Source organism: Rhinolophus sinicus, linkage group LG02 (genome assembly GCF_036562045.2).
Source record: "Rhinolophus sinicus isolate RSC01 linkage group LG02, ASM3656204v1, whole genome shotgun sequence".
In the NCBI taxonomy this organism is placed as follows: Eukaryota; Metazoa; Chordata; class Mammalia; order Chiroptera; family Rhinolophidae; genus Rhinolophus; species Rhinolophus sinicus.
The window spans coordinates 70,763,270-70,835,358 of NC_133752.1; the positions used below are offsets into that span (position 1 = coordinate 70,763,270).

At 35.3% G+C, this 72,089-nt stretch overlaps 1 protein-coding gene across 1 annotated transcript; it reads left to right on the forward strand.

The window, feature by feature from the left end:
• The first annotated feature begins 8,186 nt into the window (after positions 1–8,186).
• On the forward strand, positions 8,187–54,398 carry CHIC2 (cysteine rich hydrophobic domain 2). Its single transcript, XM_019740190.2, has 6 exons — positions 8,187–8,648; positions 29,832–29,886; positions 30,027–30,182; positions 49,340–49,396; positions 49,563–49,622; positions 53,021–54,398. The coding sequence occupies exons 1-6, from the start codon at positions 8,530–8,532 to the stop codon at positions 53,069–53,071; spliced, it is 498 nt and encodes a 165-aa protein (XP_019595749.1). The 5' UTR covers positions 8,187–8,529; the 3' UTR covers positions 53,072–54,398.
• Positions 54,399–72,089: the final 17,691 nt, after the last annotated feature.

Below are 72,089 nucleotides of genomic sequence, written 5' to 3' on the forward strand. Positions count from 1 at the left end.
AAATTCACCTAGAACTGTTTTGTTCCTCCAGGCCTAAGTTATTCTCAGGGTAAGCAAGGTGCATTTAATTTTCTGACCTCCAGAGTACCTCACAGTGCATTACATTTTCAAAGGACACCTTGGTATCTTTAAATATATCAAGTACAGAGTTTCTAGATGATCTTCAAAGCCCATAATTTTTCATGCATCTCCTGAAGTGCTTAATGTCACCAGGAGCAACATAATGCCTTAGCTATTAAAGTTAACTACTTGAGAGAATTTGTTCTTTAAAAGTTTAGTTCTTTATAAAAGTAACTCAGGCTTTAAGAAGAGGTTAAAGCATACCAGACAATGAAACTAGAAAAGAAAGGAATTTCAAAAGTGTGACTATAAAGAGCAGACATTCAGACAGAAAATATTATTTAAAAAAATTGGAGATGAGTAAAAACACACCATAGCAAGGGTATGTATCTGTGTGGGGTGTAGGGGTGAGCAGCAAGAGAGAAAGCAGTGGGCAAGTTCTCTTCTAAGTTCCCGGAGAAGGTGGGTACTGCCTAAGCTAAGTCACATGAGAAGTCCAACAGTGAGGAAAACGCAGTCTAACTTCAGTGTCATATTTACAGCGTTGGTTTAAATCAGGTGGGCTGCCATAACTATTATTCTAGGGTAAGCTAAAAGAATCAACATGGATTTTATAAATTTATTATGAAAATATTTGGAGACAGATACTGAACTAAATATGTATATGTGGTGTGAAATGATTAAGGAAAAAATGAAAACAGGATGATTTCATACGTGTAGCCATCTATTTAATATTTATAAAGCACAAATTATAAGTCAGGGACTGTTGTGTATTGGGAAGATAGAGGAAGTAATCTGAATATTTCTCTGCTGGAGTTCAAGACTGTAGAGCATAGTAGTAAGACGATGGGTGAAGAAATATACTGTTTAGGCTCAAATCCTGGTTCTACCCCTTCCTAGTTGTATGGCTTTGGGCCAAGTTACCTAATTTCCTTTTGCCTCAGTTCATATATGTGTAAAATAGAAATGAAAATGGTACCTACATTATAGGGATGTTTGTGAAGCTAAATGGGTTGATATGTGCAAAGTGCTTAGAACAGTGCCTGAAATACTATAAATGTTACATTAGTTTTCCCAAACTAAGTAGATTCTGCCCTCAGGAAGTTCCCAGTCTAGTTTGGATCACCTTCTTTCCTGCTCCCTCAGTTACCAGAGTTGTTGAGATGACTATGGAAGCAGAACAGGATCTCTGTTGCTCCTCAAAGGCCTTTTCCTTAATTCTAGGGCACTGGAGCAGTAGTGCTGGTTTCCATTACTTATATGCTGGGCACCACAAACCAAGGTTGGGACACATCGTGTAAATTTTAGGTTAAAAAAGATTTTAAAAATGATCAATGTGGGTTGAGAGGATTCATTTCTTTTTTGGAATTATACTTAGGAGTAAAGACCAAGTAAGACATTTTTTTGTTTTCCCAGAGGACTAAGAAGTTTGACTTCCTCAAGACAATTTAAAATGCTCCGGATGCAGTTTAAAATTCTTCCTCACACCAAGGAAGATAGTAGTCATGGCTGGAAGATGGTTCTCTTGGCTGGCACTGAATATTTCTGCTCCAGAGGCCATGTTTCCTAAAACCACATCTACCCTACACAAATACATTAGGTTCAAGAACATAAAAATATCATACATTACTAGCAGTATTGTCACTATCACTCTTATTAAATATTAACAGAACAGTACAATGTGAAGAAAAATAATGTATTCTGTGTGATTACCAGGTTCCAGGCACGTATACTAGATCCCATCCCATTTGCCTTTTTCAGAAATCATAAATGCTAGATATGATCCCTTTCTCAATTAATTTCTTTTTTTTTTTCATTAAAATGTATTGGGATGACAATGGTCAACAAAACTACATAGGTTTCAAGTGTAGAATTCTGTAATACATCATGTATATATTGCATTATGTGTTTACCACCCAGAGTCAGTTCTTCTTCCATCACCATCTATTTGATCAATTAATTTCTTAGGATGGCCATTCCTGTATCATAAGTTTGGTGTAAATTTAGACATGGCAATCCAGCAGGTGCAGGCCTGGGGCTTTGATTTTTTTCACCAGACGCCTTCATTTCCCCAACCCAGAATTCCAAGAGAAAATATTTCCATACTGCTTCCTTGGGCCCATGGAAGCGTTTTTCTGGTTTCTTTCTTGCAGCTCTTCCTGTTTGGATGCTGTGGTCCTGCCTTAAACCTACTCATGGCCAAGTTTCCTATCACAGCGTGAGTGTTAAAACTCCTGCCTTTAGCTGCTGGGACCTACTTCTGGTGTAGTAATCCTCCCACCCCCAACCCCAAGGTGTAATCTATGACTATTACTCAAGCTTTAAGCTTTATCTTTGCTACTGGCACTAAAAAGTTTCTTCTCTCTTTTGAGTTCAGTACTTATATTAATATTTTTAAAATAGATTTTATATTTTAGAGCAGTTTTAGACTTTAATAAAAATTGAGATCGTGCAGCGTTCCCTATACTCTTGCACACAGTTTTCTATATTAACATCTTACAGTATGTTTGCTAAAATTAATGAACCAATGTTGATACATTATTATTAACTAAAGTCAATAGTTTACTAAGATTTCCTTAGTTTTTTACCTAATTTCCTTTTTCTGTTCCAGAATCCCATCCAAGATACAGCATTACATGTCTCCTTAGGGTCTCTTGGCTGTGACAGTTTCTCAGACTTTCCTTGTTTTTGATTACTTTGACAGTCTTCAGAAGTCTAGTCAGATAGTTTGAAGAGTGTCTCACTATTGGACTTTGTCTAATATTTTTCTCATGATTAGAGTTGGGTTATGAGTTTTTGGGAGGAAGTTCAGAAAGGTTGAGTGCTGTTTTCATCATATCATAGCAAAGGTATACACTATTAACATGATTTATAGCTGTTGATGTTGACCTTGATTACCTGGCTGCAGCAGTGTCTGTCAGGTGTTACCACAGTAGTTACTCTTCCCCTCTTTTCCATGTTGTACTCTGTGGAAGGAGGTCTATATGTATAGTTCACACTTAAAGAATGGGGAGTTATGCTCCCTTTTGTTTCTGTATTTTTAAATGCTTATATTCGATCTAGGGTTTTTATGAGTTTCTAGAGTCAAGGGGTTCTGTGTTGGCTCTGTCTGCCAAATTGCTGGTTGTACAAATTGAGTCCTTCTCCAGGACCTGCTATTCTTCTAAATAGAGTGGACACTGGACATTGCTTGATTCCTATATTACATAATCTCTGTAGCATCTCACAAGGATGATTACTGTCTTCTTATTGTACTTATAACTCCACACTCTCCGTTTGCCGCTCATCACTTTGGCTTCTCCCTCTCAGTCTCCTTTGTCATTCCTCCTCTCCTCACCTCTAATCACTGAAATTCCTTCATCCTAGATCCTTTTATCTTCTCACTCTTGGCTTTTGAGCCATCTTAGTCACTTCTATGGCTACATTTATCATCTATGAGCTGATGGAACCCAAATGTATTTATTTCCTGCCAAGACCTCTCTTTTGAATCCTCCCCCTTCCTCCTTTCTCCCTCTCTGTCTTATCTATCGATCCATTCATCCACCCACACATCTATCCATCTATCTGATATCTCTGTTATCTATTTTCTACTCCATTGGGTGTTTCACATTCCATGAACTGAATTCGCTATCCTCTCCTACAAACTTGGGAGATCTTTAGATGTGGCAAAACTCAGGGGACTCAAACATGATCATCAGGATAAAGTCATGTTTGCTTTATCCCTTCCTCAGTGTTGGTTGGCATCATTCTCAGGCAGTTTCTAACATTACAAGAGCAACATGGCTTTTTTTCCCAAATAGTTCTGTTAAAAGTCCTGGTATTTAATCTCATTGACTCTGTCTGAATCATGTATCTGTTCAAACCAATCACTGTGCCCCAGGGTATCATATGCTCTCTGATTTTCAGCCCTTGGTTATATGCCCACTTTTGGAATTGGAGGTGTGCTCAGCTTAACCTAATCACATGTACTGAGAGTGGGGGAAATATGATTTACCACAAATCATCTGGGGGCGGGGGATTGTGCTGCTTTCAGAAGAAATGGGGGATGCATGCTGGGCAGGTTGGACTATTGGCCTCCCATTTGGGGGTTTTAAAATGTACATCTGACGTTATTACCTGGCTTCAGTGTATCTCCTTTACTTTTATCCCCTTACCAAGGCGTTCAAGTTTCTATCAACCTCTTCAACCCTGTCTCAATTTGGCTCTGCCTTCCTTACTATGGTCCAACCACACTGGCTTTGGCTTGTACCTAATTTAGCCCATGTTCTTTTCTCCCTCAATGTCTTTAAACATTGCTATAGATTGAATATTTGTTCTCCAGATTCATATGTTGAAATCTTAACCTCTAATGTGATGGTATTAGGAGGTGGGGCTTTGGTAAATGATTACATCATGAGGGTGGAGAAACACATTTCTGTTGTTTATAAGCTTGCCAGTCTGTGGTATCCTGTTATAGCAGCCCAAACAGACTAAGATAACCATGCTGTTCCCAGTGTCTGAAAGTTTCTCATCTCTGCTAGTTCCCTAACCTCATACTTTTGCTTAGCTCATTAACTTAAATGCTATTTCTCCAGAAAAGAATTCTTCATTTCTCAGAGTGAATTGGATCCATTAACTGCTCTCATGGTCCCCTGTTCTTCTTCTCCACAGGAGTGATCACAATTCTAAAAATTCATTATGTTTATAATCATCTGTTAGCCCTCCCTAATAAACTGTATGATTCATGAAGGCAAGGACTGTGTTTTATTTACTGCCTTATTGCTAAAGCCTAGTTCCTGACACAGAATATGGCACATGCAAATCATTCAATGCATATTGTTTATTGAATGAATGAGTGGAAAAATTAGAGTTTACACGCTGTCTTAGTTCAGGCTGCCATAACAAAATACCATAGGCTGGGTGGCTTAAACAACAGAAATGTATTTCTCACAATTCTGGAGATTGGAAGTCCAAGGTCAAAGTGCTGTCTGATTTGGTTCCTGGTGAGAGCCAGCTTCCTAGCTTGCAGGGTGGCAGTCTTCTTTCTGTGTCATCACATCAAAGGGAAGGTGGTGGGGAAAGCAAACTCTCTGGTCTCTTCTTATAAAGACACTAACCCCATCCTGAGGATCTCATCCTTATGATCTCATCTGAACCTAATTACTTCCCCAAAGCCCTATATCTAAATACTATCACACTGGGGCGTAGGGCTTCCATATGTGAATTTGGGTGTGGGGACATGATTCAGTCTATAGCACATGCATTACCTCATTTGACCCTTAATAACCCCATGACACAGGGTTCAATTCAGGATGAAGAAAAGGAAGCTTAGAAAACTGAATCTGCCGAAGGCCACTCAGCTAGGTAGTGACAGAACTTGGACGTTTTCAACCTAGGAATGTGAGCCTTAAAAACAACTGAGGATTTGTTGCGTCATGAGGCCCCTGAGGCATTATCCTGTTTGGTTTGGAGCTATTTGATCTGAAGGTAAATGTGAAAGTGTGTGAAGCAGGAATGTAAGTAAAGGAGAACTCACTTGGAGAAGAGTCCATCCAGTAGAGAACAGGAAAGCACCTGAACACCGAGGGAAAAGATACTGAGAAGGGGTTTCATCCCCAGGAAGAGACTGGGGGAAGGAGTTTGACAGGAAATTGGAGACTGGAGGGTTGGAGGTGGAGTTTGGAATTCTGATGTCAACATTTTCCCTCACCCTCTGGGCCTTGTCCAGGTCCCACACCCTTATGCTGGCTCTGACAGGTTTTTTAGAGCAAGAAAAAGAGCTAAATAGAAGAACGAAAATAAGGCAGCCCCTACTTATACTGAGGCGATGGGAGTTACAAAGATCTCTCTGTTGAATAGATCTTAGAACAGAACATTTCTCCCATAGAGAACTAGTGTTAAGATAAGGGGAAGGTTCTCACAGTCCTCAGAAACCTAATTAACTCATAATGTTCTGGAAACATCATTAGTAACAATATATCTCAATACAGTTAACATTTATTGAGCCCCTTCTCTGGAGCTGTAACTGTGGAAAGTGTTGGAAGTTTCAGGAGCTGTGAATGACTTCCTCTGACTTTGGAAAATTTGTGATGAGTCGGCTACTTTGGGGCACTAGCCCCTCATCTTGGCCACAGAAAGGTGTGTGTCAGTGCCTGGGACAGACTGACCTTCCTTCTTCTTGTTCCCTTTTCTCACCCTCCTATTTGCAGCTGCTCCTTCAACTGAGTGTAACCACTAGCCTTTAGGTTCCTGCCAAGAAGAAAGTTCGGGAGTTTGGCTTACCCAGTACACTGGAGTTGAAGCCTTGAGTTTGACTATTAAATAGCCATGTGCCCATGATAAAGTCACATAGCATCTCTGAAACGAAGGAATAAATCACAGCCCCCTTGGTTACTTCACAAGGTTCTTGGGGAATATTAAATTACACGTACGTGGTTTTGCATTACATGATGCAAAAAACTGTGCTGATCCTCATAGAGTTGATTAGCTGGAGAGGCCTTAGAAGATCCCCTATTACTCCCTCTATGTCATGCCCTCTTTTAAGCATTTCACATGTATTAAATCATTTAATCTGAAGAGTAGCCCAATGGGGCAGGTACTATTATATCCTCATTTCACACATGAGGAACAGAGAAGTTAAGTGACTTGTCCAGGGTCACACAGCAAGTGGCAGAGCTGAGAATAAAGGCAGCAGTCAGGCTCCAGAGCCTTGTTAATCACCAAACCAAACTGCCTTCTGTGTGCTTCATTAGAACCATCTGTATACTCTTCTGGGGGCACCGAACAGAATTACAATTGCTTGCCTTTGTGATAAATAAGCTACTGGAAGGCAGGGACTGTATCTCATTCACACACACACACACACACACACACACACAATTTGCACAGTGCCTGCCATGTGGTTGGAGCTCAGTAAACATTTTTTGAATGAATAAATGAATACATGTCCTCTAGGGAGATATACAGGAAGTCTGATACTTGTACATCCACTGTGTTCTTCCTTCATCTTTTCTTGGCTAACTATGCTCATTTCCTTCAACCATTTCCAATAGGAGATACTCTGGCATTTCTCACTGTCCTTATTGCCCTCCTTTGTACTTTCTCAACTTCAACAATGACCCATCTAAAATAAATGGCTAGGGTGTGAACATTGTACTTGGAGAAGAGTCTGACCAGTGCTGGGTCCAATATTACTCTCCCTTGCTGTCCCCACAGTATATGCTCCATATCCATAATTCAGGAGCCCACTCCTGCCCATGAACCATTTGTATGCCAGGAACTATTTGTAGGGCAGGTTCTTGACAATGAAACCAAGTATCCAAGGTGACCCTTAGGCCTTTAATAGTGGTCTAGGCAGGTTAGAGGAATCCATTAAACTCTTCCTCTACTTCCCCTTCCTTCCCTTCTCTTCCCCTCCTGCCCTGCCCCACCCATTTCCTTCCCTTCTTTTGTTGGAGTAAAGAGATTCCCTAAGGTCTTAAATGGAAGAAAACAGGTTATGATTGATGAGGGCTTTGGTGCAGGAAACTACATCTTCCAATCTGGAATCCAGAGAATTTGTCAGTTTTGTTTTATGTAACTACAGTTAGTTTTCTTGTAAGGAAAAAAAGTATCAGCATCGCTGGCCTCACATGTTAGACTACTTAAGGCGATGGTGGGACAAGATGCTTGCATTTGGACAAGTTTTGAAAAATTCTGTATTAAAATGGACAAAAACGTTTGCAGAGTGTCTGTGGGGCTCCTGAAATTGGGGACATGCAGACCCTGGTTCTTATCGGATTAAAAAACTGACGAAAAGCGAGATTATTAGATAAACTGGCAATCAAACGCACAATAAATTCTCTATTTCAGCCAGGGTTTTCATATTTAGTTCTTTTGGTTAGAGATTCCTTTGGTGAACCACGTGCCCCACTGGACACTCAGAGAGAGCTCTGTTCGCTGAGTCGAGGTTGGCGCATCTGGCCCGCAGAGTTATTCCCCTGCGGGTCCGCGATCCGTTTGCTGGAGGGCGGAGCCACGCCGTGGGAGCGCGCGCCCGAGGCGCCGTCGGCGGGTGGAAGCGGAGGAAGGAAGGCAGCCAGGGAGCGCGCGAGGCCTCACGTACGCGCGCTCACACGCCTGCCCTCGCTCCCGGGAAGTCTCGCGATACCTTAGCCTGCTGCTCCCGCTGCGGGTGGCTCTGGCTGTTGCTGTGGTTGCCGGAGTTGCTGCTGCTGCGGCGGTGGCGGCGGCGGCGGTGGTGCTGGTGGTATCGGCCCTTGGGCGGATGTTGACATTGTGTTGTTGTTATTGCTGACGGTAATGGCGGCGACGGCGACGGCCGGGACCCCATCTCCTGTGTAGTCGGAGCGGAGACAGCCAAGAGCCAACTCCGCGGCCTCTGAGCCCGCGGCAGCGACTCCCCTCAGCCTCCGCCGCCTCGCCAGCCCATACCCCAACCCCAGCCCCTGGAGTCAGGTCCCTTTGGGCACGGGGCCTCGGAGGCTCAGGATGGCGGATTTCGACGAGATCTATGAGGAGGAGGAGGACGAGGAGCGGGCCCTGGAGGAGCAGCTGCTCAAGTACTCTCCGGACCCGGTGGTGGTCCGCGGCTCTGGTCACGTCACCGTGTAAGGCCCGGCGGAGGGCGAGGGAGAGGACGGGAGGTTCGGGGCTGGGCCGGGCCCCCCCTTACTCCTCGGGAGCCCTCTTTCCCCGCAGTCCGTCTTGTGTCGGGGGCCTTCGGGAAAGTAGGCGACCAGGAAGTGAGAACTTGCTTTATTTTCATTTGTTTCGGTCTCGGAAGGGGATAGACCCTGCGCTTCCTCCCCACACACCTTTTAGCAGGCCCTACAGGCCTGGAGCGATGTGACGGATCCCAGAAGCAAAGGGTTTTCTTTAGGGTCTGCCCTTCCGGACACCCCTGCAGCTTCGGGATGGAAATACACGTATTCGTGAGGTCCCTCCCCCTTGTTTTTTCATCTAGTTAACCTGTAGTTCTCTCTCCTTGTCTGGGCCTTTGACTCTAGTGACATATGGCTCCGAGGACAGATCTGGGCCGTGTGAGACCCCAGTGACAATCGGTAATGACTTTCGGTTCACTGTCATTGTGTCTGTATTTCACGCATACTCGCAGGTCTTCCCAGTTTCTTGCAGAGTCAATTTCTGCGGAACTAATGCAAGTTCCTGTAATTGTATAGAATAAAAATGTATAGATCAACATATATTTTAAGGCATACAGAACGATATATGTCTACAACTGATTTTTTTTTTTTTTTTTTAAATCTACGTGGTGGACACACTGCTCAGGTTACTGAGGGTTCTCTGTAATCTAAGTCCCTCCTTGGCGTATGAACTCTGGGGCGACTTCTTCGTTTGATAAGGGTTCCTGTAAGTCTGATTAACATAACTTAAAAGTCCGATATCTAAACAATAAAGGAATGAGAGCCTGCTGAAAGGTCATGACTAATAAAGGAATGTGAAGATTTCAACCAAATAATGAGCTGTCCGGAAGCAGGAAGTTTTGTAATGTTTCTCCAAAAGTCCAGAGTTTTGTTCAACTTGGACTGTTTATACTCTTCTTCATTTCTTGTTTGAATCATAGATCAGACTTCCATTCTTATGAGATATCTCCACAGTTCACGTTTTTACTAAAATAAAAGGACCAGCAAATGGAGACTGTTAACAGTTTTCATTATATTTTGGTTTAGGGTGAGTGGGATGTGCATTGAATAGCTTTTAGTGAAACAGGAAGACTTCTCATATGCGATTGTCATCAAAATCCTTGCATTTTTCAATCCATGGTATGACCAGCCATATTGTTGTTTGGGTATGCTTATATAATGTTTTGATTTCTTTAGCACCTGTTAGTTTATATTCAGGTGACTTAGGGTAAAAACACTGCATAATCGCTGTCACAGGGCCATGAAAAGACAATGGAATTTATCACCACAATAACAGTTATTCAGTGTTTTAACTGTCATCACCAGCAGAATTAAGAATTATAACCAAATATCATGGATATTAAATCTTTAACATATTTCATAGACTTTTTTAGTCTCATGGCCTGCCATTTGATTTTTAATTTGACTCTTAGGACAGTTTTACATTATTTTAAACCTAAGGAGTATATGGGTACTTAAAGGGATTTTCAAACTTTTTCATGCTATCTGCCCACCCTTCCCCCTACATTCCTCATGTCAAAGCCAACCTGGCAAGATTTTATTTAAAAAGGTGTAGCTATAGGTGTAATGTTTCCTCCGTTTAAGGAAGAGGAAAGCTAAGCACTTTGTTAGGTAAATGGAAAATATAATAGGCAAAGGGTTCAGAACCAAATCGATGATCAGTAAATATGATTGTAGTTGACTACTTGGAGAGGTTAACAGGTTGGGAGAGAATTATTAGTGGTTCTCTATCTTAGCTACCTAGTAGAATTACCTGGGGAGCTTTAAAAAATACCCTGCCTTTGCCCCAGACCAAGCCAATTGAATGCCAAGTATCTGAGTGAGAGTCCCAGGCATGGATAGTTTTTTTTCCCTTTTCTTTATTAAAGTTTATTGGGGTGACAATGTTGTAAAGTTATATAGGTTTCAAGTGTACAATTCTGTAATATGTATAGTTTTTTAAAAAAGTCCCTCTAGTGATTCTTTTGTGTAACCAGGATTGCAAACCACTATTCCAGAGTAGTATGAGGAGGAACTATATGCCACCAGTTAATAGTATTCCTTTCTATATTGAGAGTTAATATTTCTGTGATTTCACTCAACCGGTTACCTCTCTTCCTGTACCTTGGTTCTAGGCTCTGGGCTGAAATCTAGTCTGCCACTTCTTGGGTAAATTACTTATGTCTCTTCAGTTAAGATAGGGATAGTTATAGTCCCTAACTTTTTTTTTTTTTAAAAGATTTTTTTTATTGGGGAAGGGGAACAGGACTTTTAGGGGAGCAGGACTTTATTGGGGGACAGTGTGTACTTCCAGGACTTTTTTCCAAGTCAAGTTGTTGTCCTTTCAGTTTTAGTTGTGGAGGGCACAGCTCAGCTCCAGGTCCAGTTGCCAGTTGCTAGTTGCAGGGGGCACAGCCCATCATCCCTTGCGGGAGTCGAACTGGCAACCTTGTGGTTGAGAGCCTGTGCTCCAGCCAACTGAGCCATCCGGGAGCTCAGCGGCAGCTCAGCTCAAGGTGCCTGTTCAATTTTAGTTGCAGGGAGCGGAGCCCACCATCCCTTGCAGGACTCGAGGAATTGAACTGGCAACCTTGTGGTTGAGAGCCCACTGGCCCATGTGGGAATTGAACCGGCAGCCTTCGGATTTAGGAGCATGGAGTTCTAACCGCCTGAGCCACCGGGCTGGCCCCCAGTCCCTAACTTTTAAGATTATTAAATGAGACGGTATATGCAAAGAATTCATCACATTGTGTGGTACTATGCTGAATAAATACTAGGTTTTATTCATTATCCTCCACACATACAGTGTTCGACTTTGAGAAACGCAGGTGTAAAGCATAGTACTAAGAAATCAGACCTGCCATTTTCAAACCTAACAGTGATTCACTTTAGTCTTATTTTTCCATTTCTAAACAATTTGTCTGATGTTAAATTACTGTGTGAAGTATTTCAATGAGAATTAATGATCTTTCTGCATTGAAAACCTAAGCCTGTTTTGTGGTGACATAGTATAGTAATAGTATTACAAAACTTTCTTTGCATGACTGTCATGCATGCTTCACAGGCATGCTATACCAATGGGTAGCCCAGTTAGCACCTATAAAGGTTTTTGAAATTAGTGCTTACACTTTTCTTGTCTTTAAATATAAATGGGAAGAGTTGTTAAAACAGTTACAGTAAGACTGATCAAGCTTATCACTGCTTCTGGGTCTCCCCTCCTTTTTCTTTTTCTTTTCTTTTTTTACTAAGGAGATGTTCAGGGCAGTCTTCCCCTACCAGTTTGAAAGTAAATGATAGTGTAAACTGAATCATCTGTAATCCAGATCAGTCTGAAAAGATATAGATCCATCCATATGTGTTTTTCGTAGATTTCCCTTTTGAGTAGACCTTTCTACTCTCCCCTACTACTGTAATATGTCATATTACAGCATTATTTTTATTTTAGAAACCATTCTCATATGACATGATTTGGCATGTCACTATAGTGATGTGAAAAAGTAAGTTACTTTCCATTTTCTACTATACAGGCAGGTCTTGGTTAGTTTGGGGGCATAATCAGACTTTTGGGACATAAATATGTAAAAGGTATAATTTGTCTAAACAAAGTCTCATGTAGTTTTTAATACAAATATTTTCATATTGACCCTAAATCAGACTTATACTTCCATCATGATCACTATTCTTTATTCACATGTTCCTGGATGAGTATAATAATTTTCTTCATTGTTAGCTTTGCATGTAGCAATATGGAACAAGATGGCAACTGTAACGGAGAAATCTTGTGCAGAAGCATATTTTGAGAAAAAATGGTATTTGAAGGAAGAGAGGGAAGTAATAAGTTCCTTTTATTGCATAATATTTATGTACATGTAATTTAAAAGACTTGCGCTCACGCTTCAATTATAAGTAGATTTCCTGTTTATGTGTGTGTGGCAGGAGAGGGTTCTCATTTTATTATGTAATGAAGATGAGGAATAAAGTGATGAACTTATTAGGTAGTATTGGCCAGATTGGTGGCTTAAAATTATGGAGTTCTTTACCCCTCTAAATTTGTACAACATGTAATGGTCATTTGTTGAAGACTTTTTTGATTTTTCACAATGATGATAGTGCTAAAGGATGTGAATTGAAAAATTAGAATTTGAAACTAGTTTTAGGCCAGTATTCCCTAGCTAATTGATCATTATAACTGACTCCATTTGCTCCTGTCTTACTTCATTCCCTTCTATCTCAGAATCAAATTTGGAGCTTTCCTAAATCATGCATTATCTTTGACTTCTAACTTAAGCCCTGTCATAGAGCTAAGTTATTTTACTGGTGTTTATTTCTAATTTTCTTTTCTAATTTCATTAAATTATCATGTCTATGCCTTCACTTTCTTCTGAGGCATAGCCTTCCAAATAGTGCTACAAATAATTCCTTATCCTTCAGCATCAGTTTTCATCAGTGGCTGTGGGGACATCACTTTGTCTTCATCTTAGGTATGCTGTAGAAAATTGAAAAGTTTAGAAATGTGACTTGAAATGAGAAGAATTTGGAAACTGCTTTGGGGTACAATAGGATTTTGACAAAGGAGACATCACAAGAGCACCTTAGTATTTATTGAGCTTTCTAATGGTAGAGTCAATAAATAATTGTCTGTCTTGAAGCGTATCAGTATTTCAAGACCGCTACTAGATGTTGTGGTTAGCAGCAAGAGAACTAAGCATGATTTGCTCAAATAACAGAATCACTTCAATTAAACAATTTTTAACTTTATAACTCCCACCTTCTCCCCGCTATGCCGCATAATATATGACATGTTCCGTTTTTAAAGATTAACCTTTTTGTTTTGAGATTTTTTGAGACCTTATTGATATCTTTCTTTAATTTACTTTTAAATTTTGCTAAATTTATTGGGGTGACATTGGTTAGTAAAATTATATAGGTTTTAAGTGTACATTTCTATATTACATCATCTGTATATTGCATTGTGTATTCGCCGCCCAGAGTAGATATTTCTACATAAGGCTGTAAAATTCTTTGAGGGCAGGGATGTGCCTATTGGTCTTAATATGCTGTCTAGGATATTATAGGTCCTGAAATGTTCTCTAAATAAATGAGGTAATTGCATACATTTTTGGATCTTGTCAGAATTGCCAAAGGAATAACTTTCTTCCCTTTCTGTACCTCCTAAAGAAGACAAATAATACTTTACAGTTGAATTTACAAAATCACATTCAAAAGGTAAATGGCTCCTTTTATTTTTAAACAAAGTTTGGTAATTATGAGGAAATTGTATATTAAGGTAGACATTTTTTCCCCAGAGATTTTTCTTAGTCCTTATAATTTGAAATGAAATTACTTTGATTATAATATAGCATTGAACACATCTTTGATAATACAAAAAAAAAAAGCTAAACATTTTAATTAGACCAACTACCAAAACTCCTCAATGGGTAAACTTTCTTGAAGAAATGAGAGATATGATAGTAAACTGAAATTTCAAAATTTTACTGTATTTGAATTTGAAATTCACATGGTGTTTCAGTCCAAACAGTTTCAGTGTTGGATTTTTGCCTACCAACAGATGTGAAATTAACTAGTACTTAAAATTTTGTGTGGCTAGTTGAGTGGAATACAGGGATTGAGCGGTAAGAAGTAAATTATATGAAATTACTTATGATGGTTAATAATCAAGTATTATTCCAAGTAACAATATTACTCTGAAGAATAATTTTAATATGAGAACTGCTCTTGAATTCCAAACTGAGTTTATATTCCTAGCAGGTTAAAGGGCAGGATATTAAACCAACTATATACTCAGAAGGGACTCCTTTAAATCTCTAGTATCTATGTTTGGTTTAGCTTTCTAATCTATAAAACTAAGATTTCATTCTCAATAAAATTAAGCTTTAAATATAACAAGTGGCAACGGATGCTCTTAGGTTTACTTCTCTAGTATCTTCTGTGTAAGATTTTTTTTTGGTGAGTTTTTATAATTTGTTTCAGAATCCATTTTTAAAATCAGATCTTAACACCAGTGTTTCCGTGTTCATACAGTCTAGTTTAATCCCAATGCAAAGTTTCTTAAACTTGCCTGATTATCAGCATTATGAGGGCATTTTAAAAAATACACATTTCAGGTTCTTACCCCAGACATCCCCAATCAAAATATTTAGAGGAACAGCCTAGAAATTTTTATTAATAAGAGCTTAGGTGATTTTTGTGTCAGACACTTTTGGAAAGCAATGGATGGTACTGTGGAAAGAATGTGGTCTTTGATGTCAAGCAGATTGGTTTCAGTTTTCATATATTCAATAACTGGAACCATTAGCTTTTCTGAACTTCAGTTTCCTCTTCTGCAACAGGGATAATATCTATGTCAGAGATTTAGGTGTGAGAGTCAGAAGTAATTTATCTAATGAGCTAGACCCATAGAAGGCATTCAGCAAATTATTACTTATATTTTGATGTTTATGCATGAACATTTTTTGGTTAATCTTTTACCATTTTCTTGGAAATCAGTCTAAAAAGTGACCTATGCTTTCCTGTTTTAAAACAAGATCTTGAGCATAAATCAGAATTATCTGATTGAGTAGAGGAAACATTTAATCAAAAGTAGATATTATCAGGTTGGTACACAGTGATTTTCTTAGAGGATGTTAAGATATTTTGGGGTTTAAGGACTTTCTCTAAATATCTCTTTTAAATTGCACATGTGGGCTTTTACTTTCTGTTTACCTTTTTTTCTTTCTATCTAACTAATCAGCTTTAGGTTGGAAATGAGACAAGTGACCTTATTAGAACTAGTGTGTATAAAGTAAGAGAAGTTGGTTCTGAATGCTGGATTTAGATGCTTGAATTTTATTGGGTGGGTTTTAAGATATTTGTTTTATCAGAGTATTTCTTTTTTGCTCAATCCTTCATTATCAGCTGTCATATTGAGATTTTCTGATAAGTAATTTAACAACTAATTATTAAATTTTGTGGTAGGTATTATGTGATGCTCTGGGTATATAGTTCTGAATGAACCGCACATAGCTCCTCTGCCCTCATGGAGCTTATAGCTAATACACAAATTACGTCTTAGAAAATTGCTGTGAAGGAGATCAATAGAGTGCTGTGATTGGAAATAATGTGATTAGGGTGAACCTGTCTGAGGAGGTAACATTTAAAAAGGGTGGAAGAGTCCTGTGAAGAGCATCCCAGGTCTGGAGAACAGCAAAATAAGCTTGGTTTGCCTCCGAAACTGAAAGGCTACTTGGTCTTGTGGCTAGTCTGTAGTGAACAAAGGGAATAGTGCCTTGAAATGAGGTTGGTGAGCTCAGTGAAAGGGGGGCCAGAAAAGATTATGGAGGGATTAGGCTGAAACTGGGGAAGTAGTTAGTAGGCTATTGGAACACTCTAGATGAGAGATGATAATGGCCTGATCGAGGGTGATGGTCTTTAGATAAAGGAGGTATTACAGTCCTGGCTATAAGCCATCAAGTTTCACAACTTTCCTATGAAATATGGAAATCTATGGAAAAACAGTAATGTCCACTTTGGCCATCTCATTCTTCAGTTGTGGTTTTGTTTGTTTTACTTTTGTTTTTGTTTTGGCTTTGTGGAGGGTGAGGTCAAAGAAGTGTGTCTGCCCTTACTGTTGACTGGAGACTGTCTTGATGACATACCTGCATTTCCTGTTCTGCTGCCGCAGGGCAGCTAGTATGCCAAGAGAACTGTATGTGCCAGAAGTGGATAGGGGCTTTCCCACTAGATCGCAGGTTGTGAAGTGAGGACCTTTGTAAAGTGATATCCTTTAGTTACAAGATGTATAGTGTTTGACAGTGATCTCTTCATTAGATTTGAGGAAAAGATGGTGTTTTTTACATGGTTACACTTAAAACTGAATTAAATTGAATACACAAAGGCTAAAATTTTCTCACAAAGTCCTGGAAAAAAGATTTTTTTTCTTAAGCTTTACCATCCTACCATCTAGTCAATGAAGTTTACTTAGGGTAGAGTTGGTTGGATTTTGAGGTAACCTCCCTTTGATTTTTTGATAAGAAGTGAATGTGTGTGTGTATTTAATTTTACAAGCATATTTATGCATGCTTCCTGCAAGAGCTCCTTGTTTATTGTCTTTGACCTTGCATTGTAGTTACAGTGGAGTCCTTGGTTAGTCAAGTGAAGGAGTTCCTATGTACCCAGCCTTCTTCTCTGCCCTTCCTAAATTATTCAATTATGTGTTACTTGAAATTGCTATTTTTTTAGTCTATACTATAAACCAGTTCAACAATTTAGTATTTCTTAAACAAACATAATGTTCATAAGATTTATATAAGTTTGAAGAATATTTTAAAATATGTATAAATTAGATATACAAAGTTTTTAAAAAAAAATCTGGTACAGATAGTTTAAAGTAGTTGTGTTAGAGTTGAATTCCTGTATCATCAGAAGTTAATACTGTGAAGTTTAATCAGCATATTGTACATAACTTCACTGTTTTACTATATATGTAATCATTTGTTAATAATTAAAAATATAATTTTAATAATTGAAAACTAGTAAAATTCTAATGCTAGAATATTATAGAACTGTGTGTAGTGATGAGGTGTAGGATAGTGTGAATGTAATACATGATTGAAATGATTAAGTCTTTAATTTCAAGTGTTTATAAATGAGATTGTACTTTCACAGAGACAGATGAACCTAAACGTTCAGATTTTGGTCACATGGTTTAAATCTTTAGACTTATTCTGATATATATATATATATATATATATATATATATATATATGAGCCACATTGCTATTCAGATGTATATTAAGGCAGCCAGATTCATTTAAAATGTGATTTTTATGCATTAAAAATTTTAAATCCTATAGTTATAACTTCAACTTCCCAAATAGTTAAAAAGCTTATTCTACTGAGCTCATAGTTCACCATGAGGAAATAAATGCGGTTGCCTTCTATGTAACCCTTGTGTTCAGTGTGAATTTGAAATTTCTAGTTCATATATTCATAGGTCTTGTGATATCTATAGGAAGACAGCATTTTGTGAGTCTATAGATTTGTACAGGTTGAGTGTCTCAGAATCCAAAATATCCACAACTGTATTCATAATCTTCCCCCCAAATCAGCTCAACTGCAGCCTTCCCGTGCTCCGTGTATGGCAGACCTGGCGTCCTACTTGCTTAGTTTAAAAAATATTTAGCACATCCTTGATACCCCTCTCTCTTTCACTGGATTCAGTCTATCAAGAAATGAGTCCATCCAATTAACCCTCAAATACCCTGTATTCAAAGCATCTCTACTGCGGGTGTGAGTTGTCGTTCTCTCTCTTGTGCCTCACCCTTAATGCTTTCCTTCTCCCTCCTTCCACCTTTTCTTAACTTTTAGAAGTACATCTGCCACAGTGAGCCTTTTAAAACATAAATCAGGTCATCTCTCTGTTCTGTATCAGCCTCCCTAAAGCGCCCCATTTTCAGAGTTAAAGTCCCTTTTAATGGCCTGCAAGACCTTCCCTGACCTGTCACATCATTACTTCTCCGACTGCTTTTCTCCTATTCCTTCCCTTGTCCCTGGCCTAGGGTTTCTACACTGGCTGGTTCCACTTCTTGCCAGATATCCAAATGGCTATCTCCTACACGTTCTTCAAATCTTTCGCAATTATCTTTTTTATCAGTCCTACCCTCCGCTCTATTTAAAATTAAATTCATCTACCTACCCTTTATTCTGTGCTACCTTTTTCTTTTTTCATAGTGTTTCCTCTGTCAGAACATGAGATGTGGCAGACTTGATGAAGGGCACACACTTTTGACAACCTTCTCTTTTGCAAAGAGAAAAACTATCAAACTTTTTTGACAAGAATAAAGTTTTAAAGCTTTCTTCCTATCTTACAGCAGTTGTCCCATCTATAAAATGTGAACCTAGTAGACCTTGCTAAATTTTTTTTTCTTAAAAAACTTTGGGACAGTATTTGACCTTTGGGACAAATATGACCCTTAGAAGCCTGTTGTCTTATCTGAGGCAAATAAAACCAGAAGGAAGATTTGCTTTCTGAAGATAATGTACCTAGTTGATGTCTGAACCAGGATTAGAATTCAGGCATTGGTTCTCCGTTTTGTTGCTCTTCCATCTTCACCACAGTAACTTCTTTGTGCTTTTCAGCCTTTGTCTTACTTGGTCTAATGCCTGCCCATATTAGCTACAAACTCTTTAAAATTGCCTGGCTTTCCTGAACCCAGCAGCCCTCTGTGTGCCATTTCCTCTATACCATCCCCTGACCTTGAAGGGGATGGTAAAAAGTTGGAAAAATCTTTGACAGTTAACATTAGCCAATTTGATCATTGGCTATTCTATTTGCTGTGTGTCTGAAGATGATATTTATGAAATCATTGAGATCTAGACATTCTCTAATTTATCAAGTTATCCATAGTGGATATTAAATGATAATATTGCCCACTTTATTAGAAGGATTATAACCATAATAAAAACGCAGCAGACATTTATGTTGTTTTATAATAATAAAAGCAGTTACACAACATGTAGGGTTTATGCTTCATGTATGTGAACTCATTTAATGAGTTAGGTCAGTTATTAACCCTGGTGTATGAATTAGGGAACTGAGGCTCAGAAAAGGTAACTAAATTAACTCAAAGCGACACATCTGGTAAATGGTAGTGTTAAGATTACATTCCAGCCAGTCTGGCTCCAGAATCTGCTTGCTTAATTGATTCTTTTGTTTTATTGAACCAAAGCAACAGTTATTGTTCTCTGTAGTATTCATCAACACAAACATTTAGAACAAAATTCTATATATTTTGGGATTGTAGGCACAAATGTGAAAAGCTTAAAAACAGATTTTTTCTAGCTTCATATGAGAATGTTAACATTTATTTTGTATTTTAATTATAATTTCTGTTTGATGGAAAGTATTTTTTTCCTTCAATTTTCAAATATTTTCTCAATTTAGAAGTTGCTGGTTCAAGGAGATAAACATTTTCTACCTTACAGAGAAAGTTATTAGAAGCATTGCCCTGTAGTAGAAATTGCCCCTGGGCTTAGGTTCAAGAGAGTAAGGCTCTAGCCTCAATCCTACATATTAAATAGCCATGAGACCCAACTTACTTGCCTCTTATGCATCAATTTCTTTATCTATAAAATGAAATGTTTGGACTAAGGACCCTTTATAGCGCTCAGATTGTGAGATTCTACTATTGTGGAATTAGAAATTTGTTCTCTTTAATTTAAAATAATACTTAACATATAATTCAACATACTTTAAAATCCTTAAACATATACTCTGAAATATACTTTAAAACTAGTAAAATTGTCTTGAAACATATGTCAATTGTGCATGTATTTCCTTAGTCTGACTTAAAAATAAAAACAAAACCCCTTTAATTATCTGTTTTTTCTTCAGGTTTAATGCTTTTCCTAACTATAATGAAAAACATAAAGATTATTAAAAATTTGGGAAGTAGCCCTTCCAGTGCAGCAGAAAATAAACCATCTGTAATCACTAAGAGGCAATGGTCATTTAATATTTTGGTGTATTTATTCCTAGCCCTTACTAAAATTTTTTTTCTAGAAATCTTTTGTTTAGTTTAAAATAGTGACATATGTTATAGAAATTTTGGAAAACATGAAAATATAAAAAATGAATTATGACCCATAATTTTATTGCCTGGGGTTAACCACTATTAATATTTTGATGGTTTTTTTTCTGTTTTTCTGTGTGTATGTAAATATTTTTTAAAAACTGAGACTCTATTCATAAAGTATTTTGTATTCTACATTTTCCATTTAGCATATTGGGAATACATGCCAATATCATTATGGGTTCTTAAAAAAGCATGAAAGGAGGCTCTGTTAGATTTCATAGAACAGAACCAGCCAGGGGGCCTTAAGCAGTAGAAGTTGATTGTGAGAAAGCACGGAGACTACGGAAGACAGGATGCTTTGCCATGGTACGGCCCAGCTGCGAGGAGACTGGAATATTATTGTTTTGGATATGGTGCAGCTCTGATGATGACATTTTTCTGTCATTTTTCTGAGCAGCATGTGTCCTTTACTCCCTGGTCAAGTGATCTGTCACAGTGACTTATCTACTTTCAGTTCCAGCTTCTGCTTTTGCAAGGTGAACTGGCAGACTGCTTTTCCCCTCTATCGTAGTTTCTGCTTACTATTAGCTGCACACTTACTCACTTCTTATTTATGGCTTTATTGTATCTGGCTGCAAGCTTATTCACTCCTACTTATTTATGGCTTTACTGTAGCTCGGCTTCAGTTTAAGCTTCATGTTACTAACTATTGTCTCTTACTTTCAGGTACCTCAAGAAAGAGGGTCACATTGAGTTAGTTAATGCTGTCCAAGTGGGGTAGAGTTGTTGGGCCCTGTCGTCCCGTATGTTGTTAGCCAGCCCAGGAATTCGCTGTTCTTAAGACAGATGCCCATTTGTGGTTTAATTTTCCAGAGCATAGGGAGCTGCTAGTAAGGCAGTCAAAGTTACGGTTATTCTTTAGTGCACATGGTTTTGAGCTGTGCAGTATTCTTTCAAATTGATATATTATGATTAATATAACTGTAGGATTTCTATTGTTTAAAAATTTTCACTGTTAAAAACAATGCTGCAACTCAAAAGCAAGGAAAATAATCACAGAACAAAACAAGTTGAAGCAGTCAGATTCTTGGCGTTCTGTATTTAAAAGGCACAATTCACCATGAGTTCAAAATACATTTTAATTCAAAATAATAATGCATTAGTGAATTCTAAGAGACATTAATATGAGGAGATACAAGGAACATAGAATAATTGAAAATGGATGTGAAAAGGACTGGGGATTATATGCACCTGAACTGTAGAAAAAGCTGAAATGCACCCAGGAAACTATTGATCAGTGAACCCGAAACTTGCCGTTTACTTGTGATAAGTTATCTAGTTAATACCAAATAAAAGATTCAAGTAGAAAAAAAATTAAAATGATGCATATTGTAAAATACTTTTATTTACTTAGTAACTACTTACTATGTCTATTGAAAAATAGATCCTATTTTAAGAAACAAATGAAATGAAATATCTTTAATACTCCTTTACCAAAATAATACCGCGGCATACTTGATTATTCATTAATATATCTGTGCCACTGTAATTATTTTCTTCTGATACATTTCTAGAAGTAGAATTACTGGGTTAAAGGTATGAATATTTTTTTAAAAGACTCTACATACTGTTGAATTGTATTCTTGAACATGATCGTTTTCTAAGTTTTCTTTACACTTGAGATAATGGTATATATACTGTCTTGTATTTTCTTTTTACTTAACAGTATGGTATATGTACTTTCCATGTCATTAGTTTGAGAACTTCTTTTTTAATAGTTGTCTAATAGTCTGTTATACAGAGATAATATAATTTACTTAACATTCACGTTATTTTGTTTACTTTGCTATTGTTTCAGGGAACTTGTGTATGCATATATTTTTATCCACATTTCAGATTACTTTTTAGGCTAGATTTCTGAAAGAGAAATTACTGTGATAAAGGTATAAATATTTTTAATGCCAAATTGATTTTTGTAATGGTTGTAATAATTTAGAGTTTCTCTGACAGTGCACATTGCCATCTTAAGACCTTCTTCCCAACATAAAAGGCTTTTTTAGTTTTATTTTACTTATTAATCTTTGTAGATAACTGAATTAAGATACCACCCACCTTGAATCATATCTTTTAAAATTAGGTGCTACTTCCAGCCTTTTGGATTAATGATGTTAGGTTACTAGGTTGGGAGGGAGTTGAGCTTCCTTGCTCTTTTCAAGCCTATCACATCATGATTTTATAAGATGAAATTGGGCCTTTCCATACTGTCCAGGACCATTTGTACTTTGACTTAGAATAAAGTAAGTTATTGTTACCATATTTAAAAACTTTAAACTTGAAGGAGCATAATGGATAAAGAGTAATTTATAATGCTGTGAAGTTAAGATGAAACATATATCTCATTTTCATTGCTAACAAACCCCCCCTCTTGCCAAACTTTTAAAAAACAAAACAAAAAACCTCCCAAATGAAACACTAAGGTAGGATCAAAGCTAAGTAACTTATGTCACATCAAAACCATTAAAGGTAATACGAGTATTTTGTAGTTAATATTAACACGAAGTGTGGCTTTTCTTATCCATTTAATAAAATAAGATGTTCTTAGTAAAACTTGATCTGACAGTATTGCTTTGGTTGGCCTAGAATTAAAAAAAAAAAAAAAAGGCTTTGGCAGAAATGAAACACATAGCAAAGGAGGAATTTGCTGTAGCCTGTGCTAAATAAGACCTTCCCCACTCTGATTCTCAAGCCCTTTGCTAAGAGCAAGCCTGTCTTAGGAAGAACTGTGCTGAAAAGAACTGTTTTGAGAGTAAAGAAATGTAGATTAAAGCCTGGATTGTAGTCGTTTGAATAATACAGACAGTCACTGTAGAGGACTCTTTCAAGACATTGGATGAGGAAGGAAAAGAGATAGATGCCCTCATATATTTGAGGGAGAAGAAAATAGGGCCTTAGATTCTTAGGCTTGGTAGACTTCTGTGGATTTGTAGGATTTGTATATATATAGAGCCAGAAGAGAGGGAGAAATACAGCGGATGCAGAGGAGACTGGAGGAGATGCAACCAGGAGTAAATGGTTAGGTTGGGGACGCTTACTTCCGTTAAGGAACATGGTAAAGATATTAACGATACAGGTAAATCGAAAAATGAAAGGGAGAGAAGGCAAAACAGTTTATGTTCAATCATCTTTTTTTCTCTGGTTGGAGTTAAGGACAATGGTCATCTGCAAAAATTGTGGGTTATGAGGATAAGATTGAACACAGAGAGAGGAGCAGCAACTGGAGTATGGAAAAGGGAACTGATTAGGAATGAATAAAAATTATGTTAATCTAACTGACCTTAGATAATATAGTTATAATAGATATGTGATTTTTCTGTCGTAGCTCTAGGCAGTGGGAATTGAAATGAAGAAAGTAAACTTTTCAATTGAATCGGATTGACAAGAGACACTCTAGAGATGCAGGAAAGGCAGCGTGTTTATTGGAGTATAGTCAAAATGATTGTGTAGTTCTGGCAGATAAGGAAGTGGAGTCACAGGGAGCTGATACAGAGTGGAAAAGCGAGGAAGAATGATAAGCTGTAGGTTACAACCAGAGGTGAAGAAACAAATTTGGTAAGGGTGAGAGAAATGAAATGATTGATGCTAGTGGTAAGCAGTGAATTTTACAGTTCAGAATTTCAGAGGCGATACAGTTCCAAGTGATGCGAATATCCAGACTATTTCATAGTGAATGGATTGCTGAATTAAACAGAGGTGAATTTCCTCAGAATCGATGAGCTCAGGTAACCAGTTAGGTTCTGCTGCTGAATATGTAACTGGGATGAAGGAAGACGAGAGTCATGATGAAGAAAAAAAACCGACATGGATGCCTGTGTCCTTAGAGAGTGTGAAGTGTGCAGAACAGTTGATGTAACAGACGTGAGGGTGCGATCCTAAGAAAGGAGTGGTGTCTGGGGACGTGGCATTTGGGAGGGTTCCCAGTATTCCCAGAATTGACAAGAATGGCTCACTGTGCCTGAACTGTGCAAACAATGTGGTTTGTACTGACTACCTGCCTGCCTTCTGGAAGTCTGGTATTTTGGTACCTGCTAAGTAGAGGGTGCATACGCGACCTTTGGTCACTGAGTGATGAGCTTTCCTGGGGGACAACATTGTATATGTTTTGTCAAAACTAGTCCCTGGAGGAATTTAAGCACATCCTGTGTGTCTTCACTGAGAACAGACTCTTGCAAGTTTGTTTCTGGTTTCCTCTGGACTTCACCCTGTGTGCCTTTTCCTTTTGTTGCTTTCGCTTTGTATGCTTTTGCTGTAATATATTTAGCTGTGAGTACAACTATATGCTGAATCCTATGAGTCCTCCTAGTGAATCATCGAACTTGAGCTTGATCTTGTGGGCCTCCATCACAGAGGGAGTGACCTGGAAAGCTGCAAATGACCGTTAGGACTTGGAACAATGTGGTATAACCAGAGAGCATGGGCGTCAGAGGAAGAGAGAGCAATGGTGTGGATATTGGCAGTAAGGAGTTAGTGAAATTAGACATTATTTTCCTGGTTTGTAAATTGATTAATTTATTCAGCAAATGCTAATTAAGTATTTATCAGACATTGGGTTAGACATTTGGGCTATGGTATCTTAGGGTAAGATGCCATACGTATTCCTTGTTTATCAGGGTGGGGAGTTAGCTTGTTACCATAATTAGATAGGATATAGTATAATAAGATATAATAAGGACTGTACAAGAGAGACGGTAGTCAAGTATTACGGGAACATGGGAGATGGACTCCGGGGCATGAGCTATAATTGAGAATTTCTAAGGAAAGAGTGTCATTTCAACAGGAATTTTGGTTAAAGTGAAGACAAAAAATTGTCAGGGCGACATCAGGAGGTATCCAGGTAGCAGATCAACAGATGGAGGGATCCAAAGTTAACTATTAAAAGGAATGTGGAAGGGGAAGGGTCTATCAGGAAGGGGAGATTGTGAATTGGATGCAGAGGAGAGTGCAGGGCAACAGATTGGATTGGCTTACACTTTGAGGTATGGCTGTAGATGGTAGGAATGAGGGGACAGTGAAGTGACAGTAGGTGAGACATGAGTACAACAAGTGTATTTCAAGATGCCCTTTAGATTTAGGTGTAGTTATAGTCCCTCTGCAAAGCTTTACCAGGTACATTACACGACCTTTCAAAATTATCCCAAATTATATAAAAGTAAAAAGTTGCCTTGTATATGCTTTCTTAAACAATTTTTTTTTTTTTTATTAAAAAGTGATATAAGGGGTGGTCGGATGGCTCAGTCGGTTAGAGTGCGAGCTCTCAACAAGGTTGCCAGTTCAATTCCTGCAGGGGATGGTGGGCTGCGCCCCCTGCAACTAAGATCAAAAACGGCAACTGGACTTGGAACTGAGCTGCGTCCTCCACAACTAGGTTGAAGGACAGTGACTTAGAGCTGATGGGCCCTGGAGAGACACACTGTTCCCCAATATTCCCCAAGTAAAAAAAAAAATGATATAAGCCTTCTGTCGTAGGACCTTCTGATCATGAGGTGTTACACAGAAGGTGATCAATAATTGTGATTGGAATGAATTTTCTGAAAATACTAGTAAACTTGTAATAGGGAGGAATAAAATAGATTAAGTTTGCCATTCTTTGAAAATAGTTTATATCTTTTATCAATTCTAAAGCCATGAGTATTTTAACCATGATTCAAGAAAATTTATCTTAGGTAGAGATGTAGATATACCACATGTCTACGTTTTCTTTCATACCATCTAAAGGACTGGCGATTAATAGGTGTTGAATGATAAAACAGTTGTTGGTAGCGCTTTGCCAATCCACATTAAAAAAAATAATTCTTATCTCTTTCCTTCTGCTTCCCCTTTCCCACTTTTGCCTACATTTTTCTTCTTTTGCTTTTGTCGCTTTTATATGCCAAGGATACTTGTTATAATTCATAGTCATTGCTTATCTCCACCAGTTATATTCAAAGCTAGGGGGGAAAAAGCCATTTATTAAAATAACATGCTTTAAAATTAGTTTTTAAGGTAAAGGTGGTAGCCCAAATTAAATGAACCTTTTTTTCTTTTGTTAATACAGTGCTAGTTAACATGCAACCTCTTATTTAAAAAAAATAAGACTGCCATTTCAAGGAAGACAACTTACAGCATTTGTTATCAGTAATAAAATTCCAGCTTTCAGATGAAAATTAGAATTTTGGAAAACTAGTATCTGCCATCGTGAACTTGAAGGTTCCCAATAGTTAAAGACCTTTCCGATGGGGTCAGTGATCATTTAACGACTGTGGTGAGTCCGATATCATAAAATGAAGTATGTCAGCATTTGATAAATGTATGAAGTTACAAAATCAGGTATGGGTAAAAAAATTCATTCAAAATGTAAGATATGCCAATGGATTTTAATTTAATAGAGTGTTAAAAGTTTATTGATATAGTTTCAGTTACCTCCTTGCAAAACCATAAGAGACCACCACTTGTCAAATTTGGTATAGTATCAAAGAAAAATACAGACAATTTTCCAACTACGTATTTGGTGAGGCCCAACCTCAACCAAAAGAGCAGATCACAACAGATTGAGAGCAGGAAGAGATGAGAGAATCCAGCTGGGCCCCATGGTCAGACATTAAAGAGACATGTGAAAATGTAAAACAATACTTTCCTCATTAAAGCTTTTTGTTTTGAAAAGTAGTTATTTCTCATAAAAATGTCATTTTTGTTAGCATATAATGTGCTGATGTATGAATAAATTTTTAAAATGTTTTAGATATCTTAGTTCTAATGTCTAATCCAAAATATTAATAAATATAAATCACATAAACTTAAGCTCACTGAGGTCCTTAAGGATTTAAGAGAGCAGAGAGGTCCTGACATCAGACATTTGAGCATCCCTGAGCATACTCCAAATGCAGGTGAGGAAAGGGTACCTGACTATCATGGCTCCTTCTGCTTGTAGTCATAAAGTACTTGATCTGAATAGTAACTGTTTAGAGATTTTTAAAGAGAAAGCAAATTGCAGTTGGGGTTTAGGCCTGTGGGCTGGGGAGACTCCGAGGCGTTCAGTAGCAGCATCTTGACACTTCTTCTGCGTATTCTTATGGGAAACCCACGCAAGGGGAATGGAAAAATCATCAGCACCAAGTTAACGGCTGGTAGAAAAGCTAAGCACGCCCCTCTCTAGTGTGAATCACGCCACTGGTAATCTTTCTGGGACATTCTTTTGGGAGTGAGATAAAGGGAGAGGAAAGATTACTATCTGTTCCTCAGATACAGCTTAAGAAAAAGTGTGACTGAAGAGGAACTGAGTGCTTAAAGAATGTCCTTAGAACTACCAGTTCTTACTGGGAAGAATAACTAACTACCAGCCTGACTTAAAAGGAGCCCTGAGCTGCAGGGACAGCAAGGCAGTGAGCTGGTTATGCTGCTCCCTGGGCAAAGCATCAACCCGCAGCCACTCAGCCCATAAGGAAGTACCCAGGCTCTGGAAAGAAAGGAAATTAGGGTTTAAACTCATAGTGGCCTGCTCCCTCCAACTTAGCGTATTACCTGGCAAACTATAGATATTTGATAAAATAATTTAATCTGTTTTAAATATTTAATGGCTGGGGATGTAAGGGAAAGACATCTCTCTTTAGGAGACTTGGAGGTATCGGGTTGTTGCTTTTCTAAAAAATTTCAAAGACTAGCTGGAAGGAGAGGGTTAATGACAATAATAAACGTGATTGAAATAGAAACTATTGATTGGAGGAAATCTCTAGACCAAGGGAGATAATATAAAAGAAGGAAATTTATAATTGAGAAGGTTGAATACTCAGTAAACATTTGTTGAATTGCATCTTTTCTGAGGGAAGTAGAGGAAAAGGAAGTACACTAGGTAGAGGTGTCGGTAAGCCCCTGGCAGGAGGTGAGCAGAGGCTTTTCCGAGTCGTACCACAGAGGCAAAAAATAGGTATATCTCAGTCCCCCAATTTCAGGATGAGAATGACATTAATGCCAGAATGATATTAAACAGTAATGGTTGCCAGTTTATGCTTAGTGTGAAAAGAACTTTGGCTTGGATCTGGGTAGTTATATTGTAATCTTTTTCATAAATAGTGTCTGTTGTTTATATTGACAGATTAATGTTATTTCAATGCCGCTTCTAAATAATATATAAAAGTACTTAAGATGATAAAATGATTTCAGAGGCCATGATCCATCCACATGTAGGGAAGTCTAGGTCATGATACAAATCACAACCTGACCCACAGAAGTGTTTTATTTGACTTGCACAGTGTTTTAAAGATGAAAACTTTACATAGAATCTGTTTCCAGTTCCTCTTGGAAGAAGAAAGTTACCTGATCTGTCAAAAGTGGGTCTGCGTTCTAGTTTGAAAATAATCAGCTGGATCTGACCCATGACACCGCACCACACACACACACACACACACGCACACACAGGATACACCCTCCACTTGGCCAGTCTCCACTGTTTTATTGCCTTCACACAGCCCACCTCATTTATTTGACTTCTTGGTCCAACTCCACGGATGGTTGAATTAGAAATCCCAGACCTGACCAGCTGTTTAATACAGAATATTTCAGGGGATCCCTCTTACCAGTGCCAACTGCCCAGCCAGCCTGCAGTATTGCTAAGAGTTACACTTAAGGGTTCTCATCATACGAAAAAAAAAAATTCTAACTGTGAGGTGATGGACGTTAACCAAATTTATTGTAATCATTTCACAGTATATACATGTGTCAAATCATTATGTTGTACACCTTAATACAGTGTTATGTGTCAGTTATAGCTCAGTAAAACGAGAAAAAAATTTTGACTCCAGAATCCAACGAAAGTTGTATTTAAGCATCAATTTTAATTTCCTGCTATTACCAGGGTGATCTGCTATCACCAATGTGTCTGAGTATTTTGTTCTTTCCGAATAATTTAGCCAAAGAAATAGTCACTTGCCCAGTCAGTCCTCATGATCTTTGCAGACATTTAAATGCTTAAAGATATTAAAATGCACTACGTCAGTTTCATTTCTTTGGGGGTATAAAGAGCAAATGCCTTAGAACTTGAAAGCTTAAGGAGCCAGGCCAGCTATTGCTCCAGGCATTTTTTAGAATTCTCTGGCTGTAATAGCAGTGTGGATATGCTGATCTCAAGAAAGTGCTAACTAATCAATTTGCATTCTTAGACCTGTTTCTGCTATATTGAGTGTTAAGAAATGCTCTTGACCTAAAGAGTAATTAATAGAGATTTTAGCTTTCTTTTCCTTAGTTGGAAGAACTTTAGTAATTCTGACAAAATTGGACATTGTGTTGTTTTCCATTACATTAGTATTTGGCTCACAAAGATCGTCCCAAAGAAGTCATTCTCAGCCTCTTACATAAAAGTTTTGATGCAGCTGCTAGAATTGCTTGTTACATTTCATAAATTGCTGATTATAGTGTTTTTGTGTCTGACTTTCATTATTCTGTATATGAAGTTGCACTCTATTAACTTGACCTTTGATTAAGTTACTTTTTAATTTTTTTTTTTGCAACAATGACATGTAATAACATATTTTTCTTCTTTTTAAAATAGATTTGGACTGAGCAACAAATTTGAATCAGAATTCCCTTCTTCATTAACTGGAAAAGTGAGTGTCAATTATTTAGGTACTGTTTCTATGCCAGAAAACTAGTCTTGCCCTAACAAATTAGAAAAAAATATGCTAAATGACACATGTTCATTGACATTACTATTTCACTGTTGTTATTTCTTACATTTTTTCTGTAGGTAGCTCCTGAAGAATTTAAAGCCAGCATCAACAGAGTTAACAGTTGTCTTAAGAAGAACCTTCCTGTTAATGTACGTTGGCTGCTTTGTGGCTGCCTTTGTTGCTGCTGCACATTAGGTTGCAGTATGTGGCCAGTTATTTGCCTCAGTAAAAGAGTAAGTTGAATTACATATTTTAATTTTAATTTAGAAGTAGACAAGCAGGTCTTGGCATTTACCTTTTCATTTTTTGTATTGAATGTGTCTCACTATCCTGAATACTGTACAAAAATGATCTGATTCAGTAGAGGAATGATTAAGTCAATTACGGTGTACCCACATTCTATTTTATTAAATAGCCATCTAAAGTTATAGTTATAATTTTTGTGTCATAGGAAATTTCTTAGAGTAGAATACAGCGTTCTCTGAATACACATTGATGGTGGTATGGTATAGTGATCTAGAATGCTGAGTTCCATGATACCACTTATCTCTCTGACCTTAGGCATGTTTCCTAACCTCTTTAAACTCTTGTTGACATATTTGTAAAATGGCAATAGCAATACTCACCTACCTACTTGAATAATGATTGTTGTAAGGATAAAATAAAATAGTGTTTATAAAGCTCTTAGGTAAGTAGCTCAAAGTACGTTTGTAATAAATATTGGTTATTACTAATATGTAAGATAGTACCCATAGAAGAAATACAATAGTTACAGTGTTTATTTATAGTTGGTAAGATTATGGAGAGTTCTGTTTTCTTTGTTTCTTTATTTGTATGTTTCCTGTGATGAGTACATAGTGATTCTGTAATCATTTAGAGAAAGTGATCTAGAGTTGTAATTTTGATTGCTTATAATAAAAGAATTTCCAAGATGTTGGTAGAGATATGGAAAATTAGTATAGATTCAATATATTACATTTCTGTTAAAGTTTTTAAAATTATGGTAATTTATATGCAAAAAAAATGAAATACAGTTAAGTTGAAATTGAATGAGTGGTTTTGTGTGGCTACATTTCATTTTGTCATCAAATAATGACAAGAAGTACAGAAAAGTGAATTCTATTTGTCCTTCGATGTCTGTTATAAAATAAGTATATCCCTACTGAAAATATTTTTTAACTAGTATGTTTTATTGATAGGAAGGAGATAATAGCTTTGTAATAGAATTTCTTTTGTAATGTTTACTGTAATATTTGTAGTATTTATTTTCCTCCAAGAATATTTCTTTTTCACCCCTATAGTTCTCACCAGATCATCTTCAGATCATAGAATTTTTTTTTATTTTTAAATTACTGCTTGTTCCTGAATCCATAGTTGAATTTGCAGCTCTTGTAGTTTAGATCCCCTTACTCCTTCCAACTTTTTGGGTGTTTCCATTGTTTAAATGACGGCTGTATCTCACTTACTGGTAATTTGCTATCATTTAACCTAAGGAATACAGAGCTTTGTTATTCTAAAAACCTTGGTGATCTAGTTATTTTTTTTTGAGGTTTTGAGATTCTGTTTCTTTTTAAATGAGTAAATAAGATATTACAATGTACGCACAGTGTAGGATTTAGAAAACAAAGTAAATTTCCTATTCTTTTCCACAAATTTTTAGCAATTTAAGATCTTTTTTTTTTATTTTTTTTATTTATTGGGGTGACAATTGTTAGTAAAATTACATAGGTTTCAGGTGTACAATTCTGTATTACATCCTCTATAAATCCCATTGTGTGTTCACCACCCAGAGTCAGTGCTCCTTCCATCACCATATATTTATTTGATCCCCCTTACCCTCTTCTCCCATCCAATTTAAGATCTTTTTCAGATGCTTTCATTAAATTCTGTTTTATTTGAGACATAAGATAGATTTATTTTTTTTAGGTTTTTTTCCATCTGTAGTTTCAGAAAGTGCATTTCATTTAACATTGGAGTATTCAGTTTAAGGTCTCCCTTTGTAAGATAGAATGTTTGTTTGATACATTTAACTTTTTATGGATTATACTACCTAGTGAGCGTAAACAAATGTTAATTATAACCTGAAAAAAAAAGTTGTGCGTTTTCCTGTCTATATAAACTACTACGTAACCATGGAGAGAGTGACACTTCATGCATGTATGAAGAATATTAGAGGCCCTGAAAAAGGGGTGCTTTGTAAGATTGGGGCAGGATAATTGATAGCAGGGATTTTTAACCTTTTGTTTGTCATAGACCCCTTCAGTGGTCTGGGGAATCCTATGAACCATTTTAAAAAATAATGTTTTATTTGTATTTAAAAAGGTTTACTGTATTTTAAATGTATAAAATAAAATACATAAGATAATAAAGGAAACCAATTATAAAAAAATACAGTTATCAAATACTAAAATCCCTCAAATATATGATTTATAAATGTTTATTAGTGTGTGAAAAATAGGAAAACAGAAAAACAATATTGAAAATCAGCACTAAAGTCCACTCTCATTACTCCTATTCAACATTCTCCTGGAAGTCCTACCCAGTGAAAACACAGAAAAAAAGAAATAAGAGGTATGCAGATTAGAAACCAAGAAATAAAACTCCCTGTTCCCAGACAACGTGGTTATTTACACAGAAAATCCCATGGAATCTACAGAAACATTCCTGGGATTGAATAAGTGAGTTTGAACAATTGGAAATAAAAAACTTTTACATAACATTAACAGCACCAAACACAAAGGATGACATACATATAAAATATATGCATGATCTGTATGCTGTGCAAGAAACTGATGAAAAAAATCAAAGAAGACTTAAGTAAATGGAGAGGTATGCCTTAACACATGTTTTATGTGTTGTTTCAGGTTATGTCCTCAAATACAATATATCTTGGTAATACCATCTTTAAAATTCTTGTTTATATTTTAGCAACTTTATTGAGATGTAATTGGCACACAATAAACTGCACGTATTTCAAGTGTATCATTTGATGAGTTTTGCCACTTGTAACACACACATGTATACATCAAGATAGTGAACGTGTAACACACACATGTATACATCAAGATAGTGAACGTGTTCGTCACACCCAAAAGTTTCCTTGTGTCTGCAATCCTCTCAGCCCTTCCAGGCAACTACTGATCTGCTTTCTGGCACTGTAGATTAGTTTGCATTTTCTAGGGTTTTGTATAAATGGAATCATGCAGTATGTATTCTTTTTTTGTGTTCTTTTACTCATAATTATTTTGGGGTTCATCCGTGTTGTTGGATCAATAGTTTACTCCTTTTTAATGCTGAATAATGTTATGTTGTTTGGATATACCGTGTTTGTTTATACATTCACCTATTGATAGATATTGTGTTGGTTCCAGTTTTGGTCTATATAAATAAAGCTGCTATGAATATTCTTGTTTGAGTCCTGTTATAGACACATACTCTCTTTTCTCTTGAGTAAACCTTTCTAAGAATAGAGTGGCCTGATTATATGGTTCATATATGTTTAATGTTTTAAAAGAGATGGTATTTATTATTTTACATTCCCACAAGCAGTGTATGATGGAGTCTGTTCTACCTACTATAATATATACTTTCCAACATTTAGTATGGTTAGTCTTTTTGATTTTAGTCATTCTGATAGGTACGCAATATTATCATTATGGTTTTAATTTGCTTTTTCCCAGTGATTAATGATGGTGAGCATCTTTTCATGCTTATTTGCCATTTGTATATCGTTCGAGTGTTTCAACTTTTGCCTGTTTTTATTGTTTTCTTACTGTTGAGTTTTGAGAATTCTTTATGTATCTGGTTACAAGTATATGCTTTGCAAAGATTTCTCCCAATCAGTGGTTTGTCTTTTCATCCCCAGCAGTCTAGAGCAGAAGTTTTTAATATTAATAAAGTTCAGTTTGTCCATTTGTTCTTTTATGGATTATGCTGTTAGTGTTATACCTAGTAATTCTTCCTAAGCCTAAATACAAAGATTTTTTTTCTATGTTTCTTCTGGAGGATTTATAGGGTTAGATTTTACATTTAGGTCTGTGATTCATTTTGAGTTAATTTTTTATATAGTGTAGTGTAGATTGAAGTTCTTTCTATTGTTTTGCTTTTAGTTAGCCAATTGTTCCAGTAACATTTGTTATAAAGACTAGTCTTCACTGAATTTGTACCTTTGTTGAAAATCAGTTGTCAGTATGCATGTGCATCTATTTATTGGCTCTGTTCTGGTCCATTGATCTATTTTGTGTATCTTGATGCCAGTACCACACTGTTTTGAGTATTGTAGCTTTATAATTATGTCTTAAAATTGGGTAGTGTTAGTTCTCCAACTTTGTACTTCTTTTTCAGTTGTACTTCTTTTTCTTTATGAATTTTAGAATTAACTTTTCAATTTCTATAAAAAATACCTGTTGGGATTTTAGTTTGGATTGCATTGAATCTCTGGATCAATTTGGGGAAACTGGCATTTTAAAAATACTTAATTTCTGATCCATGAAACAGTATCTCTCCATTTTCTTAAGTCTTTAGAATTTTTTTCTGAACAGTGTTTTGTAGTTTTTAGTGTACATATCTTGTATATCTTGTTAGATTTATCCATAAGTATTTATTGCTTTTTATGCTATTTTAAATGGTACATATTTTTAAAATTTCAATTATTTTTCTTTGCTAGGGTGTAGCTTTGCTAAACTCACCTATTAGTCTCATTAACTTTTTTTTGTATTGTATTGAAATTCTTCATAGACAATCATATAATCTGCAATAAAGGCATTATTGTTTCTTTCTAATCTGCTTTCTGTTGCTTTTTCATACTTGACTGCCCTGACTAGATTCCCCAGAAAACACTGCTTAGAGGTAGTGAGAACAGATGTCCTTGTCTTGCTCTGATCCTCCGGGGAATGCATTCACTTTCATCATTCTGTGTCATGTGAACTGTAGGGATTTGGTAGATATTCTTTATCAGCTTGAGGAAGTTTTATTCTGTTAGTTTGTGGAGAGTTCTTATCAGTCATAGATGTTGGGTTTTGTCAGATGCCTTTTCTGCTGCTTTAGTGATGGTGGTATGGTTTTACTTTTCAGTTTAGAAATATGCCGAATTACATTATTGAATTTTTAGTTGTTAAACCAACCTTGTATTCCAGGGATGAAAGTCATTTGATTATGTCTATTTTTCTTTTTCTTTTTTTGCTGGATTTTGATAAACTAAAAGTTTGTTTAGAAGTTTTATATCTATGTTCGTGAGGTATTGTTTTCTGTAGTGTTCTCTTCTTGTAAGGACTGATTTTGGTTTCCAGGTAGTGATAGCCTCATAAAATGAATTGGGAAGTGTTCTCCCCTCTTCAGTTTTCCAGAAGAGTTTGTTAGAATATGCATTCTTTCTTTCTTAAATTTTGGAAGAATTCACCAGCGAAGCCATTTAGGCCTGGAGTTCTCTTTATTGGAAGTTTTTAAACTACAAATTCAATTTCTTTAATAGATAAGGGACTTTTTAAGTTATCTATTTTATCTTGATTGAACTTCATAGTTTGTGTTTTTCAAGGAATTCGTACATTGTCCATTGTATCTAAGTTGTTGATTGCTAAGTTATTGAATGATAGGCATGCAGTTCATAATATTCACTGATTATCCTTTTACTATCTGTAAAATCTCTAGTGATAGCACCTCTCTCAATCCTGAAATTAATTCTCTCCCTCTCTCTCTCTTTTTCTGACCAGTCTGGCTAGAAATTTGTCATTTTTATTACACCTTTCAGAGAGACCAGCTTTTGGTTTCATTGATTATTTCTGTTGATTTTATTTGTTTGTTTGTTTCAGTCTGACTTTTACTATTTCCTTCTTACTTGGGTTTAATTTACTCTTTTTCTAGTTTCTTAAGGTAGAACCAAAGATCATTGATTTGAGATCTTTCTTATGTTTAGTGTTATAAATTTCCTTCCTTAGTACTGCGATTGTTGTATTGCCCAAATTGTGATGTGTTTTAATTTTCATTCAGTTCACTTTACTTTTATATTTGTCTTTTGATTTAGTCTTTGATTAAAACATTATTTAGCAGTATTTTATTTAGCTTCCAAATATTAGGGGAGTTTATAGAGATCTTTCTGTTACTGATTTTTAATTTCATTTCATTGTGGTTAGATAATACTGTGTGTGTTTTGGCCCTTTTTTCATTTATTAAGACTTGTTTTATTACCCAGAATGTGAACTCTTTTGGTAAATGATCCTTTTACACTTGAAAAGAATGTGTATTTATTTGTTATTGGGTGGAATCTTTTATAAATTTCAGTTGGTAAACTTGGTTGATAATGTTGTTCAAATCTTACATATTCTTATTGATTTTCTATCTGTTGGGTCTATCAAGTATCAAGAGAGGGGTATTAAAGTCTCTGACTGTAATTGTGTAATTGTGGGTTTGCTATTCTTACAGTTTTTGTTTCCTGTATTTTGGCCCTCTGTAATTAGGTGTATAAGCTTTTAGGTTTTGTGTTTACTCCATGGATTGACCTTTTTATCATTATGAAATCAACTTTCCTGATTTTTAATAAAATTTTTCTCTGAAATCTAGTTTGTCTAACATTAATACAGTCATTCCAACATTCTTTTGATTAATGTTACCCTGGCATATTTTTTCCATCCTTTGACTTTTAACTTATTTATGCCTTTTATTTAAAGTCCATTTCTTATAGGCAGTGTTGGGTCTTGCTTTTTTATTCAGTCTGACAATCTTTGCCTTTTAATTAGGGATTTTGGACCATTTACATTTATTGTATTATATGGCAACATGTAAGTCTTTTGTTTTGCTATTTGTTTTCTTCCCCATCAATTCTCAGTTTTCATTTTTCCTCACTCTGCCTTCTAATTTATAAAAATAATTTATTGAGGTGAATTCACACAACAGAAAATAACTACTATAAAGCGAACAATTCATTGGCATTTAGTACATTCACAGTGTTGTGCAACTGTCACCTCTATCTAGTTCTAAAACATCTCCATCACTCCAAGTAAAGCCCCTTACTCATTAATAGTTTCTCTCCATTACCCTCTCTCTCTAGACCCTGGCAGCCACCAATCTGTATTCTGTCTCTATGGATTTATCTGTTTTGGGTATTTCATGTAAATGGACTCATACGTTGTATGACCTTTTGTGTCTGGCTTCATAACATAATGTTTTGAGGTTCTTCCCTGTTGTAGCATGTGTCAATATGTCGTTATTTTTTTATGGCTGACTAATATTTTACTATATACCATGTTTGCCCCAAAATAAGACCTAGCCGGACCATCAGCTCTAATGCATCTTTTGGAGCAAAAATTAATATAAGACCCGATCTTATTTTAATATAATATAAGACCCAGTCTTATATAATACAATATAATGTAAGACCAGGTCTTATATTAATTTTTGCTCCAAAAGATGCATTAGAGCTGATGTTCCGACTAGGTCTTATTTTCGGGGAACATGGTATACTATAATTTATTTATCCATTCATCCATTGATGGACATTTAGGCTGTTTCCACGAACGGTGACTACTGCTGCTATGAAAATGGATGTATACGTATTTGTTTGATACTTGTTTTCAGTTCTTTTTGGGTGTATACCTAGGAGTGTAGGGTTATAATTCTATATTGAACTTCTTGAGGAACCAGAGCCGTGTTTAATCTAGGGCTAGTTAGTCCCCACTAGTGAGGTAAGACCCTCCTGGGTACTGCATTCAGTGGCTTGTGAATTATGATTTCTGGTCTGGCTGATGGAAGGAGGCGGAGGTGCTGTGCCAATCTTTGTGAACTTTGGGCACTGTTACATCTCATCTTTATAGTAGTTCTTTGTTCCACTTCTGGTAGTTTCCTTACTTGCATATGCTGCTCAGCACTCACCTACATATTCAGTGGGGACTGTATTCAGATCTTCGAAGTTCATTCTCTGAAGTTCGTCCTCTGTTTTGCACTCCCTCTGGTAATCTGTTCTGTGACTTCTAGACTCTCAGCTCTGTCTCTTTAACTCAGGGAGTCCACAGGCTTTGTCTGGCCTCTCCTTCCATTCACTATGGCTTGGAAGCGCTCTTATATCAATACGTTTGGGAATAATAGGGCCTGTCTTGTTTGTGGTCTTTCAGGAATTATTGTTTTTCGTTGCCCATTGTACATTGTCTTAAAAAGTTTCATATGTTTTAGTTGTTCTCTCTGTCTCTGTCTTCTTTTCTTTTCTTTTTTCTTTTTTGGTTGTTTCAGCCCAGAGATAAATCAGGTGCCTATTGCTGCATCTTTGCTGAAAATAAAATTCTTAATGTACTCTTTTTATAGACGTGTTCTTGACATATAAGTACCATGCTAAGGGTTGATAGAAAGATGTATATTAATGCTCTTCTCAAAGCGTGTAGTCTATTGGGAGAGTTGGCTAGGTGAGTGTGGAGATAGTTTAAGTTTGTAAATACTTGTCATGTTTTTCATGAAGTATCTCTAATACCAAAAGATAATAAATATGTGTCTTTAGTGTCTAGAAATACGAAGTGGCCACCTGCAATCACAAAATATATTTGAAGTCTTGTGTTATATCTCAAATACCCATTTGAATTTTTCATTCTATTGCATAACATATATTTGGTTTAATAGAAACTGTTTTAAAATGAGTAACGTTGATGCTCTTAGAAGATAAGCATGTGTCTTATGAAATTGCTGGTTTTAGCTGCCATTTTTTTATGCTGCTACCGTGCCATTCACTAGAAGTTACTTGTTCATTAATTCATTTAATATTTCTGAAGCTGCACTGTGGATTTGGCATTGTTTTAGATTAGATGCTGTTTAGAGTTTATGTGGTTCCTCTTGTAGTCTTAAAAGATAGATAAAAAGCAATGAGATAATTGCAAATAGTGATAAGTGCTTGGGAGACAATAAAACAGGAAAGCTTAGCCTTAGTAGGTTCTTTGTAAGAGCCTGAGGAGCTCATAAGTGAATAAAATGTTTCAGCTTCATTAAATAGATTTTATGACATTTCCTTTGTAAAAGCTTATGTTTTGCTTATACTTTTAAAAAATACTTTGTTTCTTGATTGTGCCTTAATTGTAGTGTTATAGTTTAGAAAATTGATGTCAAAGTAAGTGACTCTCTATGATTTACTTATATGTGCTTTCAGTCTGGCTTACTTTTTGAGGAAACAAGTTTTATAATATTACTATATGTTGCGTTATAGTATTTTGTTTTTGTTTGTTTTCTATCTTAAAGTATCAGTCTCCTGAAGTTTTGCACATATGGCTTGTATCCCAACATTAGTGACTGTATAGACTTTGTTCATGTATGCTCTCAGCCATTATCTCTTTGACGGAAGAACCCTAAATTTTAAACTTTTTGTATACCAACTTTTTAATCTTATTAGTTGTTTTACCTCCTGTTTTTTTAGTGCTTTAATCTCTCTTTTACATATGATGATCAGGATTGTGAGGCTTTTCTAAAAGTGCCTTCTGTATGGATTTGTTATGAATAGTGTATATTTCTGTTCCCTTCATACTCTTATTTGTATTTAGTCTTATATCAGGGACTCATTCACTTAGGTGTAGGGAAGGAAGTAGGCTACAACATGTGATAGCTGCACTTTGGTTCTCAAAAGAACGGCTTTGGAAAGTAGCACCTACTCTGAGTGACTGATCAATTCAATTTCTCTAAACTTCAGTTTTTGCCTCTCTAAAATGGGGTAAATCTCTTCCTTGCAGTGTTGTTTTAAGAATCAGAGCAAGTGCGTGTAGAGTATTTGCCTATAGTAGGTGCTTAGTTAATAGCAGTTGCTATTATTATCCTGTTAGTATTACTCTTCCCAGTGTCTGTCTTGCGCACTGCTGTAGCCCCAGGACCTCTCACAGTGCCCTGCATCTACTTTGTGGTCAACAAATATTCGCTGAATGAATGTACTCTTTGGCTTTTGAAATTTTTGAGTAGTAAGTTCATAACATTTCAGAAGATATGGTCCTTGCTATTCAAAACAAGATTCCTAAGTAAATAAAATCATCTTGTCTTTTAGAGTAAATACTAAGAGACTCTTTTATTTTTTCTGCAGGGGCCATGTCATAAAGAGTAAAAGATTGTGTAGGAAGTTACTGTCAGAAGCTGTGTGCTCTTGAGAGAGTCACTTAAAACCTCTCTGAGTCTGGAGTTCTTTCTCTCCTATGCCTTTCTATTTCATCTGAGAAAAGGAGAGGCTAACTTATCTCTCAGGTAGTTGCCAGCTCTGAAAATCTGTAATCCTTTGAAAATTGAGCTGTGTAGGTCTATAAAACATCTCTATTTTCCAAGCTTTATGTAAAGAAGTTCTCAATGTTGATTTTTAGTTCAAACCTATCTTAAAGATGAGAAAGAGAATTAACATTTAGTAATGTATTTTCATATATATTTTTTAGTTGTTTTTGTTTATTCTTTTAACTTCTCTTGAGTTTTTTTTTTTAGATAATTGCTATTTAGTTTTTGAAACTTTGATGAAAAGGGCCTGTATCGAGTTTAAGTATTTCTTTTGTTTTAAGTTGTAGTATGCTTAGATTTCCTTCTGGATATCTTTTTTCTCAACCTCAAGTTTAGTTATCCAATAACTGTTAGTTACTTTGGTTGGGGTTACTACAGTAGGGGTTGAGAATCCAAATGACAGAGGTCAGGAATAGAGTTTTTTGAGTGAGTGCAGGCTTGTAAGACTTGAAAAATTTGAGGAAAAGTGAACCTGGGGGAATCATAATCAGAAAGCTACCAATACTTGTATATGGGAGGAGTTTGAAATATACGTGCTTAGACTGACAGTGGTAAGTTACCCAGAACTTTCAGAACTCTAATGTACTCTATGTTTGGGATTTGAGCATTTGTAGTCAGTAACTCAGAATCATAAAATGAGAATGGCCTTGAAAATTTGGATGACAATTTAGATAAAGAAAAATGCCTCATTATTGCAGGTAATGAAACAAAGCAAAACAAACTGAAAAGCATCTTAATGAAATTTTAGCGAAGGGGGAATCCTGAAAAGTTTCTCGTGAAGGATGCTGAGTGAAATGCATTCTTATTGACTGAAGATGTAGAAAATCAATGCTAACCTTTTTTTTTCTTCAGAATGCTATCCAATTTGCTTTATTTCTGTAAATATAACACATATTTATAAGGGCTTCCATATGGTCAATAATTTATTTTTCTTCAGTATTTTTTTTTCTTGACTTTCACTGGCTCTTATTAGAGAGGATTTTCAGGAACCTGACCTTTGTTGTGGGAGAAAGTTTATACTGTTTTAATTTACAGTGATAAACTTAGCAACATAAAATACAATTTACAGATACTTCTGTCATTTAAACCGGAAGAAACAAAATTGAATTATACATTTGTGTATTTAAATTATAAACATCTAAATTTTATATTTAATTTAAGAAAACTTTTCACATTATATTAGATGTTTGACCTCTACACCTTTTTGAATTTAAGATAGTAATATTTGGTTTATAATACAAGTCACTTCAAAGTGCTAAATTCCTGATATTTACATAACTAAAAAATATTTTGCTATAAAATGTGAAATCTGTGGTGAAATTTAATGGAATAATAGACTCTAAGGAGCAAATGAAGAGAAGGATAATAATTTTTGCACAATTGCTACAGTCATTAGTGTGAATGACACTGACGACATGTTTTTAATTGGAATAAAAATATGGTACTAAATTCTCATCATAAAAGACGATACTCAAAGCATGAACTTTGAGCCTTAAATGTGCAAAGGTAGCACTGGGATTTCAAAGATATGTTAGACTTCTTTGAAAATGTGTTTTGCCAAGAATTAGCTGAAATTCAGTTCTCTCTGAATATTTAGAACATAGTATTGGTGTGTTTTGTAGAAAGATTTGTCTATCTCTTTCAGTGTCCATTCTGTTGTTAACCCAACCAATGAGTTCTTAATTTCAGACATTGTAGTTTTCAGTTCTTTAGAATCCAGTTCTCTTCTGAAATTCTTTTCACCCATTTTGTCTATCTTTTCCCTCTATTTTATTGAACATATGAATCATGGTTAATTTAACAGCCTGTCAGCTAACACCTGGATATATCTATGAGTCTGTTTCTGTGAGGTTTTTCTTCCTTTTGACTATTGGTCACGTACATTTCCTACCCCTTAAAAGTTTTTTATTTTATGCTAGATATTATACACAAAATGAAACAGAAGCTCCAGATGAAATCTCCTACAATCAGGAGTACCATCTTTTCTCTATTAGGCAGATAGCATACAGGGAATGGTCACTTTGGTGTAATAAGAGGTTGAGCTGGCTTGGGCTGGGCTGCAAGTGTAATAAGAGTCAGTCCCCTCTGGTCTTTGTCTCTTCTCCCTTAGAAGTTGTGCCCTTTCCATATTTTGAGTTTGGCCTTCGTCTCATGCAGGATCAAGTATCTTGAGGGGGAGACAAATCATGTGTTTGTTTCAGGTCCTCCTAGCAGAATCTTGTCTCCTAAGCACTGGTAGATTGAATAATTGTTATCTGTCTTTCTGGCTTGGTCCCCCACACTTCTATGTTGCCCCAGAACTCAGTAATGTCTCTAGGGAAAACTGGCCTTACAGTTTAGTGCACAACTAATTTCCAACCCATTGAGCCAACTTGCACAACCTGCGAAACGACTGACTTACCTTTTCCCCAGTAGAGTCCACTTGTTGTGCAAAGTCTGATCCTTAGCCCACCCCTAGAATGACCAAAAAATGGGAAATGGTCAGTAATCATCAAATGGGTTAGGAAAGGCTCTTTCCTTCTCTGGGTTTTCTTTCATCTAGTCCTTGTTGCTTCCGGCGTTTTCTGATGTCTTTAAAATGTTTTTTTTTCTTCTTCAATTTATCTGTTTCTATTTGTGGTGGTAGTGTTGGCTTGACATTAGCTACCACATCCTACCCAGAAGTATAAGTCTGCAGTTACCTTTACTTTATGTAAAAAATTATGACTTTTAAAAAGTATGTTTAGAGGGAAGGAATGATGTTATTGTTTCTGTCTCGGTTTTTTTTTTTAACAGTTTTGTTTGAAATTTCACATTTGAAATTGTGTTGTGAATGGCTTTTGTAAGGACATTGTATTCATTTTATATTTGTGCCTCTAATGGAAAGATTTATAAATTGATTACACTTAATGAAGATGCAAGTAAAAATAGTTTACATGTTGATCGAAAGTGGCAAGAGCATTGGGTTTAAAGTTTGGAGATCTGAGTTTGAATCCTATCATTACCCTGACTAGTTGTGTGACTTTGGGCAAACCATTTAACTTCTGGAAGCCTGTGTACTTAATTTATGAAATAGAAATACACCTCAAATCATGTGTTACTGCAAATAAAATAAAATACATTTTGGATAAATCTCATTGAGACTGCATAATAGAGTAGAATGGATATTTCCAGACCTGAGAACCACAGAGCTGGAAAAACATTAGTTTTAGACTAAATTGTGGTTTTCAAATTTTGAAGTAAATTTGGTTGTTCAAGGCAACAGCTTAGTTAGTGGCTTAAGATACCTTGCGTGTCATACACAGACATGTTATTCAACAGGTTACAAATTCTTCCTTACAAATTTGAAGCTCTGTACTGTCATGGAATGAGCATGGTGTCGAATGAGCAGGATTGCCATACAATCCTGGTTTCAAATCCCAGCTCCATTTCCAAGTGTAGCTTTAAGTTTCTTAACCCCTTTAAGCTGTAGTTTTCATATGTAAAATGAAGGTAATACAAGCTGCATTATAGATTTGTTGTGAAGATTAAATAAGGTAACACAGGGAAGACACCTAGCGTGGGGTCAGACCAAAAGTGAGGATCAACAGGTACTATTCCTTACCCCTTTTTTGTTTCTCTCGTTGTCCATTATAATCAATCAGTAGGTGATTCTCCCCCACATCACCTGTTGATCCTAACCAGTGTTTATTCCTTGTGTAATTATGTAGTTTAAAAAAATCCCTCATAATAACACTTTTGATTATATTAGCTGAGTGAAATTCATTTGTCTTATTAACAGTTTTTCTAATTTTCTGCTGTTAGTTCAAAATCAGTTTTAGTTTTCTGAAATTTTATCAGAAGTTGTGTGCAACATTTTATGTATTTGTGCATTTGTGCCTTTTTCATCATTCACAAAAGTGCTCAGAGTAACCTAAAGTTACGAACCACTAGCCTAGGTCATGAACTCTATGAAATTGTATTTAAGCATACCTTATTTAAAATTAGTACTTATAAATCACTGCTTAGTATGAAGTTAAGAGGAGTTTTTGATACACAGAATGTTTGCAGTTGTTTAGCTTATCTTCATCTAAAACTATTACTTTTAACAAATAGTATTTACAGTGTTGTTCTAATGATAACTTTGGTGGGTGTTTTAGTTTATCTAGGTTACTTAAAAGTTAACGGTCACATGAAGTTTTTAGAAGGAACCTTTAAGTACAAGGAAATTTGTTTAGAAATCCTTTTGAGGAATTTCATCATATTCTAGCTTATTTTTATGGTGAATCCAGATTTTTCATGTATCATAATCATAATATGAAGATATGCCATTTAATTTTTTTGCACATCACTGCAATGAAAGATTTATATTAATCCAGAACAGAGGTGAATCAAGTAATTTTCTCTTAAGTTCAAATGGTTTTTTAAAAATATTATATGCTTTCCTTCTAATGACTTAACAAGTAAGAACATTTTTGTTTCACTTGTTTTAGTAATTTGAATTTGCACAGATGTCAGAAGATAAGTGTAGTTCTTATTTAAAAAATACTTAAGTTAAAAAATAAGATTTTGGATACATTCAAAGCATTAGTCTTGTTAAAGCTTAATGCATCATAAATTTAGGAGTTTAAAATGAAAACTTGTTTTAAATAAGTTGAACATTTGAAATTGCATTTTGACATTCTGTGATGTTATGAATAAATCACATTCAAATAAAGTTTCAGTGTAAATAGTTTAACTTTTATAGTTATTAGTGAGATAACCTATTTATATGTTTGTTAATATATCTTAACATCTTTATGTTCTAAAGACTGATAAGAATGCTATTTCTTTGGGGAAGTTTCACAGAAATATTTTTACAGCTTCCACGTTTAACATTTTTCCTTTGGTTTTAAGCACTATAAAATCCATGAGATTTCCATTGATTTTATTAGCAACTTTAGAAAACCACTTCTTTGAAAAACCACTTTTTCAAATGATTGTGAATAAGTGAATCATTGGTAATGAATATACTATAAGTAATAGTGATAACAAAGTAGAAGAGTAATACATTCAAGATTTTCTAAGATTCCTTGCTTCCCTGAAAGACTTCTTTATATCTAATTGCACATAATTTGTTTATAGGGAATAATAATTTATTCTTAGAAAGTTGAGATTAAGAAAAAATTACAAAAATGCTTCTTCATAGTAAGTCAGATTTGCATTTTCAGGAGACTTTTATTTTCAATTGTGGTAATTTACTATTTCTTGGTGTTTCATATGTATTTTACTAAAGTAAGCTTACTTTAGATGCTTCTTTGGAAGTTGATAAGGAGTATACCATACCTAATACTAATTATTGATTATTATTTCATTAGCCATTTTGTGAATTATCCAGGACATTGGACTTCTTTTGTAGTTTTTGTGTTTTGACTTATTTCCACAATTCTACCAAAAATTTAAAAGGGCTCAAAGGCAATAGAATTTGAAACCAAAATTACTGTCCTTCTGTTACTACTTGTTTTTCAGGTCTATGTAATAAATAAGTTTATTTAGCAGTTGAAATGTTTTGAATCTGTTATTTTTTACTTTAACATTGCTTAATGGTTATATTAAAACTAGTTTACTGATAAGAAAAGTATAATTAGCAAGGTGTTGAATTGAAGAAATATGTGGGAAAAAACTAAAGTGAGTTCTGTGATGTGGAAAATGGGTGGGAGCTATCCTCTTCCAGAACAGGTTAGTGACATGATGTCATAAAAGCTTGTTTTGCTTGCATGGTGTGAGTTGGTGGTCTTGGTCCTTTTAATTAAGGATAAGAATCCAAGATAAAATTAGATTTTTTGTTGATCATCTTTGCAGAAGGAGTGAGGGTTCATTGGTTAAGAACCACTAACCTGTGCTCTCACCCCTAGGGTGTGAGCCCTGAAAAGGATTAAGGCCCACTGTGGGGAAGCTTGCACTGAGGCCTGCACTGCCCTTTCCCCTGTTCTTTCAGTTAAATAGAAGATTTTTAGTTCCCATGACTATCAATCTGGTGCTTTTCACAAGCACCAAATTCTTTTAAGAAAATTAAGATGACTTATTTTTAGAAATCCACTCGCCTAGAATACTGAAAGATGTTTTTTTTATTATTTCATGTTGACAGATCTTATAAATATTATTTTTTTCCTGATGAATATTAGTTTGCTTTAATTTATGTTGAGTTTGGTGGTCAATATAAACTTTTAAAAATCAAGGAATGATTTTTATATGGTTAGGTTTGCTTGCCCAGTAGTAATTGTAGAGTTTGGCAATTGTAGAGTTGTTGAATCTTATATTTCATTAGAAATAGGTATCTAACAACGCTGTGGACATAAACTCTTAACTTTTATTTCGAGACTACTACAATTGTAAGGTGCTTTCTTTTCATGTTTAATGGCTTTTAAATAGCTTTTATAGATGCTAAAGTGTCATATTTTTTCAATATCTGTCAAATTGGTATTGTATTTAATCTTGAAAATATATTTTGATTTTTGTTAACTAAAAATAATTGCAGAGTATTAAACATTCTCAGTAGTTAAAGCTCTTTTTTCCCCCATTTAATTTGAGCTTTTGTTGTTACTAACAAATAATTTGTAGCACAGTTTCTTTTCTCTTTCTTTTCTTTCTTTCTTCCTTTCTTTCTCTTTCCTTCCCTTTCTTTTTTTAATGACTCCTAGAATCTATATACTTGTCACCTTAGTGTGCTAGAAATGTTCCACTCAGATCAAGGATTTCTTTCTGGTTTTGTATGTTCTCACCTGCTCCTCACTGTAAATCATTGAGATGTCAAGTGCAATGATTAATTAAGCTGCACGTGCAAGTGTTTTTTTTTCACCTGTCAAGAAGGAAAGAGGTTTTATAGAAGATTAGATTGTGCTAATTCACAGCTTTTACTCCAGACTGTCAAATGTGTAGAAATATTTTATATTTTGATGCTTATTCAGAAAATGGCATAACAGGGTTTGTTTGGCTTAGAATTCTTAAATATTTTAAGATACAATTATCATACCAAATGCTATCATTAAACTTCTAATTAGAGGCAAACAATAAATTCAGAATTCTTACATAAATATTTGGAATCTAAAGTTCATACTTTATAATTATCTTTTATTCATATACTTGTAGTTGATTTAAGTTATTTAAAGTAAATATTTTTAAGTTTTTCAGGTGTGTGTGTGTGTGTGTGTGTGTGTGTGTGTTTGTATGATATACACCAGGAGATCACTGATGAGATTCCTTCTCATAATATAGCATGGGTTCAAATTTGTGATGAAATGATGATGGTGGTAACTATACTTTTTTCTTTGAGTAATGAATGTTTGCAAATGTAATATTAAACTTTTAATTTTTATGCTTTAATATAACACAAAAGATTTGGAAAGCTTGTTCTGCCCACCCTAGTTCTTTCACCTCTATCCCCCAACTTATAAACTATCAGTGAAAGTAAAACCTCAAATTGCATAGTAATCTTAATCTATTATTAAAAGGTCCTAGAAAGGAAGATTACAAGGTAGATTCAGGTTTTGAATCGGTTTTGCCATTGGTTTAGCAGCGGGTGGGCAGGCAGATGCCTGCTCAGAGTAGAACCTATTGCCATTTTTCACCATTGATAGAGTAGCCTTTCAGAGTCAATGAGCTCTGTCAATGTGAGCTTGTCAAGGCTACAACTTCATAGACCTGAGAGGCGGTTTGAGAGGTCAGCCCTTTTCAGGTTCGCTGTGATGCAAATGAACTTTAATGCTTAAACAACTATTGGAATTTTTATGTCTGCTCCTTGTTCTTTTTTCTTCACAAAGTCATTGACGAGACATTCAGTGCTTTTTAAATTGGAAGTTGCATTGTGCTAAAGACCTAGTACAGATTTACGGAGGGCTGAAAGCAGTTAGATCATGTTCTTTTCATGGTGCGATTAGAATCAAATCGATTTCCCTACAGCCTTCAGCATTCAGATGGCAATTTTAACAAAGCTAGGGGGCTAGACAAGGGACAAAACGACTGAACTGAATGTTAATTACACTCTGCAGCCTTATTTTCTTTTGATTTGGGGCTGACTGGCAACTAAATTAACAAAAAGTGTGACCATAACTGCTGCCCTATTTTCATTTAAAAGGAGAGCTGCCTCTAAAAGGCTATCTTTACAAAGAAACAAGTGAGATCTGCTGATCATTGTTAATAAGGGCATTTTTTTTCCCTTTAAAATTCTTGCCCAAAAAACTGTTCAAAAAATAATGTAATAAATTAGTTATTGGTGTATTATTACCTGGAGAGTTAGTTGGTTTTCTGATTTTTATGACATAAGCTTGGAAAATGTAAGGCAGTAGTGGTAATTCATTGGTCGTTATGAATTATAATTGGCACCTCTGTAACTGTAGTGTGTCTTTAGCATGGTCATTGTACTGAAAGGTAATGTGGTAACTAGATTACAGTAGATACAGTTTTATTATATAACATTAAAGTATTCAAAACCAGCTCAATCCTAACAGTTTTTCATCTAGCTCATCCTTGCTTGACATGCAAATTTTCATATTTCATTATTAGTACTTATTTAGTTGTGCCACCTTAATAGTGCTGGATGCTGTTTCCTTCCCTTGCAAGGAGGCTGCAGCTGCACCAAGTTGCAGTTGATTCTTGTGGCAACACTGTCCTTTTTGCACCTGCAGCTGTGTCAGTCTCATCCTAACACCTGGCACCATGAATTATCCTCTCCTTTATTCATACTCCCAAGCAAGAAACATTTCATGCTGCATAGTACATATTGCAAAAATCAAGTGATCTTAAATTACATTTCTCAGTTTATTTCTTTACCACTAGTATTGAATTAAGTTGGTTTAAATACAGTCTTGCCTGTTTTAATACTTAGTACTTAAATCCTACTTAAGTATTGCAAAAATATTTTTGAAAGAAATGGGCATTTAAATTTGTATCATTTGGTAGATAACATTAGCCTTTTAGATGTTGATAGTTTTAAATCAGAGGCTAGTAAGTTTGAAACAGTTCAAAGAGATACAATGCTAAACACCAAAACCATATCTTTATTAAAATAGAGGACTATTTCTATTCAGGTTACTATTTAGTGCTAGAATGTTGAGAGTATCATAGAGCACCCTATACTCAGTCACTGTCTGATACCTCTCTCTTTTTCACACATGAAGCAGCTGCAAAACAAAGTTTTTCTAAAACCAGTCAAGAGTAAACTTTTTTCTCATTTGTCTTCCAGACACGAAGATCGATTGAGAAGTTATTAGAATGGGAAAACAATAGGTTATACCACAAGGTGAGTACCGCAGGGAGCAGCTTCGTACTGTTGGGGTCTGAATTGCACAGTATGGAAACAGATGCTTTTGTTGAACTAAAAATATGAAAGGTGGACAAATGGGTTAGTCTGTATGCTGCAATAAAATAGAACTCATTTTTCTTCTTTTACTCGCCTACTTGTCTAGCTGTGCTTGCACTGGAGACTGAGCAAAAGGAAATGTGAAACGAATAACATGATGGAATATGTAAGTTAAAGGGCTGTTTTGTGAGTTTCTCTATTAAATGATCATTTATTTTGCTTCTGATCTTATTCTTTCCATGATTATTAATCAGCAAAGGTGTCAGGAGCTTAATCTCCTGAGTGCCAGGATTTTCTACGGTTCACAGATGCATGGTTTCATGTGCAAGACTGATTTATAAAGTTATGAATGACTTGAAAACAAGGCTTCACTGTGTTCTGAAAAATAATAAATTAATTGCCAAGATAAAATAGCCTGAACATGTGTTGATGGAGTGTGAAATTTTAGATGCTGCATAAAGAATAACCACAACTTTGGTTACGCAGCAAGTCAGATATGGCTTTTTTATATAATGCTAATCAAGTTTCCAAGTATGGAAGAAAACCTTTCAGCCAAGCCACTGGAGCTTAAGAAAACTTTAGCCTTTATAAATTTTAACTACCCATACCTCAGTGGCCTTTAAAAAAATCTTTTAAAAGTGTTATTAGAATATTGTTTTGTAAAAATTATCTTAAAAGTAAGCAGGAGATGATATGTTGGTTATCCTGTGTTTATTCTTTAAAAAATATCTAAGTTGGCATATGTATACAATGAATTTTAGAGTTTATTTAGTATGGTATTTAATTTACTACCTCTTGAATTAGTTTGAACAATTATTCTCCTTTTGAATAGTTCAGAATACTATAGAAAATTATGGATTTTTAGTCTCCCTTGAGCTTTGGTGTTTTATTTTAAAATGGAAAGATTGTATTTTTTAAAAAAAGATCTAAGGAAGAATTAAGTGTTGAAAATTAAAGTCATAGTCTTTGTGAAGTAACTGGTACATCATTTCTGACAAATTCTGTCTATTCTTTGCAACAATTTAGCTATCGTAGGTTGTGTGTGTGTGTGTGTGTGTGTGTGTGTGTGTGTGTAAAAGATTGATTGAAGCAGTGCTTAAATAGTTGCAAATTGTCATAAAATCATTTTTCTCTGTATCATTTTCCCTTTCTTTCATTATCATACAGTCAAATTCCATTTCTAGCCTTGGACATAAAATACATCTTAAAAATGTGTCTTTTTTCCCCATAGAATAGGTCTATTCAGCGAACCAAATAACGCAGAATTTTATCATTATGTATTGTATCAAACATGTTAATTCATGAGGATGAGAAAGACACTTGATACTTCTTTATAATATTAATTTAAAAACTACATTCAAATAACTTGTTTTGAGTTTGACCTATGAAAATGCTAGTCTTGTATTTTCATCATAGATGGTAAGAAAGTTTACGTATTTTGGCAGGAGGGATTGATATATAGGAAATTGAAAGCATTTTGTGAAAAAAAATATTTGCTATATTTATAATCCAAGCACTAATCTTAAAACTGAGGCTTTTATTTTTGCACATTTCTAACTTTACATTGGAAAGGAAAACATAAAAGTTATTCCCAATGCTATTATTTCCAGGTAGAACTTTATGAATGTCATTCATTCATAAAATATACTCATTATATTCGTGTTTATTTTATGATATTCTTTTTTAGACTAAAAATAAAATAATCTTCCAAAACATTGCAAACTATATGCTTTGTTTGTAAAACAGTTTAATTTATTTTGAATTTTGAGATAAGCACTACTACTAAAGCCATTATATTTTTCACACCATCACAGAAGAGACTCAGAAGAGTAGTAAAAAAATTTATTTTTAATTGCTAAAAAATGTATTTTTTCTAATTTTTTTCAGAGTGTGTATTAAATTTGTGATAGTTGAAAGGAGGAATAACATAATTTCAAAAACTTCCTAAAAAATAATTTTAAAACTTTCAGACAGTAAGTCATCTAGTAAGAGGAGAGTGCTTCCTTATCCAATGAATTGGGGCATTTTTATCATGTATTTCACTTTGACCTCAACTTTAACTTACAGATATTTCATTTGTTAAAGGAAAATAATTCTCATTGATTATATTTTCGATGTTGGAGACAATCTAGAAGAATACTAACTTGATGCCAACTTTTCTTCAGCTATGGTAGAGCAGTATGATTTAGAAGGAATGAGACAAGTGGCCAATTTCTATGTGTGGCTTCTATGTATTCACAGGATATATTCTTTAAAAACTAATAATAATGCAAATATGGTCAAAGATAGCCTTTATTTTGCATTATGTAGTATACACTGTAAATTGTAATGCCTACATTCAAGAGCTGACACTGTAAAGACGGCTTGATTGAGGACATATTTGAAATATAGAAATATTTACTGAATGTTGACTCATAAGTAGTTTAAACATTTAATCATCAAGTTTTAGAGCTGCAAAGAATCTTGTCATCTAGTCCCTTTATTTTATAGGTGAGGAGGCTGAGAAACAGTCTCTAGCACAAATGAAGCTAGACAGGAAGCTAGTGAATATTTTGTGGGCAAATAACAGGTCAGGAGAGTGGCAAAGGTGACACCTAAGGCTTAGTGAAGTGTAGCTAAACTAGGAGAGGAATATTTTTGAGCCAGGTGTCTTCTTTATTGAGGCAGGTCAGAAGCCAAGAGAACTGAAGAGTAAAAATGCAGATGTCTGGTCCAGATGACTTAAAAGTAGAAGAGTGTCCAAACCTAGAAGGTCATATTAAGACACAGTTTTTAAAAAAGAATGAGGAGTTCACCAAACTTGGCAACTGTTCAAATCAAATATTTTTTTGTTTAGCATCTATTCTATAAAGAGTTAGAATAAGGGAAAGAATTTATTGTGATGTAAGACAGTTCAAGTTTAAATGAATAAAAATGAGCTCTGGTCAACTTGTGTCTTTCTGTGCTGCTGTGTTTTGTCTTTGTTGGTTTTCCTTTAGTTTTTTGTAAAAGGTCCTTTGGAACAAATTTTAACCTTTAATTTTGCTAATGTAAGAAGAAAAGGACTTAAAATTAAGAGCTAAAGGACCGGTACCCTTTATCTAGAGATCACATATCCTGGTGCAGTAAGATGAGAGCAATTCTAGAACTTAAAGACCTGTGGAATTGGGTTAGGTCAAAGGGAAGAAGCTTGAGGGAATCGGTATCTGTCAGCTGCAGCCACATAATGCAGCAGAAAGGCCAAGGCTTATGAGTTAAGACAATCCTTTGTTCAAATAGTGACTCCACAATCCCTGGTGTTACACTTCTGGGATCATCAGTTTCCTCATATGTAAAATGAGGACGATAATACTTGCCTCTTAGAAAAGCTGTTGGGATTCAGTAGAGCCATAGAGTATGAACCACTTGGGGTGTAGTTACTTCTTAGTGAGAAGTACTAGTTGCGTTTTCTCACTCATTTGTGTGTGCATTCTCCTGTGTGTCAGAGGCACTAAAAATTGTTTTAAGTGATGGACTATTGCTGAAGTTTTGTGAAGATAAAAATCTATTTAAATCTTTTTAAAACTCTTTTTTCTCCTTCTACAGGTCATCCTCATAGAATTTTTACCAAAGACACCGATTTTTCGACCAGATTAGCATTTACTTTATTTATAGAGACTTTCCAAGTATGTTGTCTTTCCAATGGTGCCTTGCTTGGTGCTCTTCTGGTGGTGACATAACATTGGTTCTACAGAATCGTGTGGTGTTTTTTCTGTTTTTTTTTTTTTTTTTAATTAAATAACCGCATGTTCTAAGTGTGCATTTTTGTCAAACTTTGCAACAGTTATTTCATACAGATGTTTAATACTTAAGTTATTGTGCTCTTTTCTGTTATGTATTGCTGATTTTCAAGGATTACTTTTTTGTATTATCAAAAAAATACATTTGAACTTAGCATAAAAAGTGGCCAGCCTTTTTTATTTTATCACCAAGGTGTACACAGTCCTTTATTAATTCTTTAATATAGAAAAACACCTTTTTAAGGCTCTACTTATCTATTCTAGCAAGCACACTCTTTGTATTATTTTTCTTCCTTTTAAATTTAGCAGTTATTTTAAAATAGTAAGTTTTCTTTAATAGCTTTTTGAAATTTGACATACCTTTTCTCATACAATTCCTAATGCTCTGTTTACAGCAGAAATATCTGTGACATTATGAAGACCTATACAAAAGTTTTGGAAGTATTTCTGTCTTCAAAGGTAGCAAGGCAGGATTAAATTATTCTTATTAGAATAGACAAATCAGTGAATGGTATGCATGTATCTAATGGTTACTAGAGCTCAGGATCATAAAATATAGTAGCATTACAATCTGTGTGTATTTTTGATCAAGATGATAATAATGGCCTTACTTGGGTTATTTTTTGTTTATCAAATCTTATATACAAAAGTATGGAAATATTCCTTTAAAAAATTTCTAAGGAAAATATTTCTCCCAATCTGACATAGTTGTAAAATGGATATATGTTTCTAAAAAGTTTTTGAAAGAAAGCAAAAGTTCTAGAATAAAAGTAACCTGGTGTTTAATACCCCATTGATACTTAGAACAGATTATTACTGAGAAATGGAGGATATATTTAGTTCTGCTTTTATCTACTAGTTTGCTTTCAGTCAGTTATGTGTACTTTTTTTGGTTGACATATCAATTTAAACCAGATCAGCTTGTTTCTTTTAAATATATACAAACATACGTATTTTTTTCTTCTTTTGGTTGTACATATCTCCATGCATTTTCTGAATGGCCTAGATATACATTTTTGTTTTCATAAGCCTGAAATTATACAAGTTTTAATCTGTGTCAAGAACTTGTTCCATTCACCTGTGGTATCGAGCAATAATGTGAATAACTTTTGAAATTATATAAACTATGCTTAATAATTTGTATTAAGAATTGGTACCACTATAAAACCTTTTTTCCTTGTATTCAGTCTTTGAAATAACAGTTTCATTAATTTATATACCTGTATTTTAAAAAAGGATTTCTTTGTACTTCTCCAGAGTACTGTAATTCTATATGAATTTGAGTAGTTGAATGCCAGTATTTTATTTCCTATATCCTATACTGGACATTAGGAACTATCTTAAAAACTAGGATTTTTTTTTTTTTTGTGGTATGAAAATTGTTTCCATTGCCCCTCTAAAACACTTAGCAACTTAAATTTATAAAACACAACACGTTTCCTCTGAATAGCTCAAAATACAAAGAATTCAAACACTTCTCACTTTATTTACCTTGTGTCTAGGTGTGGCCTACCACCTTACAGTAGTGCAATTAAAAGGTAATGCTATTTAAAAACTACTATTCCTCTGTCGTTTCAGTGTGGAAAATTCTACTATGGAGAATGCTAAATCTGCCTCCATAATCAGAAAGAGCAGAAAAATATGACTAGACTATGCAACACATGTCTTCCATATCTAAAATTTTATAAATTTGTAGAGCACCATATGGTAATTAGCTTTATAGGAAGAACTGTACCTATTTAGACCTAATTTTTTCTTCTGTTTTTAGTCTTTGTAAATTATAATTTTTAATTATTTTATTCCCTTAAGAATATTTTAACAGTAAGATAATTTTCATAGTTGATAGTATTAAATATCGGATTTTAAAAAGCTGTTCTAATTTTATTGAAAGATGTGTCTGTTGTTTAAAGATTCCCAAAAATGTGCTGTCTTACATTTCTGATGTATATGTAGAAAAGATCTGTGAATGCTTAATATGTGGCATTACTGTAAGCCAAACTATGGCTTGAGCAGTTAGATATCTATGCCTGGGTTTTCATTAGTTGCCTCCATGATAACCCACTCTGGTTTATCTCTTGAGTCATGACTATAAGTGCCCATGTTACTGGAAATTAGAAATGTCAAAGACGCCTATGTTATATGAACATTAGTTTAAAGGAAATATTTTAAATGATGATTGGTTTTCAGTTCCTGTTTTCTTAAAGTTTGTGAAACATGAACCATATATGGGTACCTTTAAAACTGGCCAAGAAAAGGTATTTCCAGGAAATCTATGTATAGATTTTACATAGGCTAACTGAATAACTTATGATCTTTGTTTATACATTATTGGCATTTTACAGTCAGTCCACCATTACTATGTAGAAACATCTTTTATCAAATAATGTACTTTTCAAACCCTTTTATGTTTTAATACATGACTTGTATATCTGGGTTAAAATATATGCCCCTGAACATAATGACTACAGTAAAATTTAAATGACACATTTAGCTGCTAAGGAAGGTATTTCCCTGCTCTCATGAGAGGCTCACTTTACCTGTATAAAATGGTCATCAGATACTAAGACTCTTTAATGACTAGGTTTCATTCATTTAAAATATAAAAATGTAATTTAGGCCTAAAATCAAGAAGTGTTCAAACCTTGAATAATAGTATACTGTGTGATTTCCTTTTACTATAAAAATTAGTTTTGTAATTGAATAATTTTAAATCAAGAAGAACTTTCTCCATGGTTGTGTTTTCAGTGTTATTGCTTCTTTATGTTAGTAGACTCAGGACAACTGTATAAAACTTTTGACAACATTTCATATCTATCTTTGGTTTAAAAAGAAGGATATTGAATAGTAAGATGTACAGTTGGACCTACAGTTGCATGAGTTCACAACTATACTAGTTTTACATACATTATGTACACAGACTGGTTCAACTTTTATGGTATTTTGCTTCAAAATTATAACCTTTCACTGCATGCCTGATTTTCACTGTAAATACTTGCTTTGGCTTAATCTGTACTTAATCAGTAGTACTAAATCAGAAGTACAAAGTGTTTAAAACTGCCCAACTGAATTCCAGCATCTAGTCCTGGACCTTCTCTTACCACGCTGAACCACTGTGGGTCCTTTTGCTGCCCTCTTGCTGTCCAGAGTGTTCTCCCAATCATGGTCAGGGACATGGGTCAGAATTGCCCTTCTGTCTTCCTTCCCCAAAGCTCCCAGTGAGAATGTTAATTCTTTTGCCTTCTTAGCTAGGTGTTTAGAAGGCCAGTTAAAGTGAGTCAGTTATATTAAGTGATGAACAGCAGACACTCAGTTCTGCTAAGGTGTTACTTGCATTTTTATTTATTTATTTATTTATTTTTATTTACTTTTAATTAATTTATTTTTTTTAAATTAGTTTCAGGTGCACAAGACAAAGCAAAACTTAGACGTTTATCATTTATATCCCTCACACTGTGTGAACCCCCCCTCCCCCCATCCACTATCCCTCTGTACGTTCCCCAAATTAATTTTCAAACCCCTATGACCATCTTGTGGTTACCGACTACTTTTCAAAACCTCTCACCTTCCCCTTATCCCCACCCCCCCCGCCCCTCTAGCAACCCTCTGTTTTTCCTCCATGTTTCCAAAACTGTCTCTGATTAGTTCATTCACTTATTCTTTTCTTTAGATTCCGCATATAAGTGAGATCATATGGTATTTGTCTTTCTCTTTCTGACTTATTTCACTTAACATAATGTTCTCTAGGTCCATCCATGTTGTTGCAAATGGTAAGATTTCTTTCTTCTTTATGGCTGCGTAATACTCCATTGTATAAATGTACCACAGTTTCTTAATCCAGTCATCTACTGATGGGCATTTCGGTTGTTTCCAGGTCTTGGCTATTGTGTATAGTGCTGCAATAAACATAGGAGTGCATAAAGATTTTTGAATTGGAGTTTTGGATTTCTCCGGATAGATACCTAGGAGTGGGATTGCTGGATCATAAGGTAGTTCCATTTTCAGATTTTTGAGATACCTCCAAACTGTTTTCCATAGTGGCTGCACCAATCTGCATTCCCACCAACAGTGCACCAGCGTTCCCTTTTCTCCACATCCACGCCAGCACTTGTTGTTTGTTGATTTATTGATGATAGCCATCCTGACTGGGGTGAGGTGGTATCTCATTGTGGTTTTTATTTGCATTTCTCTGATGGTTAGTGAGGTTGAACATTTCTTCATATGTCTGTTTGCCATCTGTGTGTCCTTTTTAGAAAAATGTCTCTTCATGTCCTCTGCCCATTTTTTAATTGGGTTGTTTGTTTTTTTGGAGTTGAGTTGAGTGAGTTTTTTATAAATTTGTGATATTATACCCTTATCAGATATATCATTGGCAAATATCTTTTCCCAATCAGTAGGAACCGTTTTTGTTTTATTGATGGTTTCCTTTGCTGTGAAAAAGCTTTTTAGTTTGATGTAATCCCACATGTTTATTTTTCTCTTACTTCCCTCGCGAGGATATATCAGTAAAAATCTTACTCGGGTAATGTCTGTGAAGTTTCTTCCTATATTTTCTTCTAGGAATTTTATGGTTTCAGATCTTACATTTAAATCTTTAAGCCATTTTGAATTTATTTTTGTATGTGGTGTAAGGAGGTGATCCAGCTTCATCTTTTTGCATGTGTCTGTCCAAGTTTCCCAGCACCATTTATTGAATAGACTGTCTTTACCCCACCATACATTCTTGCTTCCATTGTCATAGATTAAATGGCCATATAGGCATGGATTTATTTCTGGACTCTCTATTCTGTTCCATTGATCTATGGGTCTGTTTTTATGCCAGTACCATGCTGTTTTGATTACTGTAGCCTTGTAGTATAATTTGAAGTCAGGTATTGTTATACCTCCCACTTTGTTCTTATTTCTCAAGATTGTTGAAGATATCCGGGGTCTTTTGTTATCCCATATAAATTTTAGGATTATATGTTCTATTTCTGTGAAAAATGTCGTTGGTAGTTTGATAGGAATTGCGTTGAATATGTATATTGCCTTAGGCAGTATGGACATTTTAACTATATTAATTCTTCCTATCCATGAACATGGTATGTGTTTCCATCTATTTGTATCTTCTTTCATTTCTTTCTTCAGTGTCTTATAATTTTCTGAGTACAGATCTTTTACTTCTTTGGTTAAATTTATTCCCAGGTATTTTATAGTCTTTGGAGCAATTGTAAATGGAATTGCTTTTTTAATTTCTCCTTCTGATGTTTTATTATTGGTATATACAAATGCAACTGATTTCTGAATATTAATTTTGTATCCTGCTACTTTACTAAATTCATCTATCAGGTTACTTGCATTTTTAAAAGAGAGTTTCTTAAATTTCCAATTGGTGCAGTGGTGTAATTTGGTGTTTTCCTTTTCAACAGACCCTATCAGTCCAGAATTTCCAGAAGAGAGTCATAGGATAGTTGCATATAGGGCTTCTGAAACCACCATTTCTGAAGAAATCTGGTTTGTATCTAGTATTAGGGTGGAAAGAATAGGCTCAAGGCCAATCCTAAACTAAACAATTAATTATCCCTAGTAGTTTGTGTTTAACTACTCTTTAAAAAAAAGAAATAAAGCAACTCTTAGTTTTCCATAGATACAATAGCCAGCTTTTTTAAAGTTGAAAGTTGAAGATTTATCTTTAAATCTTGAGTTATTACCTTGTTCTATACTTTTACAAAGATTTTTAAATAGTAATGTAAGAGAAGCCTAAATATTGTTTGTAGTATTCTGTTTCTGTGTACTTGTTTCTGTCATAGGGAGCAATATTCCCACCTCCGCAATGGTAAATGGAAACAACAGCGGTTGTTCATGGCCTTAATAGACAATACTGAAAACAAGTTCAGAATTCTAATCCTGAATTTGAATTCATTTCTATGTTCTGCACGATCATCAAGTTGCTTGGCCTCTGCTTTTATTTTCGTTTCCACAAAAGGAAGATGCTAGCACTACCTCATATTGTTTGATCATTTATTTTGCTGGTTTTTATTATGTCCTATATAAAAGTAAGTAGCTAGATGTTTAATAGTAATGATTGAATAGCTTTTTGACTTACAGTGTCAGCAAAAACTTGAGTTATTATCAAATTTTGCATTTAAAATTAAAGAGAATGAGTACTCTATGTACTTATAGTAGTGCTTTGAATGTTTAATAATCAGGTAAACATTAAATATAATACTTGAGAAAAGTTGTTTTCTAATAAGACCTTTTAAAATATAGTTTCATCTCAGATACTTAAAATCATGCTTTTTTTAAAAAACATTTTCTGTACGTCATAAACATGGTGCTCTGTCTGAATTTGAGAGTTTACTGCTTTTTTCTCTTGATGAAAAACAGATACTATATTGCTTTTCTAGCTCTTTATCTCAGAAATATTTCAATGAACTAACCACATTAGGCATTCTTAATTTTGGCAGATAAGCTATCTTTCTTTTAAAGAAACATAATGTCAACCAGCCTTCAGGGGGACATAAGTAATGTCTCATGTTTTGGCTACTCCTTCATTGGGCCAGAGTGTACCTTCAAACGGCAGATTTTTCTTTCCTATTATTTCTCCTACTGGTTCTTAATTTAACTGGTTCCAATTCCTTCTTGACATTAATACTACATAGACTTAAAATGTTCTAGAAGAAAAGAGTATTTCCTCAAGAAACCTTTTTTACTAAATAAAAGACTACTTCTCTTTCTCTTCTAATAGCAGCTTTTTAATTAGGTAATTACAATAATCACATTGCATTGCGTGAAGTCTTCATAAGCAAGAGTTTGTTTTAACTGAAGTTATCAAAGCCCTCTTAAAATCTCTCTTACATTTGTTGGAGCTAATGACATTTCGTCCTCTCAGAAGAGTTTAACATTGTGAGACCGGCAGTGGAAGCAAGGTAGACAATGACTGGGGTATATGCTGAAATCTCCTGGCTGATAGAAATAATTGCATTGCTATCCTACCTGTACTTTGGTTTACAAGGGGGAAAATTATGCAATGGCCAAGAATTGCTCACAGCTTTATGCTTCCTTTTATACATTATGTATTACAATGGAAATAATTTTTTTACAAAGAAAAATGTTCTGGGTAGTTTTTGTCTCCTATCATGCCTTTTGAGAAGAAAATGAGAGGCTACCTTGAATAAAGTATTCTGTTTATCTTTTATAATTTGTGTGACAATTAAACAATTAAAAATACTAAATAAAGGATTATAGGAATTTTTTCCTATGTCCTTAATGAGCTTTCAAATAAAATAATTCTTCAGGAACTTATGATTGGTGAGCAATTATACAGGCCCAAGACCGGGGTCTCTATTAATCATGCTTTCAGGTAATTCTAGTTACATTAAGCTAAGTCTAGTAACATTAAAAAAAAATTAATTCGGTAAAATATACAGTTGAATTTTACAGGTATGTCTTACATTTTTCTTTCATTAAGAAATTAAAGCCATTGCCAAACAAATAACTTTTTGTTAAAATGAGCTATTTTTTTTGTTACATAAAATTTTGTTGGCTTTCATAATTGTGCAGAAATATGTAGATGGGTTATATTTAAGGTGGCTTGGTTTCTGGTCCTGTGTTGATTATAGTAAATTTAGTCTTGTAAAATGAAGTCTTCATTGACAGGATTTTTCTAGTAAACAAATGGAGACTTAATTTGAACTAGGTGATTCTTTTTTCCACTTTGCATGCTTTGCTAGTTCAGTTTTTGTTTTTAAGTGAGTCTGTTGTAACATATGACTTCAATACATGATTTCATGCTTAATACTGTTGACTAATTCACAGCATTTGGTCTTTAAAGACTATAATGTATTAAGTAAAACTTAACCCAATTTAGGTGAAGTAGGAAAAGAGAGTCTGGAACTTAGAGATCAAACCACTTAAAAGGAAATTGACCAAACTAATGTTTGTTGAAATGACTATATGAATGAATACACACACATATTTCTTCTGTAGATGTGACCTGTATAAATATCTGGGAATAAAATAATTGACATTATGAATATGACTTTAGGAGCCATGTGCAATAAATTTAAACAAAATTTTATATTATGTGTTCATGAACTTGCATTATAGTTGGAAAAAAGAGCAGGAAAAATGTATAACATATAATTACCTTTTGTTTTCCTCCAAAGATCTTAAGTTGTTCCTAAAATTAAAAGCCAATACAGCTTTTAAATAGGGTTTTCAATATTCTATTTAGGTTTAGCATTGGTTTTTAAGCTTTCAGGGAGAGGCAGAAATAATTCTGATTACCACCCCTGTAAATATATTTAGCAGTATTGAACTCAAGTTTTATCTGTTGCATTGTATGAAATGACTTTGTCATACACATTTTAATTTTTTTGTTTTACTTGATTGACTCAGATTCTAGGGCAAACCTTTAAAAAATAGCTACACACACGTATGTATGGAAAAAATACATATGTACATACACATAATTCTAAGATAAAGTAATTGTAACTCAGTTCACTAAGGCATCTCTTTGTAGTAGGTGGTCAAGTTGCTTTTACCTCCATCACCTGGATTGTTTTATGGTTAAAATACAAAATTATAATTGAGTCTATTTGAAACATTGAAAAACTAAAGAGGGAAATTTTGTGTTTTTGGGTTATTTCTGTATTTCTTTGAGTCATCTAAATACTGTAATTTTAAAATAATTGATTCCTTATTTTCTGAATTTTTATTTTTTTATTCACTCTTTTCATCCTAACCAGAAAAGTATGAGCGTTCTCAGCAGTGTATTATGTTTCCTTTTCTTACAAATGGAGACCTAAGCAGAAATGCCATTACTGCTTGAAGTAGTCACTATCTTAGAATCCATCACAGAAAGCCTAAAAGATAGCCCAACCTTTTGTACCTAGAGTCTTAGATATTGTTAGATAGCCATTCAATTTTCTTTGCATTGTATGTGAGATGAATATTCCTTGAGACTTTTTTGTTTGCTTTACTAAAGAAATCAACGAAGGAAAAAAAAAAACCTCAAAAAACAAAACAAACAAAAAACACCCTGTAACTCATGTGAAGCATGCAGGGTGTTGTAATTTCAGTTTGCAAAGCGGTGTGATACAATGTTGCTGAGCCAAAAGCACACGATAGATTTAATGTAGCCAATTGTGTACTTTTGAAAAAAAGAGTAACTGTTCCCTGTGAGTTAATTTTGGATTTTTTCAAAATCTCTCTTTTAGGCTTTGTGCTGGATTCTTCCAGACAAATGCGTATTCCATGTGGGCCACTGTTCTGCTAAATGCTCTCAGTTCTCCTTTTGCAATCAAGATTATGTTGCTAAGGAGATTTTGCTTTTATTGGTGCCATTGATTTGTGTTAATACGTTTTGAATACCTCTCCGTATTCTTCCGTAGACAAGGCCAAAAGAAAAACTTCCCCGAGTTTCCCAATTTACATTACAAATGGAGCGGTGGTGTAATGAAGCCAATATAAAGTGGGCAGTTGAAAGGAAACTAAAGAAAGGGCACTCAAGTGAGAAATGAAGAAATGTGCCTAGTGTAGTCTGTGTGCTGCCTTCGGTCCAGCTGCAGGAACTGGCTCTGGCCAGAGGTAGAGTGAGTTAGTACCTCCCTCTGCAAAGACCACCCACTTTTTGGAGCTCAGGCTGGCGCACCCTGGATTACCTCATTGACTAATATAGAGCCATTTAAAAAAGTGAGAAAACTCTTTTTCTGAGGTGGCAATGAGATGGTTCTCTGGCACCCCTAAACTCTCTTTGAGTCCTTCCTAGAGTGTGACTGAGGCTAGACTTTCTATACCTTATACGTTAAGTTGTCCTTTAAAGGAAGCCCTATGGTTGAACCAGATCTTTTGGTTGTAAGGACTAACATATTCAAATATGTTTGTTTGTATGTCGCTCTAGGTGAGAAGGACGTTAACTAAATGAAATTGGAGGTTTTATATGCCCCTGACGTATCATATTCTAGATTCCAAACACTCTCTTCTTACTATAAAAATTATTCTGTCTGAGTAGAAGGAGAATGCCAACTACTGTGTTTACCCGAGAATAAGACCTAGCCGGACAATCAGCTGTAATGCATCTTTTGGAGCAAAAATTAATATAAGATCAGGTCTTATTTTCAGGGAAACCCGCTGAACATGTTTGATCCAGTGAAGTGATTTGCTTAAGCTGCAGTACCCGAAGATGCTAAGAAATACCTTTGTGGCACAATAATACCTTTTTAATTTAATTTTTATTTTTTATTGGAAAACAGTGTGTTTCTCCGGGGCCCATCAGCTCCAAGTCGTTGTCCTTCAATCTAGTTATGGAGGGCTCAGCTCACTCGCCCATGTGGGAATCGAACCGGCAACCCTGTTGTTCAGAGCTTGCGCTCCAACCCACTGAGCCATCCAGTCGCCCCATTAATACCTCTAGTGATTCACATTGTTCAGATAGCCTGGTGTTAATACATATGGTTTTGTTTTTTAATCAGAAAAATACTGCATTGATATAACTTGAAGAAATTTTAGACATTTCAAATTAGAAATGTCAGTGTAGAAACTACAAAGAAAAAATGCTGCATAGTCTGAGGAAATTAAAAATTGATCACTAGGGAAGCATCTCAAGCCTGTATTATTTGGAGATGAAAAATGGCTATTTCTGTTAAAACAATTCAGCAAAATAAAAGTATAAATTATCAGTTCTTGAATGTTGAATGACCTGAGCAAGAAGCATAAATTGCAGAAGCATTCTGCTGTCACTAGGAAATACGAAATTTAAAATAATATGAAAAGGAAATTCTTAATTCCTACAATTACATAGTGTCTTTTCAGTTTTTTTCCCCAAAAGATACTTATTAACTACTGTGTGTCATGGATGAAATTAACAATTTCTAGACTAAGTGTGATAACAATTTTTGTCTTATATCCCCAAATTTTGGTTTATGTGTATGTCTGGGATTTCTTTCCTGTAATGTTTTTAAAGCTTTTAAAATTAATAATCTACAGTTTAAAGACTGAAGTTGAAAAATACCAATGGGTACACATATATATGTTAAGTAGTTTTTATTTTTTAATTAGTCGACATACAATATTTATTAGTTTCAGGTGTATAACGTAGTGATTCGACATTTATACAACTTACGAAGTAATCACCCCGTTTAGTACCCACCTGACACCATACATAGTTATTATAATATTATTAATTATATTCCCTATGCTGTATTTTACATCCCTGTGGCTGTTTGAATTTATTTTTTTAATTTGGTATTTCTGGCTGTATTTGTCAATGGTTTACATATTAATGACACCATTCTTCCATGGTACAATTCTGAAGTTAAGAATTGTAAGAATGAGGAAAACAGCTAAGAATTAATTACAGGTGAAAGGCAGTGAGAAACACAAATATTTTTATACTATGTATCAGGAGCTTTATTTTTTCAAATTGGAATTAATTTGTTGAAACTGACTTAAATTCTTACCCTTGGAAAGGCCTGCCTGCTCTGAAGCGATAGCAAACTCGTTCGTGTACATAAAACAAGTAGTATAGTTTTACTGTGAGCATCAAACATGTAACAAACACTCTTATGAAATTATTTTCCAAAGATAGGTAAAATTCAGTAGTATGCTAAGATTTATGAACTTTGAAAAGCCAGTTTTTTATAGTCTTCTGTTTGTAACATAGCACTATATGCTGGAAGGCAACGGTAGAAGAATGCACGTGTAAGAGATCAACCACTCTGCTCTGATCATCTGACCAATATTTCTTCTCTATATTGCTGAGAGCAGAGATGAGTTAGGTAATTTATAAATGCATGCCATGTTTTAAAATACTATCAAAACCATCAACAATGAGGCTGCACCAGGAGAGAGAGCTCTGAAGAAAGTATGTGTGTAGGAAGTATGTGTGATCTTTTCCAATTCTGTCACTGCTGGGTCTTGCCCTTTAGCTATAGTCCACATCCATTTTTAAAAAGGTGGAATCTCAGAACTGGAAGAAACCCAAGCGGTGTCCAGTAGGCATGTGCATTAGAATCAACTGGGGAGATTTTTGGTTTTTCAAATACAGATGGTTATATGCCCCCCCCACACACACATTAGAATTGGGAGGAGAAGGAAGGAGAGCATGTATATTTTGAAAACATTTTCCCAATTATATGACATCATCCCTTTCCATTTTAATCGTACAATGACCTAGAGTTTGTCATTTATATAAGCTCATAGATTGTTAGTGATAGTGCCAGGAATAAAACTCCAGGCATGTAACCTTTAGATCACAAATGTAGGGTCTTTCCTGCAATAAATACTATAAACTGAACTTTCCTTTTTGCAAACTTAGTGATTAAAAACCAAAAAATCCTTAAAGTGATTGTTTGAAATCCAAAAAGCATTATCAGAATTGATTCTCTGTAACAGAAAGAGCATCACCTATGTCTAAAGCACCTAAAGACAATTTGTTAGACGCCACCCCCCAAAATAACCCCAAAGTACTTACCTCCACAGTAATGAAATTTTAGTTCTATCTACTGCCTAATCTGAGAACTGTGACTTAGATAGTAAAGTATTTATTGCTGATCCATGTGAAAACATTTAGAATGACTGGCAGCCTACCAGACCCCGAGTTAAACATTCTACAGCCTGACTGGACTGCTGGGTAGCCAACTTCACATCAAATTAAACACATTCTCTTCATGATGAATAGCTTGGAACCCAAAAACTTGATTTCCTTACAAAAAAAATGCAAGGGGTGGTGATTTTCTAAAGTAAAATCATTTTACATTTTACTGACCCCATTCTGATTGTAATTGTCAAATGTATTTTCTTTGGTAGTGAGATGGAAGAGAAATGGACAACGAGGGACTTTGGGTACTAATAAAATTAAAAAAAAGGACTCCAACAAGGTCGGACACAATGCAGCCTAGAGATGAACATTCATGAATTTTGTACTGAAAAAATTTACATTTCATTAACATTTTAAATTACAAAGGCAGGTCTACAAATACTGATTTGTGTGTGTGTGTGTTCTCATTGCATTTTCCAAGCAAACAGTGAATAATGTAATGCTCGCTATATTCTATTTCTTCACCATTAATTTCCCTTTTTATTTTAAAGTGTAAACTAACTCTAATGTGTAGTAACGTTAATTTCAGTAAACTTTATCTGTAGACCCATGCACATACGTTCCATGTAATGTTCCCTTATGTAATAAATGCTTTGGGATAATGAAGGGCATTCTGAGCATCATTGCTCAGTTATGTAATAAACCGGTTCTCCAACACAAACTTAACCATTCTAGTTCCGCATCCACATGGATAGAAATTAACCATCTTGATACTGACAATATAAAAATGTAATATTTGATGATTAACATTCACTAGAAATTAGGATAGGGTTGTTCAACTCCAGCTTGCCATTCTTTCAAACCTGTTATACTTTGAGAAGTCCTGTGAAGTTACAGAGAATTTGAAAGCTTTGTGGCTGACTGACGTAATGAAATGTTGGAACTAAGAACTCTGTGCTCAAGGGAGCTGGCTGTCCAGCAGGCTGCCAATTGAGAGTAACTGGCAAGTAGGTGCCTGAGAAATGACAGGGAAGGCCCTAGTTTTGGTTATTGGCATCAGTAATAATTACGTTATGACTTTAGGCCATTACTGAAGAATATGTTTTCTGGGAGTAAAATACGTATCCTATGAATTTAAAGTGTGTTTACTATCCAGTTGTGGAAAGGTGCAAGTCTAAAATTGCTTTTGCTGACTGAAAGCCTTTTGCCCAGAATCTCTCTCTTATTTAAGAACGTGTACTTCAGATACTGAAAAAGTATATCAACATGTGTTTAAGGTGTGCTTTTGGGTAATGTTTAAAATCAATTGTGTAGTATAAATTAAAACAAAAGAATAAACAGTTTTTATTTTTAAACAAGTCAAAGTGTTGGCCAGAGATAGAAAGTCTGTGGCAGTCCTGCCTTGGAATAACGTTTACATTTCAGAATTTGAGTTTTATTTTTATGTTTGTTTTGACAAAATGGTTATTTTCCATTCTTCAACAAGAGAAGGTTTAAGGCTTTGAACTTTTTGAAACTGCTAGATAAAAGTTTTAAAAACAAATCCCATAGAAATAAAGGGAATGTCAAATATAACTCAAACAAGATAGAATTTACTACTATAGCAAATCTGTTTACATGCAAAATTGCCTTTCAAAGATAGCTCTTTCTCAAAAACAAAAGAACAAATTCTAAAAAATTTATTGTCATTTTAATGCCACTTTAAGCAGGTATTTTCTTTGACCTCAGTTTTATTATTAACAGTTTTAAAATAGATGATTAGCTAATCCTTTTTCATGAAACAGAAAGGAATCCAGCTCAATTTTCAAAACCTACTTTTAAAAGCTGCCCTGTTAATATACTTTTGTTCATAGGATTATCTATTACATTTAAGTAGATAAAAGGTATTGTGCTACCCAACTGAAGGGGTTCGTTTGCCTGCACATCAAAGTCAAAGGAGACAGAACAGGAGTTTGCAACAAAGCAAGTTGAGGTTTATTTAAGGAAATAGCACCAAGTGTGCAGATACAGGTGAGCTAGTGCTGAAAGACCTGGCTTCCCGATGGCATATGGGTTACAGTTTGTACAGGGCAAAGTCACAAGACAGCGTGGGTTAGGGTTCAGGGTCATGTTGGGAGCTGATTGGTCAGAGATGAGGTAAGAGTAATGAATCATTTCTTCAGGTCTTGAGGACAGTTCTGAGGTCTTTGCCGAGTCCCTGTGTCTGGTTTCATGGGAAAGTAGCCAAGGGATCCGTCCCCCTTCGGGCTCAGGAGAGCTGAAACCTAACTTAGGTCAAGATGTTATCTAGCCTGCCAGAGGGCCGGACCTGTGACCTTCAGTCAGGTCCAGGCTACTGTCCTCTGCTGCGTTGGGGTTGCTGATTATCTTGGGGAAGACGAGGCCTCTGAGTGGTGTATATGTAGAGAGATGGTATGATTTCTAGAGGTAGGATTTAAATCTAAATTACATCAAACTCATAACGGTCCTCGGTTTCAGTTGCCTCTTAATTATCTCACACTAGCTCTGACTTTATTTCTGTTACTTCCAACAATTATATTTTTAGCTTTAAAGAATGCTTTTACCTTTTTTTTTTTTTGCATCAGTTCAAAATTCAGAAGGTACAGAAGAGAGAAGTTGCTAGTTTCTAAACTCTTCAGTTGCTTCTACAAAGTAATCATTCTATTGTGGGTTTTTTTGTTATTAGTATTTATTTTCCTACTAGTTACCAAAGGTATTTATTATTACACTGAGTCCCCAAAATAAGGTAAACAGTGGCCTGGAATAGCAGATGAAGACTTCATCAAAAATTATTCAAAGTTTACTTCCAAGAGATGACTGCTATAATCTAAAGATCTACTGAGCTTCTATTCCTGGGTGAGAAAAGATTGCAGTTAATGAATTATCTTCCAATCCACAGCAAATCTTAGGAAATTGGCCTGAAAACCACTTGTCCGTCATGGACAATGCTGAGTTTACTAAGTAATTAATGTAGATTTGAGGCCACTAACAGCTAGAAATATGTTACAAAGGAAATTGGAGGCATTTGAATTGTACTGCCTAATAGTCATACTTTAAATTGGTTTGGTAAGGAAGGGTTCAAAGAATATGTGTTAAACTTGGCCCATTCCCAGACATTGTGCCAAGTGCAAAGGCTATCAAGGGAAATAACATATCTCTTCTGAGGATGTTGAGGCTGGAGGAATAAGCCTGTAAAGTGGCATGATAAATGCTAATAATCAGGAATCACGTGGTGCAGTGGGCTACAAAGGAGCAATAAATTTTATATTAGGTGGAAAGGTCAATGAGAGATAGTTAAGGTAATTTTGAAGGATCAGTTGAAATAATGGACGTGCAAACGCAGAGATATGAATATATTGCATTCAAAAATGGGTTCTGCATGACTGGAAAATAGTGCAAAATTGGTATATAGTAATTTTCTGTTAAATTAATGAATTAGGGGGGAGCATCAAGATACAAAGCCAGAAAAGGTAGAAGAGACGTGTATTGTACTGAAATTTTAACTCTTAACTTGAAGCTATTAAAGGATTTTTAGAAGGTGAGTGGACCTGATCAGATCTGTCATTGATAAAGCTTATTCTGACCCTGAAATAAGCCAAACTAAACAAGCCCCAATGTTAATCTGTTTTAACCTATAAAGCTAACAATTCATCATTCCTTAATAGAAGAAGTCACTATTTTAGCAATAAGACCAACTAATAGGTAAGGTGGAAGGAATGGAGGTGTAGAAAAATCGTCTTGCCCTTTGTTTAACTGAAAGACTGACTAGCCTTCTAACAATTCTGGATAATTATCAAGGAATCTGGAGTCAAACCTGGAATCAATTATAATTCTGGCTCTACCATTTTCTAGCCATGTGACCTTGGAAATGTTACTTAATAGCTCTGTGCCTCTGTTTCCTCATTTGTAAAATAGATATATAATAGCAGCTGGTTCAAGAAATAGCTCTGAGGGTTAAATAACATAATGCATGTGTTCCACTGGCAATGCTATACAACCAAAAACCTCTAGGAACACATAAGGAGTTGAACAAAACTGTTTATTGCTTGTTGTATTTAGAGCACACACAGTGGGGAATGAGTGGGGGTGTTTAAATCAGAGGGCACTGAAAAGGCCTTAATGTAGGATTTGGGCTCATGTTAGGGGATTTGGAAGAATTCAAGGAAGCAAGAGTTTGCTCTGGATTTAGAATCTCAGGAAATAGGGGAATTTTGTGATTGGGTAGCTTAATGGAGCTTGTTTAGAAGGTGGGAAGGATGAAGCCGAGTTAAAGCTGTAATTGGTTAAGCAGCCGTCACTAGTATTAGGTGGGAGGGGGGATGTTGAATATTTTGTGCTTTGTGCTGTGACTGTCTTTGTCTGTACTTAGATGAAATTATGAAGAGGTCTTGCCTGTTTCATTTCATCAGGGCCACAGGGTGACTTTGCCTGATGGTAACATTCTGTGAGATGAAGTTTGTTATGTTCCACAGGAGAACACCAAGGCCTAGCTGGTAGGGACAAGCCAACTCCTGGATGCCAGGGGCTGCTTTTCTCTTTCTCATCACTTAGCACAATGCCTGACAAAGATAACGCTTAAGAAATATTTCCTAAGGAGTTGTAATGTTGAACCCACTCTCAAGTGCAGCCTAACCCTAGCATCGTGGGCAGTTTGGTCTACTTTTGAGATTAAAGTAACAGTGTTATTCCAACCTTACTGGCCAGTGCCTCCTCTCTCCTTTTCTATGTGATAGATTTTTCTTCTGGACATTTACTTTGAGTTAGTATTTTTCATATTCAACATAGATCAATTAGAATGTTAAAAATTCTAACAACAGATTCTTTGAACATTTTTACAAAAGTTTGAAGGACAGTTTAAAATCTAATCATTCGACCATCTTTAGTTTCTGGAAATACAACGCTGGTCAACATGGATCATGACTGAACTTCACTATTGATTATAAGTAGCTCTCTGTGTAATGTCTGTATTCCCTGATGTACCATGGAAGCATGTCACCGTTGGCCTTGTTATTTTATCTCTAGCACTTAGGGCCTGGCACAGGCTAAGTATTGAAGAAATGGTTGTTGAGTAACTGAAGGAGGAAGAGAAAAGAAATTGTGCTTGGAAAGCAGAACTAAAACTAATATACATCGAGTGGTTACTCAATGTCAGATACTATTTTTGGCACGTTACAAAAGTTATAATGAAATCCTGGATGTAAAGGGGTAGTATCTCCCTTCTGCAAAAGAAGCTTTGACTTAAGCTGAAGTTAAATAACTTGCTCTTCGAAAAAATAATAAAGCTCAATTCCAGATCTGTGTCATTCATCAAACATTTAATAAACATTCATCTTGCATTGCAGTGGGAATTCAACTTATCAAAGCCTGTCATTAGCACTTGCTGTTTTGTAATTTCATCAGCTCCTTCAAATGCTCTCCCTCTGTCATAGTCACCTGGGAGTCTCAACCTGTTTTAAACGCAGCTGTCCCCTCCTCTGTGCTTGTATCTAACTGCTGAATGGGGCTGGAGAATAACCTACAACCAGTGCTTATTTCATTTTCAGTTCATTACCACACATGGCAAACAGGTACTACCCAAACACACTATACTTCACAAATCTGTTGTTCTTTTACTCTCCAGAATTACTTTGTTATACCTTCACTTCTCTCTTCAAATGTCCAGCACCTTTTCGTACTACTGGATCTTTCTATTAGCATACAAACATTCTCTTTTTCCTCCCGTCTTTAAACAAAATAAAACCTCCCTGGACCTTACACCCCCTTCTGCCATTCCTCACATTCCAGCTTACCTCTATCGACACTTACTAGGTTTTGGCTACCCCCTCTCCTGAAGCTGCTCTGGTCAAGATTACCAAACACCTCACTTTGCTAAATCAGTAGTCACTCATGTGTTACTCTGAAGCATTTTCTCAGTTGACCATTCCCCCTCTTCGTACACCTCTTTCCTTGGCTTCTCTAATAGCATGCTCTTCCAGTCTCTTGCTCCTTCTGCCCCTTAACTCTTAAATGTCAGAGTGCTCCAGGGCTCAGGTCTAGGACTTAACTTCAGCTCTTCTCTTTTTCTACTGAGTTCATCTAATCCCATGGTTTAGATATCACTTATATGAAAATTCATATTGTCAGCGCTGACCTTTCTACTAAGCTATAGATTTAGATATCTAGATGGCAACTTAACACTTCTCTACTTGAGTAACAAATAGGCATTTCACACTTAAAATGGCCAGAGCAAGACTCTTGGTTTGTTCCCTGTGAAAACTGTTCTTCATTCTTTCTTACATCAGTATATGGCACCTCCTTTCGCTAAGATATTCAAGACAACAAACCAGGAGCTGTCACTTCCCTTCCATTTCCCATATGC

What these genes read in the sequence shown, in the direction of transcription:
- CHIC2 (XM_019740190.2), top strand. Translation starts at nt 8,530, where the DNA reads ATGGCGGATTTCGACGAGATCTATGAGGAGGAGGAGGACGAGGAGCGG. An exon ending in CTTCTTCATTAACTGGAAAA is followed by an intron (nt 29,887 to 30,026) that starts GTGAGTGTCAAT and finishes TTTTTTCTGTAG; the next exon opens with GTAGCTCCTGAAGAATTTAA. An exon ending in ACAATAGGTTATACCACAAG is followed by an intron (nt 49,397 to 49,562) that starts GTGAGTACCGCA and finishes CTACTTGTCTAG; the next exon opens with CTGTGCTTGCACTGGAGACT.